Below are 72,089 nucleotides of genomic sequence, written 5' to 3'. Positions count from 1 at the left end.
ACGGGCTGAAATATTCAAGAATGGTGGCAACTCCCACAACAAGCATCCCCACTGGGAAATTCCCCCATGGTGGCTGCTTGTGATGTGCAAATCAGGTCACTGTAGGGTGATAGTAACAACAACCCAGAGTATGGGTTGTCATTGAATTGTGGGTTGTTCTTGAAATATGGATTTTCGTTATGTGTTAACCCTGCACTATGTTTTAACTATGGGTTGTTAACCACAAACAACCCAGGAAGCAAACCCATGGTTTATTGTTGGATTGTGGACTTTCGATTGTTCATGGTTAAGAACCTCTAGTTAAACCATAGTGGAGAGTTTGCACGCAACAACAACCCATGATTCAACAACTGATATTCAACTTGTATTTTGGGTTGTCATTATATAAGAACTGTGCCGGATTGTGGCACAAGCCAAGCCAGCCATAGCTTAGGGCATCATATTATGAGAGGCATCTAAATATGTTGTAGTTAATGAGAAGACATATTATAATTGAAATAGCTTTGTCTTAAGTATGTTGGAAAGTCTAGTATGACTTACAGCAGAATGGCCTTATATAGAGAAAGCACGGCAACACGTCATTCAGTATTGGAGGCAATAAATGTAGGGTAGAGCCAGTTTAAAAGAAGTTCCAATCAACTTTATTAATGCTTTTACATACATTTTCAGAGAAAGCTATCTAAGACTGTTAAATCACAAGCACCCTCTAACGCTAGGTGTGTGAGTGCAAGTAAGCAAAGGCATGAGATATTGGATCTCTGGAGAGACCACATGATACTTGTTGCAGAGAAAGGAAGAGGAAGAGGAGGGAGCAGGAAATGAGAATTGACCAAGCTACATGACATTCTCTGTAACACCCTAGTGTCTGGAAGAATGCAGAGTTATTCCTATTATCGAACAAAATATTTTTTTTATATAAAAACCACCATTAAAATTCTGAATTGTGACTTCTCCTATCCAAATACACACTGAATCCAATCATTTAATAAAGCAATGCAATTTTTATATAGTAGAGCGGCTTAATTTCTGACCAAACCATGCACATTGTGATACAAGTGTGAAGTTTGGTATGGTGAAATTTATTACCATGTAGATTAAAATTAGATATAGGGGCAGCTCAGGAAATCATCCTAACAACTGTCATCTTGGAAAATGGCACCCAAAATTCAGTTTTCTCACAATAACGCTGTTATTTTTTATCTCACAGAAATGCCCCCTCCCACGCTCGGCTTGCCTGGACGGGGGTGGCCAGTTGTGGGTGGGGGCGAGAGAGATCGGACATGGAGGCTCACCACTGGTGGCCTCCATATGGTGCCACTGAGGAGGGAGGAGACTATGAGGCGTTTTAAGCCTTGCTCACTCCTTCCCGGTTCCTCTTTCACTTCGCGGCTCCCTCTCTCCCCTCCTTGTAGACAGTATGGGCTTGCTGGTTGCCCTTTTGGGGGGCCAAGTAGGAATTTTTTGCTCATAACCTAACTTGATTATGATTTTTTTCGCCTACTTCATTCTGTAAGGCAGCAGTGTGCATGGTTTTAATGCTAAGCTGCTCTACTAATAAGGAGAAAACGATATATACACACTCAAACAAAGATGAATAAAGAAGGAAAATACCCTCAAAATTGAGCCCAGAAAGCTGAAAAGGGCTACTCTCTTGGCACAACTTAAAAGCCAAAATGACCAAACAAAATAACTCACTCAGTTCTAGATTGTCAATGAAGGGTTAGATGCTTCAGGCAATATCCCCAAAATGGTGCAGCACTAGTGCAGCACATTGTCACAAGTGCTCCTCTGGTTTATTTACATCTGGTTTGAAAAAGATCTGGGAGTTATGGAGTTTCTAAAAAAACCTTGTCGGATAGAGATAGACTAGCGCATCCACAGCTGGAGGGGGGAAATGGCTGTGTCCCATTTTCTCCAGCTGTGCCCAGCAGAGGAGAAAGGAAAAAAAGGCAGGAAGGGGGGAAGAGAAGGAGGGAAAAAGACAGAAGAGAAACATGGAAAGGGAAGGGAAGAAAAGAGAAAGAAAGTGATGACAGGGGTCTTCTGTTGGCTGTCACAGTCTTAGTTACAGGGCTGACCACAAGGCTCAGTAATAACGAAGGCAAATGTTCCAACAGACAGGCTTCTGTTTGAGGGAGTTCAAGCAAAGCAGGACCAGGCAAACAGGCAAAGCGTCCTAGCACAGGCAGGCAGTCCAGTATGCAGCTTCTGGTGTGCGGGGAGATGCCGTGATGATAGCCATACCTGATCTCCCACCGCCAATGTTGGGTCAGGTTGATATTGTTTAACTGCGTTTATATGCTTCTTTGGCCCAATCCAGTCGCTCCCATAAGACCTGATGTAGAGTTTCTGAATTACTTGATCTGTGTTAAGGACTAACGATGGTGGAGAGACCGAAGGGAAGTATCATGGGTGGTACCCAAAATGTACAAAGATGGTGTTTGGTGGGTAGAGGAATGCTGGGACTTGTATGCAAACTCCGCTAAGGGCAGCAATTCTGCCCCATTGTCCTCTGAAAGTTGACATAGCACCGGAGGTACTGTTCAAGGGTAGTGTTGGTACTCTCAGTTTGCTCATCTGTTTGGAGATGATGGGCCAAAGAGAGGTGGGGTTGTAGGTCCAATGATTATAACAGGGTTTGCCAGAAATGAGCCAGAAGCTGGGTGCTGTGGTCTGAGACTATGGATTCTGGTAAACCATGTAGGCACAAAAGGTTCTAAATGGGCTCCTTTCAACCCAAACTTTTCCAGCTGCCCATTTTCAGTTTGGAGAAAGATGGTGAGATTCCACAGAATAAGCAGAGGTTTGAAGAGGCTGCGTCTTTGATGTAGGAGTAGTGGCCGAAGCCACGCTCACGATGAGGCTGCTCTGAAGACATTACGGCCCACTGAAGCTGGCTTTGGGGGCATTGCCTTTGTGGACTTCCTCTTCATCATGCAAAGGGATGTGAGCAATGGGGACCAAAGGGAGGAGCCTTGGCTAAAGAACGCTGTGGTCAGGAAAGACCAAATGATTGACATAATGATGGGAGCCGTCAACAACATCCAGGACTCCAGGCCAAAGCTGCAGATTGGGGCTCCGGTTCAGCAAGAGGTGCCTGTCCGGGACAGCAAGTCCTGCTTGCCGGGATATTACACACCAGCAGAACTGAAGCCCTTCATGGAATGTCCACCTCAAGACCCCAATAGCCCAGGAGCTGATGGCAAACCTTTCAAGAAGGACCAGTGGACACCAGAGGAGACGAAAGCGAAAGAACGTGGCTACGACAAGCACTGTTTCAATGCCTATGCCACTGACCGGATCTCTCTCCAAAGGGCCTTAGGACCAGACAGCCGGCCTCCAGAGTGTATCGACCAAAAATTCAAACGATGCCCTCCCCTCCCGACCACCAGCGTCGTCATCGTTTTCCATAACGAGGCCTGGTCAACTTTGCTTCGCACTGTGTGCAGTGTTCTGTATGCCTCCCCAGCTATATTGCTAAAAGAAATCATTCTTGTGGACGATGCCAGTACAGATGATTACTTGAAAGACGAGTTAGACAACTATGTGAAGCAATTGCAGATAGTGAAGGTCGTCTGGCAGCTGGAAAGGAAGGGTTTAATAACAGCCCGATTGCTCGGTGCCAGCGTTGCTACAGGAGATGTACTCACATTCCTGGATGCTCACTGTGAATGTTTCCATGGGTGGTTAGAGCCTCTCTTATCGCGAATTACTGAAGAGCCCACAGCTGTGGTCAGTCCAGATATCTTCACAATTGAACACCTTTGAGTTCTCCAAGCCAACTCAATATGGGAAGGTGCACAGTCGAGGGGACTTTGACTGGAGTCTGACTTTGGGATGGGAGTCCATCCCTCAACATGAGAGGCAGAGGAGGAAAGATGAGACTTATCCTATCAAGACCCCCACATTTGCTGGTGGCCTCTTTGCCATCTCCATGTCCTATTTTGAACACATCGGCTCATACGACAACCAGATGGAGATCTGGGGAGGGGGAAATGTGGAGATGTCCTTTCAGGTTTGGCAGTGGGGGTCAGCTGGAGATCATTCCTTGCTCCGTCGTTGGCCACGTGTTCCGTTCCAAAAGCCTCCACACCTTCCTGAAAGGGACTCAAGTGATCTCCAGGAACCAGGTGTACTTTGCAGAAGTCTGGATGGACGACTACAAGGAAATCTTTGACAGGAGGAACCAGCAGGCCTCGCAGATGGCTAGAGAGAAAACACACGGAGACCTTACTGAGCGTCTTGAGCTGAACGAGCGGTTACATTGCAAAAACTTCACCTGGTATGTACAAAGTGTTTATCCGGAGATCTTCATCCCAGACCTTACGCCAGCTTTCTTTGGAGCTATTAGAAATGAAGGTTCTAAATGAACTGAGCAGTTTCTCTTGCTGAGCAGTTTCTCTTCCTGTATTTTAGGCCACCAAAAGACCCTAGTAACTAAGTGGAGGGTCTTGAAAAGGCCGGAATGTCTTGCTGGTCAGCTGCATTGGCAAAGCTGATATACTTCTGCCTGGAGGCACCCTGATGGGGTATAAAGATGTTCCCGGTTGTAGAAGAGTCTGTTTTGGACTGAAAAAAGGGAATTTTCTGGGGTACCTGGATCTTGACATTCACGGAGTGGGCCTGTGCATATTTGTCTTGCTGCTGCTGAACCCGGACCCGCTCTGCCATAGATAGCAGGATCTGGGTGGCTGCAAAATTGTCTGGGCATCTAAACGGTGTTCATGGAGCCGATGGAGCACTGTATTTAGCAGGAAGATCCTTGAGGTCAGGCAGTGGCATCTCCTCCAATGTGGAGCTCCCTCTTTCAGGTAAGCAGTGCTCCTGACAATATAGGGAGGAAAAAGTTAGGTCACTCTGGGACCAGGATATCTGCGGGTCATGGAGGGCCAGCCAAGTCATTCCCAATACCAGGGGAAAGTGTGGTGTCGCTGCCAGATAGAAATGAAGTTCCTATTTATGTTCCTGGATCTCCAGGGTGAGGGACACATTTTGATCCTATCAATGACAGGTCCTGAAGTCACAGGCCTGCCATCAATTGTCTCTACCACCACTGGGTGGCTTGTGGGCAGAGTTAGGATCTGGTGAGCAGCAGCAAAGGCAATGTCCATAAAATTGCTTAAGGCTCCCAAATCCATCACAGCAATGCTATGCATCAGGGCGTGCCCTGGGCACTGAAGAGTCACTTGTACAAGGAAGTGTTTTTGCGAAACTGTACAGAGGGACAAGGCTCTGGAGCCATATCCACTTTTCGAGTTTTTGCAGCGTCTCTCAGAACTGCAGGCCATGGAGGTTTGGCAGGGCAGGTGACTGCAAGGTGCCCCATGGTCCCACAGCAAAAGCAGAGACCATCTTGTCTCTGACGGTCCTTCTCCTCATGAGTCAATTTCAGCCGGGTTTCTCCTGAAAGCCTGGATTCCCAGGTGTGGGTCTAATGATGCACAAGCTGCCGGCTTTCTAGCCATCCATCTACTCTTTGGCATAAGTGAATCAAGGCCTGGAGGGCTGATGGTCTTCCTACTCATGCCAGTTCATCACGGATGTCATCAGACAGGCCTTCCTGAAATTGGTTTGTTAAGGCCACTTCATTCTTTTCCAAGTCTCAGGACACCAGACGGAAATCATTTGTATGTTCAGTAACTGATTTTCCCTTCCTTGAAGTCACCTGATGTTACACGTAATGGTTTTGACCTTCTGTGGGTCCTTGCAGACCTGGCACATCTGGGTTAGAAAGCCTTTGAAATCAGAGAGGAGCAGACTGGCCTGTAGCAGGTACGGGGTTGCCCATTTGGCAGCAGACCCGATCAGCAGACTGATAAGGAACGCAACCCTGGTCTTGTCCTTTCAGAAGTCCTCAGGGCGCAATTCCATATACAGCACACACTGTGCCAGGAAAGCAGGGAACTGCTCAGGTGAGCCATCAAGCTTTCCAGGAGCTGCTGCAGGGCACTTCCGCCTTGGAGGTGCAGCTACAGGCCGTTGCACAGGCATCTGAGCCTGGAGCCTGCTGATATCAGCTGTCAGCTGGGCCATCTGCTTCTTTAACGGGATGGTTTCTTGGGCTAAAGCCCCCACCTCCACAAAGGCTCGGAGCAGTCTTAGATGTAGGGCTGACCACAAGGCCAAGCATTAACCCAAGCCGATGTTCCTGACAGGGAAGTCGTCTCCTCTGATGGCCCAGGGTCCTCCTGGTCTGGTGCCAGGGAATGGGGTGGTGTCCCCCTGGTTTCTGGAGGCTCTGTTTCATCCTCTGAGGAGGATTCCTCTGGTGAGGGCATGGCAAAAGGCGGTTTAGTGCTCTGCGACGTCAAGATCCTCCACCAGCACATCACCTGGGTGGGAGAGAAGAGAAAGGGGATGTAATTCTATGAGATTCAGGACATGGTAAGGAAGGAAAGGTCAGCAGAGCAATAGTGATAGCAGCAACAGATGATATCCTTTTTATCCCTCCCTTCCTCCAAGAAGCTCAGAGTGGTGTACATGGTTCTGTCCACACCCATTTTATCTTCCCAACCATCCTGTTAGGTTAGGCTGAGAAAGAGTAACTGGTCCAAGGCTAACCAGTGAGCTTTGTGACTGAGTGGGAATTTGAACCTGGGCCTTTGGGAGTTGAACCTCTTAACCGTCCACCTCTCTGACCAGTACACTAGATAGGATGTATTAAAAAGTGGCAACATGGTTTATGGCTTGGTGCTAGCATTAAAACTACTGCTTCCAAACCTGGGGCTTGGGTGTAGGGACTTTCTCAGCAAGAATGGTGTTTGCCAGCTGGCATGGTCAGTGGTTCATCTAGTGTAGCCTTGGGAGAGTAATGAGCTACAGAACACAAAAAGTGCAGCTAGAGGAGAGTACCTGGGCCAGAAGCTCATCGGGGATGGGTATCCACCCAAACTTTTCTGGATGCATTTTCCAGATAGACACCCAGAAAGTTCATTCAAACTGGATTGTCCAGCTTGGATGTCTAGGCCCTTGAAGGAGGAGGAGGACAGGGCTGGGATGGATACAGCAGGGTCCGAGGCCCCTGGATACTGGCACATGTCCATGGCACACCTGCTATGGTTCATAACCATGGGAGCTGATCTGCCATGGTTCGCAGTGTTCTTGATGTGGTGCACTTGCGCATGTTGTCAAGAAAGGACTGATCTGAGGCATAAACATGTTTCTGACCAATCTAGACATGACCACTAGGATATTTGGGTGCACACACACTACAGCAGGGATGGGCAGAAGGTAGGTTTGTATCTATTAGTAGATTGGCAAGGACATCTTGCGACAACAAAATATCTCCCCTTGACCCTAAATTCATCCTTCTGAAATGAAGAAGGGTTTGGGTAACCTGGAAAAGACTCTGAGCTCTGTTCCTGGCCTCAGAATGCTTTAATTCTAAGGATGTGTCTTCTGTAACAGTGTGTAACTGGTGGATTTCAAGGTTAACAGTTTTAAAAAAGTAGATACCTTTGCACGCAGAGATGCTCTGGATGGCAACGGGCAGCTCTTTAAACACCCGGATTTTCTGGAGCTGGTGGCGGATCTTGTTTTTCACTTCCCATGCCTGGAGAGGTGGAAGAAAAATCCCCCAATGTTAGAAACCATTTTTAATCCAAGAAAAGGGCTGGCACTTTAAAGATGGTATCTCCAACATGGAGCCCATGGGCACTGATTTGTTCACAGACATCTCTCTTTGGGCCCTCCAGGCTCCCTCCTGATTTTTGTTTTATTTCTTAAGATTTTTTTTTTAAATTCACCCAAGTGGGATGCTGGCAAACTGCAAAGCCAGGTGGTTCCCTCCAACACCTCCTTTATTTGGTTTCAAAGTGTTTGGGTGTTTTAGACCTCAGACCCCACCTCTGATCTGTACTGAGGTTCTGGGGCACTTTTCTTTGAGTCTCACCACTTTGCCTTCTGGGAAATAAGTATTTCGTAACCATCCCCACCCACCATTTTAACCATTTGATGATCAGTAAACAACACCAGGGTGGCCATGTTGTGAGAGCACCCACAACACTTTCAAACTCCCAGCTGTGCCCAGTGACCCCAAGGGGTTGGGGAGCCCTGCGTTGAGGCCTGCCCCCTCCCTGCCCAAGCAAGCCAGACCCTGCAGCTCACCTCATTCCCCAGCAGCTGTTCTCCACTGCCCAGGAGGGAGTAGACCAGGAGGAGCCCAGCTTCACACACCCTTAGCAGGGGGTGGTAGATGGCGAGCAGAGCCACATTGAGAAAAGACCTTCGCTGCTCTTCGGTAAAGATCTTTCCAAACACCTAAAAATAGACAATGAACATCTCTTTGGCCCTGTTCAGAAGGCACCTTAAACCACAGCTTTAACCATGGTGAATAAGGCTTTTTGCCTTATTCATCGTGGTTAAAGCTATGATTTAAGATGTCTTCTGAACAGGGCCACAGTCTTCTTTTCCCACCAAAACGAAGTCAAAAGATGTCTATTGGACTTGCATATATATTCACCTTTCTTCCTTTCCCTTCTCTCTTTCAATATTTTCTTACACACTCACAATTTAAATTGTACGTCCCAACCTGTCTCTTCTGCTCAGGTTACTCTGTAAAGGGCCGTGTACTTTGGTTGTACTAGGTAAAAAAATAACAAGTAATATCCTCATCACGGGGGCGGGGGAGCCTTCTCAGAGGGACATTCTTACCTCTCCAACTCGCATGATGTTAATGTAAGAGAGCAGCTTTGGTTCGAACTCATATTTTCTGCTCCAGAGCTCCTCTGTGTTGTCCATGGTCATCCCTGACAGAGAGACACCAAGAGATAAAGCTTTATTGGTCTGAACATGATGATCTATGGCAGGAAAGGAGAATGTGGGACCCTCCAGATGTTTTGGGACTGCAGCTTCCATCATCCCCAGCTAGCCTAGCCAATGGTGAGGGATGATGGGAGTTGAAATCCAGCATCCTCTGGAGGGCCCCAGGTTGCCCACTCATGATGATTCTGGGTCTTTCTCACATAGCGGCTCTTGGGTTTGTGAGGGCTGCCTCCAGACTTATCTCTTAATTAATTAATTAATTAATTACATTTCTATACCGCCCAATAGCCAGAGCTCTCTGGAGAAATCTTAAGAGGATTTCTCTGACGCTTCTCCTTACTAATTGTCACAGTGGTCTAAGGCAAGACTGAGGTAAAGAAGGTTCAAGTCTGCCTCACCAGAAGGAATCTCACATGCTCTTGAATGCCAAGGAACAGGGGACAAGGCGGGGGCCTATGGTAGTGGGGGCCTTCCCATCAGGCAGAGTAAAGGTGGCTTCCTCAGGCAGCAGACTTTGAGGGCAGCAAATCTTTAGTTATTCAGGTTGTTACCACTGTATTTTTTTTCTACTGGGGGCGGGTGGGGTGTGTGTAAGGTTTTCTGCCTCAACTGCCTAAATAAATTGGCTGGCTTTGGGTGGCGGCTTTGGATGGCGGAGTGGGGTGTGGTGGGATGGGATAGGGTGGGGAGGGCATGCCTGGTTGTGCCTCAGACAGCCAAATGTCTTGGTCCGGCCCTCAGGAAGGGAGAACGGTGTCAGGAAATTACAACCGAATAAGATGGTAGTCTCTTGTGTGAAGAACTGAGACAAGAACTGAGACAGTATGCTTTGGATACTGTATTTTGTATTTGTGTTTTTAACCTGTTGGTAGTTTTATGATGGTTTTAATTTTTGTGACCCGCCCAGAGAGCTTCGGCTATTGGGCGGTATGAAAATCTAATAAATAAACAAATAAATAAATAAGAAGTTGCTCTTCAGTTTCTCTTGGTATAGGAAACCAGGGCATTTGGTAGAATGCATTATGTTCCAGCAAGTAGCTGCTGTCGCTAACTTACCTTTCTGGTGGACCGCTAGTTCATACAGGCGGAACACGCCCTCCCTGGCCTGGCGACCGATGATGTTTTGGGAGTCATTGATGCAAATGGAGAGCTCGGCTACATAGCGGCCCAGCTGTGGGAGCTCACAGGTGTTCTAGGGGGAAGGAGAGAAAGTGGGATTTTAAGCTCCATCGATCTGTATACTGCCAGAAGAGCAACTCCCTCACAAAGCAAGCTGAACGAGGAAGCTCAGAATGATGGCACTTTGCTATAAGGAACCCCAATGTGGTCCGCACAGCAAAGGGAAAGAGCAATGGGAATTTTGGCCCACTTCTCTAGGTTTCGTGCTTTCCAGCCCAGAACTCTGCAGCCCTTTTGAGCCAAAGCACCTGTCTGCACCTGTGGGCTACTTACGTCAAAGTCCGCCATGGTGGTAGCGAAGCGAAGGACGGAGGCGCTGTTCCTGACGGCCCTGGCTCTCTCCTTCACATCCTTCGAGTCGAACCAGAAGTGGATGTGCTGTAAGGGGAAGCAACACCTCAGAAACGTTGTGCTGGGCGAACATCTTCCACAGTCTTGATGACATGCTACTGGCAGTTGTGCACCCCCAAATAATTTGCTCCTCAGTGATATTCATCTTATTAATCCATCTTGTCCTTCACCTCCAGCGCTAGGGTGACCATATGAAAAGGAAGACGGGCTCCTGTATCTTTAACAGTTGTATTGAAAAGGGAATTTCAGCAGGTGTCATTTGTATATATGGAGAACCTGGTGAAATTTCCTCTTTGTCACAACCGTTAAAGCTGCAGGTGCCCTGCCCTCTTTTAAATCTGGTCACCCTAGTATAGCTCCTGCAGCTTTAACTGTTGTGATGAAGAGGGAATTTCACCAGGTTCTCCATATATACAAATGACACCTGCTGAAATTCCCTTTTCTATGCAACTGTTAAAGATACAGGAGCCCTGTCCTCCTTTTCATAGGGTCACCCTATCCAGCACCAAAATGTCTTTTCCACCCTTGCTTCAATGTACTTACATCTAAGATTCGGAGGAGGTGTGCTGTCGTTGGGTCCTCCTCTAGTAAGGACTCCAGCATTGCTTCCAGGGCTGCAAAAGATCGCCTGTATGCTGCCTGAAAGTAAAGAGAAAGCCACACTGTGCTTGCTGGAGTCTCTCCTTAACAAGGCCTTCCTGCATGCAGGTGACACAAAGCTGTGTCGTTCTGCCTGTTGAACAGAGACTTTTGTACTAGAAGTGGTCCTGTGGATTCTGGACTATAAGATGGAGCTTATGAACAATAACTCTCTCCCCCCCCCCGCCCTTTCCTGCTTTTTCTGGGCACAGAGTTTTGCCCGCTGCACCCCAAATGCAGAAACTGACTCAGAGATTCAGGTAAGGAATCAAGTACCACAGGCTCTGAAGTAGGAGCATTTGCCACAGTGCTGATGAGCTCAACATGAACTTACCTGGTCGCTGGCATCACTGCTGGCCACATCCACGTTGATGACAGCTTGCAGAGCCAAGCGAAGGAGGCTGGACTCCAGCTCCGGCGCAAGGGGAGGCCTGAATTTGCTGGCAGGGCGGAGGGGAAAGTATTAGAGGGAGGGGCGGCCATCCAGATTGACTCCATCAGAAAGTAACTGATGCCCGAACCGATAGCTTGCCTGGCACTTGCCGATTCCAAATCATGTTTCTTATGCCAATTACAAATTGTGATCAATAAGGAAATTTACCACCAAACAAATCAAACATATACAATACCTAGATCATGCACAAGAGGTGAAGTCCTTCAACAAAAGCATTAGCCTTATAGGCTTGCCTAAGTTGGGAAGTTTCCCTGGCAAATTTGCCTGTGTTAAACATAATAGGCTTAGCTGTGCTAGAGAGCTGATATTTGATTTTATCCCTCTCAGGATGATTGGCTACCAGCTCTAAACTTCCCTTTGCAAATCTCCTACATGGAGGCTCCACTTGGGCCTGGAGAAGCACAGACCTTCAGACTCTGAACACCAAGAGGTGCAGAGACGAGGACCGAGGGAGTCCCCACCAGGGGTGGAAGGGGAAGGAGGACGAGATCCTTGGGCACTGAGGTCAGGTCCCCCAAGGTAACACGAGGCAAACGCCTGTACTTGGGCATACCGTGAGCCCCCCCCCCCCCTGCTGCCCAGTGGATTCCCTGGCTGGGGTGGTCTAAGATGTGATGTTGGAAATCTTTAGGATTCTGTTTCCAGGAGATTTCAACATCTATGCCTTAATAGGACCAAATTGGGACATCATGTCTTTCATGACAACCATCAAGCTGTTCCAGGTTGTCACTGGCCCAACACAGGACTGGGGGACCTATTAAAATGGCCCACCAGTGAAGACTAATGGAATCCCAGCAATTCCTGAATGCATTGGGGCATTTTTCAGGAACTAGAGCTGGCGATTCTGTTGAGTCCCTTGTCGCGCTGTGGAATGGGGAAGTGCTACAGGCCACGGATCCAATCGCTCCTGAGTGCCCTTTTCTGCACTGTGGAGCTCAGAGGGCTCTCTGGTGTTTTGATAGCATTGAGGGCTGCTGAGACAGACTGTGGTTTTTTAATGGGTTGGTTGCTTTCTGGCTTCCTCTTGTGCCTCTACTATTTTGTTTGCTTTTCTGAAAATGTTCTGTTCCCTGCCTTTATCTGTCCCTTATAGATCTCCCCCTCCCTGACCCTTCTCCCCCAAAAAGACATACCTCAAATGATGGATTGTGGCCATGGCGCTCGGGAGCACTGGCGACAGTGCAGAAGGCATTGGGAGCTTTTCCATAACCACCTAGGAGAAACCAAGTGGGCAGAACAGAGCAAGTGAGGGCCAGGTCCCCGTATGGACTCCAGTAGGGCTGCTCCAGCCCCAGTCCTAAACTTCCATCCCAACCTCACCCTTCGACTGGTTTTGTCTGAGCCCTCGGGCACCTTGGAGCTCTCCGCATAACCCTCAGAACAGGAGTACCAATTCTATACTATCACGGGTAGAATTAGTGATCCTATTCTAAATGGTTGCATAGTCTCTCTTTCTACGACCTCCCCAAAACCTCCCCCAAATTCGAACTCTGGGCTCTCCACCCACCGCCTCACTGACACTTCCCCACTAGATTTCTGGTGCTGCCTCTCACTCACCACTATGGCCCGTGCCAATTCGTCCTTGGAGCATGGAAGCTCCAGTTGCTCCTGGTGGTTCTGATTAATAGCAGAACATAAAGCGGAGACGCTGTCGAGGAAGCGGATGTCCTCTTTGTCATCCCGATTGATCTGGAGGTAGGAAGAGAGTCAGGCTGTTAATCAGGGGCGTGGTTCATTCATATTCTTTTCTTCTCATCATAATTGCTCAATTGTGATTATTCAAGATTTTAATTTAAAGAGGAATTCTTTGGGCTATAAATAAAAAACAATTAATTAAAGCCCGCTTTTCTACAGGGAACAGGACCTGAGTCATTCTGGGCTGATTCATGGTCGCACGAGTGAATAAGAAGCAACCAACTAAAGGGGCAGAAGCCAGGAAGCGGAAGCTACTTTAAAAGAAAGGAGGAGGAGAAGACTAAATGAAGACACAGCTGCTGAATGGGCGTTACTTCTGAGTAAGCGTCCAGTAGTGGAGGCCCTTGTCCATGGGGATTTTTATGGGGAACATAGCGGTGGATTTAGTACCACTGGCTGAATTGCACAGTTTTAATGCAGCTTCCGCCTGACTGCTGAAAGGCAATGGCTGGGCAGCCCTAAAGGTCTCTTACATGTGAGGGGAATATCTCTGCGGAAGTGTTTGCTTGCTTGTTTTTGTTTTTACCTCCTCTCCATCGCGCATATGCTCCAGGATGATGATGCACAGATCCTCAGCTTTGCTTGAAGAGTAGATGTCACTTTTTGTCAGTGATGCGGATTCTGGGGTGGGGGGGAGAGGGAACACACAGATCATGTAGACATAAAGCTCTATCACACCAGGGGTTAACACGCTCCCTACCGTCACTTCTCCGCCCGTGTTTTTGTTCCTCAGTTACTTCCTCTTTTCAAAAGAGGAAGTACAGAATGAGCATGAGGCCCATTGAGTCTACTGCTCTAATGGCGCTGCTTATCCTGCACGCAGCAGGAGAGACAGCAGCAATTCCGAGTTTTAAAAAACATCAGAGTAAGTGAGGTTTTTTTTGTCACACAAGGAAGGCCAGAAGGGGCAGACGACGTCATGTGAGGGACCTGAGCAAACTCCATGAGTGCCCAGTAACGAGCTTGTCGGATGGAGCTCATAGTCATATCCCCTTCCTTCACCAAAGGCAGAGCCAGATCCTTCTCAAGGAAGCCCACCTTACCTTACTAACCTATAGTGCCTTTGTTTGAGGCCCTTGGGGGTTGGTTTCAGGAGTGGGGCAGCGATATGAGTGGACACCTTCATTCCTGCCCTCCCTGGCTTGCCCTTCCTATTCTTTTTATCTCTAGTGGAGTTGGGGGGGAGCAGTTCTATTTCCTTTCCTCTCTTACTCAAAGCTCCCTGGAGGAATCCTCTCCGTTTCCCTCCGCCCAACCTGTCTCTCCAAAATCCCATGTTACCCAAACTTCCCATGCCCCAACCTTTCTCAGTTATAGGTGCAATGGATCAAAGACTATTCAGAAACGGCAACTAGCGTGGAATAAGGGTGACCATATGGAAAGGAAGACAGGGCTCCTGTATCTTTAACAATTGCATAGAAAAGGGCATTTCATCAGGTGTCCTTTGTATGTATGCAGCACCTGGTGAAATTCCCTCTTCATCACTACAGTTAAAGCTGCAGGAGCCCTGCCCTCTTTTGTATCTGGTCACTCTAGCTATACTAGAGATCACTATACGATTGCTTTCTGGTAAGTCCTTTGTCGACCATATTACACTAGTCCTGTATCAGCTGCAGTGGTTGCCCCTCTGTTTCCAGGCACAACTGAAGGCGCTGGTGCGAACTGTCATGTACTAAATGGCGTGGGATTGGGATAGCTGAAGGACCACCTCCTCCCATATGAATCTGCTAGGTTGGTGGGCACAGAGTTCTCTCTGCATGGAGAGAAGCAAAATGGTCCAGATGATGCCAGGGGTGGGGCTTAGGGGTGGGGTGGGGTGGGGTGGGGCGGGGCTTCAGCTGTTCCACCCCCCCGATATCATCCAGCTGTCCAGATTGACACTGGTGGACAAGCTGATCACCAGGACCGATCCTGCACCCCTCCACTGCTTCAGACATGATCTCCCACCCCTCTCTTCCAGCCCCACTGCCATCAGCATTCTTTAAGCTCATAGGCTTTTGACACGCACTTTCCCAGGATGTGGAGTGCTTCCGTTTCATGATGGCAGCCTATCTATTCCCTTCCAGCTCCCCCGGTTTTCCATTTAATCCCAACAGGTAGGTGTGTGTGTGTGTGTGTGTGTGTGTGTGTGTGTGTGTGTGTGTGTCCCCTCCCACTTTTCAGGTTTTCCGTCAATACTTTTTACTTCTTCAACCCTTGCAATTTCCCCCAAGCCCATGTCATGTCATTTTACTTATTATTTATTGCATTTTTATTCCGCTGAATAGCCGAAGTTGACTATCTTGGCTGGATACACAGCGGTGCTGCACTCTCCTGATGAGCTTCCCCCTCCCCTCCCAAGTCCCGGGCTTCTCCTCACCTGCACTCAGGCATCTCTGTGAGTTGTGGCCTTTGTCTTGTGCAGATGCATCTCCCTCTGCCACGATGTTGGGGGCTCCAGGGCATTGTTCCCCATTGTCCAGCAAGATGGATTTTTTCCACGGACAAATGGGGAACCATCTGGCCTTTGGGCTCAGCCCACCATCCTTCTGCAGGGGCCTGATCTTCTTCTTCCTCAGGAAAGAGGGGAACTGCCAGCCCCTGCGATTTCCAGAGGACGTGGCTGCAGCGGCTCCCAGTTCTTCGCCGCTTCCTTTTTTTGGGTCCACCTTAGATTGGTGGGAGTGAAATAAGCGCTGCAGCTTGGACAGCCTGGAAGAGAGTGAGGAGAACATGAGGAACGGGGCTTGCAGAGGCCTCCTGATCTGCAGGACTAAACTGAGTTTGGGGCTTACTGCGGCTGATGCTATATTGGATTGTGGGATTTTGCTGTGGCTTAATTCTCGTTAAAGCAGAGCTGCCCTTTGGGTTGGGAGGATGGGAAAAATACAGATTTTTCTTTAGATTTCATAACACCCCCCCTACTTCCCAGAATTGTTACCAAAAATCCAAACAAATCTGGGTTTTTCCTGTCATATGGTCACCCTAGAATGGGACAGCACCCTCTAGTGGTTCGTTTGCAGCGCAGCTTCACCTGCACATGGCAGGAAATGCTGACAAATCCCAACATATTTTAGAAGAGTTGGGTTATTTGAGGCTTATTTTTTAATGTAAAGACTGGGAAAAGGAGACTTACAGGTGGCTCATGGCAGCGTCAACATGAGCCACGAACATCCGTGAGCAGCCAGTCATGAGGGTGCTATAAATCACTCAAATACAGGAGCCCAGTGACTTGATGTCAAATTATTTTGATTGACTTGTACCCTACCCTGAGATGTTTTACATAGGGAGGAGGGTGGTCAGAAACATTCAAAGAATAAATTGCTGATCTTCCCCATCCCTTCTCAATGATATGGGCGGGGTAGGGGGGAGGTATGTAAGTTTTTCTCTGAATATCTGGATCTTTTATAGAAAATCCCACCAGAAGAAGGAACCCACTAGGGAGCATGGTGAACAATGATCAGACAAGAATGCAGAAGCTGCTAAGAAATTCCACTTACATGTCTCACTCCCTCTCTCTCTCTCTCTCTCTGTTAAGATATCGGAAACCGATGATCTAACCAACTGTGGTCTGAAAGCATTCAGCCTCTTCCCACACTGAGCAACTCTGCCCTCCTGGCTCATGAAGAAGTGGAGGACATGTCACAATTACCTTAGCAACGTCGTAACCATGGGCATTATTGCTGTTCAGTGGCACTAGTCTTGGCTTGGCCTTTCATCCATGTTGACCCTTTCACTCTTACACATGTGTTTGCTTCTCATTCAAGCTAGATTTGCACATGTGCTTCCTTGGAATAGTCTACTTCAGAAATCAACATTCTAATTTAACCCAAAGACCCCTATCATTTAATTTTCATAACGCTAATGTATAACGTGAATATGGGTGTTGGAATTTTTCTTAAGGCCAACACAAGGGCTACAGCTGTGTGTGTTTCGTGATATAGAATTGGAAAGTGTACTTTTGGACCTATGGGGTGCAGGCCAGGCAGAGTTGTTTTGACAGTGGAACTGCAGCGCAACCCAAGGCATGCTGGTTTTTACTGGTCAAAAGAAAAAAGAGTTGTTTTTGGTTGTTTTAGACGCCTCAGAAAAGAACAATTGTGTGAAGGTGAAGGTGTAAACCTTTTGATAAAAGACTATTTGAATAATTTTATGTGAAGCTGTGCCCTCCTAGCCCCCTTCAAAACTATTATTTTTAAGGAAAATCTTGAAAAATGTTAGGACCGTCTTCTTTATCTGCCTTTCTGGCCTCTAACCTTGCTCTTCCGCCTCCCTCTTTAGCTCTCTTTTGACTAGCTAGGCCTCCATGGCAGCCATTTTGTGACTAGCCACATCTAGTTTTGTGGTGGTGCCCAGAGCAGTTTCTCACATTCCCAAATGTGCCCACAGGTCCAAAACATTTTGGGTCCATGTTCTAATCAGTGTGATGTTGTTGTGGTCATTTACATTAAAAGTCTTCAATTTCATATATGCTAAGTAAGAAATCATGAGGCATTTTCATGTAAACACATATAGGATTACCCCAACTCTGTATACATTTTGTGTAGAATATCAGAATTAATGTTTCATTGCAAACTACATTGCTACTTCCATTAAGTTCCAATCTCTGTAATTGCTCTTGTGTTTCTATAAATTAAGTCTGCTTCATATATGTTAATTAAGAAATCATAAGGTTTTTTCATAATACAAATACAAACAAATGTTGTGGTTTTAAAACGAGACCCACATGCACACCTGACCTTTCACAATCCCTGGCTGTGGGTTTATTTTGTACATAGGGATGCACAATTCTTTCCTAGCCCTACCTGGAGATGCCGGGGATTGAACTTGGGACCTTCTCATGCAAAAGCAGGTGTTCTACCCCTGAGCTATGGACCTTCCCTGTGCCTCCTCAAGTCTGATGCCCAGGTGTTGACTATGGATGGGTAACTTCAAGGCCCCGACTCTCCCATTTTAGAGTTCTTTCTCTCTCAGACTTGGACTGGGCAGTCTTTCCAAAAGAGGACACCTTCAAATCGAAGACAGTCTTCTGACATCCTTTCTTCTGGAGGACATGTTAAATTTGTAAGTTAACTTAGTTATAAGAAGAACCTTATTTGTAAGTTGATTTTTCTCTTTTACAGGAAAGAAAATTGGCCAACGATGACCCACCTCCTCTTATTGCAACTTCACCCTTTTGTTAGCAGTATTTCCAGGCCCACTGGCAAATCTTTTCTTCATATTTACAGGCTCGGGTCTATTGTAAATTGCCTTTAGTTACCCAACCCATTAACTATGGCAAAACATACAGTGGTGTAGCTTATTATGTCTGAATGGGATGCCTGGTTGTTTGACTGAACGAATGCATGTGCATGTTTGTAGTGGGGGTGGCTGTAGTTTTCTGTGAGTTGGGGGGATGATTTGGAGGTGATGTTCCTATTAAATAATGCATTTTAGACTCATAGACCTTTCTTTCCAATTTGTTTGCTATAATTGGCATGACGTATATTTTGTAACAGTGGCTGGCAATTGTTCATCCTTCTTAAAGAAACTTTAAAAAAATAACAGGGTTTGCTATCATCATCATCATCATCATCTCTCTCTCTCTTGCTTGTGGTGGTTTTTCTAGATGAACATGATGGGCTTTGCCAAGTCATGTTGTCTTTTACTGATTCAGAAATGCCCTGACTATTGAACATGTTTTAAGTATGACTGCTTTCTGGATGTTGGCGTGCATGTATTTTGGTAGGCCTAACTTCTGGAGGTTTTCTGTAAAAAAAACAATGTCATGCTGGTGACTGATGTGACTAACAAATAATTGTAAGTTTTTCCTGTTGCCATAGTTCTTTAACTTCCATAGCCAGTGGTGTATATTTCTCTCTCTTTTCCTCTTCCTTTTCTGCAACATTTTTGTCATTAGGTATTGCAATTTCAATGAAGTAGGTGTGTTTTTCTCAGTTGTTTTTGACTGTTATGTCTGGTTGAAGTTGAAACAAGCTAAGAGGTGGTAGCCTTTAGTCCATTTTGTTCCATGGCTAACATTTGCAGGCTAATAGTAGTTTATACTGTTTCTGAATGCTTGTTTGTTTGTTTGTTGTATACTTGTCAACTGCTTCATTTGTTCAGTGGTAGCAGTATGCAGTAAGGTGATGGGGAAACAGTGTTAAATGTTAGGAAAGGTTAGACTATGGTAGAGAAAAGCCAGGAGCCACACTACTGCTTTATAGCAGTATTGAAGTGCACTGGCAACTGTTGGGGCCCATGACACATACCATATACTGCTTTCATACCACTTTCATAGTGTTATATCCTGCTTGGTGTAGATGTGTCATGGGTCCCAACAGTTGTCAGTGCACTTCAGTACCACTATAAAGCAGTAGTGTAGATCCTGCAGTGCAGTTCAATCAATCTATAAAGTAATAGTGTGGCTCCTGTCTTTTATATACCGCTTTCATAGTGGAATACCCTGCTTGGTGTAGCTGAGCACACAGTATAGCAAAAGCTTCAACGTACAGCAAAAGCTATAAAAGTAGGAATGAGTGAAGTTAATTTCAGATACATTGAATGTCTCACTTATACTTTATTCCAGTGATTTTAAAATTAAGATGTTACGTAGAACAGGTTTGTCTTAATTGTGTACTGTGAAATCAGACCTGTGACCAAGGCCATGTTTGGGTGGGCACACCCCCTTGGGGGCTGGACATGTTGGTGAGCACGCCCCCTTGGGGGCTGGACATGTTGGTGGGCATGCCCCCTTGGGGGCTGGACATGTTGGTGGGCACGCCCCCTTGGGGCTGGACATGTTGGTGGGCACCCCCTCATAGGGTGGCCATGTTGTCCTCCTTTTTGGTTTCCAAAATATGGTCACCCTACAATAAGCTAGGAAATGGCAGCTCTTCTTTCAAAGCAAAGTTGCCAATATGAAAAGCCAGAAAAGGACCTAGTACTCAGATGCTCGCTGTTTTCCGTGCTCTTTTCTAACAAGCATGCCCCAAATGGGGTTGCTGAATTTGCTGTCCTCACATGTGACGTTCTAGTTTTGCTTTCCTCATGTATGTGAAGTTTTAGATGGGTCTTAACCTTCGGAATGAAAAAGGCTACTGAAATTACACAAAAACTTAAAAATGAAGTCAGGGCCCAGAAATGGGCACGATCCTGTTCACCTTCAAGTTGTACCTTACATGGCTGGCCACAGTACTGAGACAGCAGAGCACTACCCTGGTCTGGAATCAAAGAAAGACCAGCTTGGAACTTCAACACAGCACTCGATCAGAAATGTAGAATTGCTAAAATTAAGCTAACAGGTTATGAAATCAATGAAACTGCAACATGAAAGTACACTTCCAGTCCTCAAGACTATGGGGAAAATAGAATATTGGCCAAATACTACAGAAAGAGCCCCAAATTTACAAGGGGAAAAAAATTAAGCAAAAAAGATAAAACTTCTACAGTGTGTATAATTTTTCAGCATTTGTTTTAAGTGCTTTTATTAAACCGGCATTGAAAAATAATGTTGATTTCAGTCTTCTATGTTCAACATTTTTTTTATTAGAATCTCCATGGTGAATATGGCTCTTTGCTTTGAACCGTCTCTTAACGGCTGTCATAGTTAATCAGTGTTATATTATGTGATCCTTATTTAAGTACCAAAGAGCTACCATTACATTTTCCGGATCTCCTCCTGAGGGATAGAAACATGCCATTTGAAGAAAAACAAACCAGAATCCCCAGATTCTCAGGATTCTGTGGAAGTTTCCAGAAGCTGAGTTAGGGACTGCATATGTAGCACTCTGTGATAAAGTCACTTGCCTATGCAGGTCTTGCACACTATCAGAATTGCAACAGAGAGGAACAGAACTGGCTGTCAATGGAGCAGGGAATAAATCCTTCAGGAGAGGATTTCACTTTAATAAAAAAAACCAAGGCTACTTCACAGCAAGATTTATTAATACATCCAAAAGAAAGAAAGAAAAAAAATCATTTTCTCACACTATATACAGATAATACATACAGTGTTTTATACACATATTACATCAGTTTTTTTTACACAAGAATATACATAAAAATGTAAACTTCTGTATACAAAAACCCTTAAACCAATTAAACAAGGACCAGATAACCAAAGGAGACCAATCTTATAATTTCATTTGATTCTTTTTTTAAAATGTTAATACAGTACATTCATTGAGAAGTATGAGGAACATGTGAGTCTTCCAATTTAAAGAGTAAGTACAAATGCCAGCCTCTCTACCCACCTCTGGAATGCTGCCTTGGAACTTTCCAGCAGGAAATGTGTTAAAATGTAGATTTCTATTCATGCTGGAGTTTTCAGGGTTACAGTTGTTCTTGATTGTCCCTATCCACTCTCGTCTTGAGATTAGATATTATATTTGCTTTGTTGTGCATGCTAGTATCATGTTCCCTTTAAGCAGTTGTTTATGCTTTAATTGTTAAAGGTTTTCTTTGCTTTTAATTCCATGTATGCGGAAGGAAAACACAACCAGCATGTTGGGATGGGAACAGCAAATGTGAGTAGACTGCTAATCCTTGCTACCGTGCAGTTAGTTACTCTGAAGGACACATGTTAATGTTTCACAAACTGTACTTCCCACAATGCACTGCTTCCTCACCTTGGTTTTTCCCACTGCAACTTCTGCCCCATTTCAGAAAATGGCTGCCACAGAGCTCTTTGTTATGAGGCTGTTTCTGATATCAAGCTGTAATGGAGCTAGCTTTAAAATAACACAAATACCAACTTCTTCTCTAGGACAGCTGAGAAAGAGAGAGAGAGAAAGAGAGAGTCTTGCCATAGTTTCTGGCAGTGTTCAGTCATTTGATGACATCCTCCTTTCCAGTTTCATCTTGATGAAAGTTTTTGGCTTTGAACCGCTCAATCCAGCCATGCTTCAAACTTCTGTTTTTAAATCCCCACCCCTCACATTTTGTACCTGAACACATTAATTCAGTTTGGACATAGGAAAAAGAGAGAGTTACATAATAATGCAATGTCGAAAATAGGCTGAGAAATTCGTTTGAATACAGAAATTCTCAGTGAAGAACTTTTGGACTGAATAAAAAGTAAAACTCATTTCCAGACATTTCTTCATTTAAAAAAAATGTCCACCCTTGGAAGGGCTGTTAATTGTGGCGGAACAATGAGGCAATATTGTTTTTCTGTAGAGGCATCAAAATATGCTGTCTCCTCAGTGACACCAATGCTATCAAATGCACAAGGTAAACTGTGATGGAAGCATGCTGCTTGTAGGGGAATTTGGAGGGGAATTGTTTACAGCAAAATGCAAATCTTTACAATCTAAAAACTAGGATTAAAAGGAAAAGGCTTTCTTCTTTTTTACAATCAACAGGATCTCATACTTAGAAACAGGCACCTCCCCTACTGACACAGGGCAGCATTTAATAAACCAACCTCTTTCTTGTTAAAAGACCATTTCAAATGGCTTTTGAAAATTATAAATATTTTTTTCTTTCATTTATGACATATAACTGCTATTGCAGCCTGAAATTTCAGAAGGGACAGCATTTTGCGAAATGTCAAAACTGAACCAAAATTCATATAAAGGGTAGCTATATTCAGATATTTATGAAGGCAGAGTGGGATGAGGAAAAATATATTGCAGTGTGTAATGTATATACACATACATATACAGAAACAATTAGCCCTACAGTATCAATTCCTATGTTGTGTATGGACAGTGAGGAGATTACACTTTCTTACGAGAGAGTAGAAACTACTCTCAGGATTTAGAAATAAAAATTACTGATTAAATGGGGATGCCCTGAAGACCAAAGGAATTAAAGGTGTATTCTGTATCGGAGCTGGTTATAAATTTCAGTGGGGCTTATACACTACTGAATAGACTGGATTTTCTACTCAGATCTATGAAAGTCCAATTTAGGGGTGACAAAAATTGGTGAAGGGTGAACAGTTGTTGCAAATTATAAGTGGCTGCTGCATAGGAAAAATGTTCAGCTGACAGTGCATGAGCTTCCTTTCTCCACACATACCTTTTTATGTCTTAAAAATAAGCTGAATGTGCAGTAGAGGTGATGGCTTTATTATGTGGCCAACTGTTACGTGCACTGAAGTTACCCATGTGCACTGTTGGCATTTGGGTCATGTGAACAGGCCTTTCGCTTAATATGAACATAAGTATCTTTGTGAAAGAACAATGTAGGCAAACAATTATTTAATGCTAATTGAATCATGTTAAATATCAATTATATGGTTGGTGTTTGGTTTTTTTAAATAAAATCTCAGGTTCAAAACTGTATTTGTGCTAAATTTAAGAAGATGGTTCAACCCCAAGCAATGTATTTAATAAAGAACTATAAGAATTAGGAATGTCAAGAGGAAACAGAGCCACCATGCTCATCTTGAAGAAAATAAAGAGTTGTTCAGTATGTTTGTATCATCTTACGGAAACAAAAATGACAAAAATATGTATTCGGGATTTATGCTTTGGTATATTAAATGGGAAAAAACCATACAGTTAAGGGAAAAATACTTGGTTGAAGTAACTGACTTGAGCATTAGCTGTTTAAGAAAGCCGAGTAGCTACGGTAGACTTGCATTAACTCATACTACTTGGTGGGAGCTCTTCTCCTGCTTTCAGGGACACTGAGAGACCCAGGTAAAGACGGGGCACTGAGAGAGATGCATTCTGATAGAAAAGTGAAGGGACTAAAATTATGCAAGGGGAGTGGGGCAAGGACTTAGAAGAGATCTCATAGGGGTTTTATAAAAGCAAACACAGTAAGAGATTTCCATGCTAACAAAAGTAGTGGCAATCAAACCAGCAGTTTAAGTCATCCAAAACCCTCAAATGGAAATACGATTTTAGCTTCTTATACATAGATCTTTATCCCACACACATACTCATTGTAACATATACTTTGTATGTGTGTCACACTTAGCATATGGACACAAATATGCACACATCTATATAATTAGGAGTCTCACGCTCATATCTTTTTTTTACATGGAAAGGGAAATTCCACATTCAGCGAAGTGCTGCCACATCTGATATACATCTCTCTGTACATGTATACATAAAAGGAATCTACTGTTCCCCATAAATAAATTCACTCTGGTACTTCCCATGTTCACCAACTAGTAGGAAGCAATGACCACAAACACCCCACATTTCCCCCCTTCTCACTGCATGCATATATACAAGGACTATGAGTGTCATAAAAATAATTGATAAGAACAAGAAGTGGGGGAAATTAGATTTGAGGATTGCAATGGAAGCTGTCATGAAAAGCCTCATGATGTAAATGTGAGCACCAAAAATATAGATGAATGGAAATGTTTTAATTTAAGTGACACAATTTCTACAGCAACAGAACATACAGCATTCAAGGCATAGTTGGATACTGCAGCTTTGTGAATCCAAATGAGAAAGGGAATGAGGAAAGACATTTGGGGCTTCTCATGCATCCTGAAATGCTGGTTCAGATGCAACACTGCCTCTCTAACTGAAATGAGCAAAATTAGGAGCCAGCCTTGGGAATGCACGTACCCTTCACATAACCGCTCCAATCCCTGGAAAAAGTTCCCCTTCCCCATTTGAAGCCAAGCCATTTGTCAGCACAGACAGCGGCAGTATTTGCATGTGATGCCAAGTTTAGCGTTATATCCCAAGTCTCAGGCATGGCTGTGGGGGAGATTAGAAACATTTGCTTTCATTTTCAACTAACTGCAGTTGGTTATTATATTCAAAGCTTGGCAAACTGTGATTAATACTAACTATTGTTTCTTGAAATATGCCAGCTTCAAAACATGGTTCATGATCCTAGCCTGTTCCAATCAACCATAATTAATAATAACCACAGTTCTCAGTTTAGACATTGGTCACATTCAGATAAAACATATACTGGCTTAATAAACCGGGTTATGCACAAACATTTTGCTAATGCATGGAGCCCCTCGGCCTCTCCCTTTCTGCGAGCTGCGATATGTGATTAAACAGGGAAGCCTCTAATTATAATTTCCGTTTTGTCCAAAACCAAGTTTCAGCGGGAAACTATGGTTACCAGCTTTATTTATTTATTGCATTTATATACCACTCCATAGCCAAAGTTCTCTGGGCGGTTTACAAAAGTTAAAAACAAGCTTTGCAACAAGTCAAGAACAAACTTCAGATCGTTGTTTAGGATCTTGGCTAGTTCTAAATCTGGTAATCACAGGTTCCCATTTTGGATGAAATGGGAAACTATGATTAGTTAGAGACTTCCTGGTTTGATTGCTTGTGCTGCTAAAGGTGGAGAAAAAGAGGCTACATCTGCAAGCAAAAAGGCTGGTTCATATCTCGGCTTATTAATAATCTAAACCAGGAAAATGAACTCTGCCAGTTACCTAAGTAAGAATCCCAGTCCTCTCAAGTTTTGAAGTGATCAATAACTAGAATGGTTATTAGAGTGGCAATCTTTGAAACTGAAAGCAGAATTAGTCTTACAGAAAAGCCTACAAGCAAGTATTTTTCAAACACTTGATACCCTTCTGAAAGATGATGTATAGAGCTTTGATATGAAAAACTAATATGGAAGGAAAAGCTACATAACACAATGGGGGTTCATACTGAGAAGGACACCGTTTCAAAATAGGAGGCAGAAAATTCTTATACTATCCTAAATTTGTATAGTGGTTTCCCATAGCTGACATTCCCACCAAATGCAAAAATTCCACGTTAAAGTCTCCTGAAGCAACACCCCCTATTTATTTAATTATTTATTTAGAAGGCTGACTTGGAAACATGGCATTTTTCTGTCATTTTAACAAGACTCAATTGGATTCAGATAATAAAAAGCAAACAAGCAAGCATGATATCAGAGAGTTAGCCTTGTAACAGAAAACTATGTGCAGTTTGGTTATTTGTACAAGAGTGAGTACAAAATGAGCCCTAGCTAAATGATCACATTTCCACGACAATATTCTATCACCCCTCAACTATTTTTCTCTTTACAAAAAGAACGAAAACAAAAGAACCCCCATAACCTACATACAGTATACACACATTCATATATCACACATACAATCCCACCCCAATGCATATTTGTGTGTGTGTGTGTATATAATATACATACATGCACACAAGATACCTAAGTTATATTTATAAGTCACAGTGGGAATTCCTTTGTGAGGACAGAAGGGGAGAAAATTCCCGATTAAGACACTGTGGATCCCTAGATTCAACGTTTCATCATTTGAACTTCCAACCTGTAGAGCTAACTGGATATATATATATATATATATATATATATATATATATATATGGCAGAGGGGAGTCTTACAGACTTGGTTCATAATTCCCAGCTGCAGTAATTGGATTTCAAATCTGATCTATTTACCCTGTAACTAAAAATAGTTAACCATCATAAGTACAATGCACAGATAAATTATTGCAGAAAAACAAGTATTCTCAGTGGAGGAATATATGGGTCAGAAAAAGTTCTATGTTTTGTCAATACAAGATACCATTTTCACCTTATATGATTTATATTTTTATTTATATATTTATATCTGCAAGGTAGCAAAGAATAACTGTACACCTTGACACGGCAAAGATCCAGTGTTAAAAGGTGCTTCATGGGGGAGGGGGGGTTTCCAAGATTTTTTTGTTAATGTGTATAATTTTATAGCTATTAAAACACATATGCAACACAATTCATTACACTCAATAGGGTTTTTTTTAGTATAAAACGTATAATTTATGAGGTGATGTTAATAGCATAAATTAATATACCTTTTCTCTTTAAAATCTACAATAAGTATTCTGAACATTTGTGGGTGCAGGCAGGGCAGAAAGGGGAAGGTGCCTTTAAATAAAAACTTAAAGCTGAACATGGAGGAGGAAAAATAGTTTGTACGTTGGACTTGAGCTCAATTTCTAGAGGAGAATGACACACACACAAACATATACCTTTACAGGCTGAAAAAATGAATACGGCATTCTCTTTCTGGTGCTTGCACTCTGACATTCTATGGTAAAAATTTACAACTACTTTGCCCTCATTTTAACAAGGAATCCCTGAGACATGTCCAAAACTGGACCATGACCATCATCACCATTCAGAGAAACTGGCTCAAAATCAACCCCATTCCCTCAAGAGACGACACTCTATAGCACAACCCAATTGCCCCTCTCTTCAGAATGGATCCATTTCCTAGTTTGTTTTTAACATGCAGATTAAAGAGTCGTTTCAGAGCAAAACCACCCAGTCCATGGTATGACCAATGAAGGAAGTCAAGGAGTAGGCTGTCCAGCATTTCTGGCAACACAGATTTGGGAACATTACAAATGGGATTAATAAACATGGGGCCCAAGAAGGTGAAGACACATCAGTAGACCAAGTATTAAACCAGCTAGTACATTTACATAGTATGTGTCTGTATATGTATGTGTGATGAAAGGGGCTTAGAAAGGAGTTGCACTGAATTCTTTTCTTATTCTTTTTTCAGCCCTGAGTTTTGTCTCTCTATTTTCTCACATTCCAAAAAAAGACTAAATGCATGTGGTTCACAGACTCTTCTAGAGGAAGGGGGGGGACTTTCCAAATGTTGTCCTCCAGTGGCAATTCAAAGCATGGTCATTTCTTTCTATCATACACTCCTAATTTAGAGACAACTGCAAGCCAAGATGAATACTACCAGAACTATGACAAGACAACCAAGCAGGAGCCACACAGGAGATCTATTTGCAACAGAAATAAATGGAACTAGTTTATCGTTTTTCAGTTGCAAACCAATGGCAAGAACCACCGACCCTACCCCGTTTTCGTTTCTTTTGTTAATGTATAAAATACTAGCTTATACAAACAGTATGTGTCTTTACTATTTGTATGCGTTTATAAGATGGGAAGTCCATTGTGAACCGACAGTTAAATATCCTGGAATAAAGTACTGGGATTTTCACATGCACATCGTACTTTAAAGGAGGCATTATTTTAGAGCTATTTTATTAAATATACTGAAAAAATACAAAATTTGCCCCCAACACACCCAGGACATTCCTACCTTACAGGAGATATGACCTTCTCATATCACTTTCTCTAACCTAATATGAAAACATCATATTCTGCATTACTGTAACCAAGGCCATAGATAGACCAAGCTTATATCCCAGGATCGTCCCGGGATCATCCCTGTGCATCCAAATGACACACAGGGGATCCCGGGAGCAGGCAGGGATGACCCCTCCATTTGCCTGGGATAATCCTTAGGTCTAGCTAAGGCCCATGTCATACATCTGGGTGTTACCACAAACCCCTTGAAGGAAGGGGGCAATTCAAAAGAACAAGACATAAAACAAAATTTAAAAAAATAATAATCAGATTTCCCAGGATGCCTTTGATAATAATAGCCTAAATTATGACATTAAAGACCTAAATTCTGATCGGAGTACATTTGTAGCCCAGTTTAACTCCTCTTTCCAAGATAACACAAGGGGGGGGGTTGAAAGGGGAGAGGAGGGGCAGCCGCTGTAAAGCAGCAGTAAGGAGAACGCAATGGAGAACCAGGGTCTCCTGCATGACACACTTTAATGAAACACTTTAATGAAACAATGACATTAACTGAGATTAAAACTGGGATCCCCCTCTACACCTGACTTGCATGTAGCCTGAAACATGACTTGCTTCCTGCCCAAATATGCGCATTATCCCTGCTGTAGTCTCAAACATTTTCCATAGGTTGAGTTCAGACATCACACTAAACCATAGTTTATCATGGCTAAACCAGTTTATCAAGCCCTCCCCGCAGGCTTGTGCACTCCTCCTCTTCCCTGGTATGGCTGTAAAGCAGAGTTCATAAGCTTTCACTGGACTGGTTCAGACAACATGCTAAACCATGCCGCTTAACCACAAAATGGCAATGCATTCCGTTAACCATTTTGTGGTAAAGCAGCATGGTTTAGCATGTTGTCTGAACCAGGCCACTTCCTTTTTTGATTAACCACATCTTGTTGTGTCTTCTGAACCCAACTAACTGTGATTAACCTTAATCATGGTTTGTTGAAACAAGCTATCTTCATAAAAATGTATGAAGTTGCTTCTTTGAAGCACGCCACTGTTAGGAATAACCAGTTTGTCAGACAATGCAACAAGTTGTGGTTAATACAAAATGCTGCTGAACTCCTCCTAGTAGCTGCATCTGCAGGAGGAGGGGAGAACCCACAAGTCCAAGGTGACGGGGGGGGGGGATGCATCCAATTCCAGTCATGATAACCATAGTTTATTATGACTAAATGCAGCTACTGTGTCACATGCAGAAGAGTGATGTCACTGTGTCACGTTATGCAGGTAGGGCGTTGTGCTGAATGTGAAGAGCTATGCCTTGTATTTTTAAAGACAGGCTGGAAACAGAGCAGCAGCAGCAGGTGGGGCTGTGACAATATTTGCTACTGGCCAATTTCTATTCATAACTTGTCTGTTTTCCCTTCTGGCACTATCAGTTCATGCCATGCTGCCCTGGAGGGCTTTTCTGGAATCTAGAGGAGGATGCAATAGGAAAAGGGAGCTGAAAAGCTCTTGCACATGCGTAGAAGACAGCTGCCTTTTGATCCCAGTCATTCTGTTGGATTTTCAGGTACCTGGATAAAATAGTGCCAATAGCGACATTGATTCTAAGTTACCAAGAAGAGTTTGTAGTTTGCCATACCAAATCACCTTCCTACAGGAGTTAATCCCCTTTATCTGTTCAAATTGTATGGAAAGAAGAGACAGATTGGGAGGGGGGGGGCAAAATCAACCTTCCCGCTTAGCACAAGGATCAGGATTTGGGGAGGTGGAAAGGAATGGCAACCTGCCAGTGGAGCCTCATTTCACAATACAATGTGCACTACAATAGAATAAGGAAGGTGTAAGGAGCTTCACCTCAGCTCTTTACGTGGCTTAAAACATTTACATTATAAATATAATTTTGATCACACTTAAGATGTTTATTATACAGTTCAATTTCAAAATGTGGGTGGGGAAAGATTTCACAAAGTTCAAAGCACAATAATGTTTTCCAACTACATACATTTTCTTCAAGGGCAGACTCCTACTACCTGATCCTTTCAAGATAATAAGCAGCACAGATTTTTTTAAAAGAAGGCAATCATTCTAATGAATGGGGTATCAACAGGCAATTCCTGGATCCCCTCCCTCTCAAAAACTTTGACAGCATAAGGACCTGTGCCGGATTTTTTCACATGAGCACCATTGTAATTGGAATACAAAAAGCTACGGTAGGAAATAACTGCTTCAGTCACCGAGGAAAATCTTGAGCTCTCTCTCTTGTTCCCAATCTCAAACCAATTAAAATAGTCTACTAGAGTGTGCCTTCTCTTTATATATCTTTTTCATATATTATAAAATTAGATGCAATTATGTACAGTTCAAACCTGTTGCCATAAGATAGAATAAAACCTGCTCTGAAGCGTACATGGCCATTCTTTCCATGTCCACCCCGGGGGTAGGTGGGTGGGTGGGTGGCGAAAACCCAAAAAGCAAGGATTATTTCCACTGAGTAGAATGTGACTGCATGAGAAAAGGAGAATCAAAGCCGCCAGAAGCACCAGGCCTATTTAGGGTGGCTGGCTGAAGCAACAGTAACTAAAAGTTGCTCAATAAATAACATTTCATGGAGGAAGTAGCCCTTCTGCTGACGAAGGCCTGACAATTTGATTGTTGCAGCTCTTCAGGGATCATGCAGAAATACAAATAGAATCTCTGACTTTGAAAAAATGTTTTATGTTATTTATTAGCAAGACCATTGATAAGAGATAGAAAAATACTTGCTATTAAAAAAAAAAAAAAACAATCCCAAAACTTCAGCAGCTTATATCCTAGTTAGGATGCCTGTTCTTTCCCCATACCTGGCTCCCCGCTAGAGATTTCTAAAGGTATCTAAATATTCCAAAAATATTATGGAGCACCATAAGGGCTCACTCCTGCTAGAGAAATCGTCTGGAGCATCAAATACCTGGAGATGGCTGCAAGTGTGTAAAAATCACTCTGCAGTCCTTATATTGGTCTGAATGGAAAAAGTGGTCCACAACAGTTCTGCCAGCTTCATTTAGGAATTTGTTTCCATATGAGAAATCCATGACAATGCTGTACTCTACTGGCAAAGGCCAGCCTACCAAAACTACTGCAGTAATTGATCATCTTTAGGAATTAGCATAAATTTTATCTGAGCAGGTAAATCCATTATAATTTACTCCAGATTTTTAAGCAACCACCCTAGGTATTCTGAACCAACAAGTTGAATCTGACTTGTCCTACCAATTCAAACATCCTTCTATTTCATAAGCTGAATTTCAGAAAACAAATTAGCTTCAGTAGGAACAGTCACTGGTTAGAGGGGCCTCTTCAGGACAGGAGAGAAAAGAACTGCCATTTACCCATCAAAACACACACACACACACACATACATCCCTACACTCACAGAGGAGGTCAAGAGCCCACTGTTAAACTGACAGAATTAACATTGAACTATGGCCTTGGCTTAATTCTACAGTGCCCAATTTCCAAATCAAAAAAGGCTGATCTACACCTTTCATCCCATTTGCACCCTTAAAAATAAAGCAATTTCCCACCGCCTCCCCAGATGCTAATGGGACTGAAAGCTCCGATCTGAACCTTAGCAACTTGCATTAGTTTTATTTGAGGTATCTTTTCATTTCTGGTTCTAAGGTCAATTACATCCATCTTCTCATTTCTCGGTCTAAGGTCAATTACATCCAGTATCTGTGCTATATTCCCTAACTGGGGTATTAACTGGGTAAGTACAGCAAACCTGCCAGGAGTAAATGAGCACCAATGCATAAACAGCACATAAGATCATTAGAGCAGAGCTTAGCGACAGGAAAAGCCTGGTCTGTACTGAATCAGGACTTTTTGCCCCCTTTTGTTGTTGTTGTTTTAATATTTTTTTAAAAAAGTCTTTAAGAAGAAGGGGATGACAAAAACCAGGAAGAGAGAAGATGGAGGGAGGGGAGGAGGGTGGAGTGGAAGGGAAGGGAACACAAAGTTGCCAACTGCCTGCCATTCACAGACAGACAAGCTCAGCTGGAGGTGGTGAAGGGAGCAGATGCGTTATTGGTACTAGTAGCTGTGGCACCTGTGACTGTGAAGCCTGTTGGAGGAGCTATGGAGCTGTGGCTGGGCTGCAGGTCCTTGGGAATGCCACTGTGGGAGCTCAGCTGGTGGCCAAAGGCGGCACTGAACTGCGGGAGCTGCTGCTTAGGGGACGTGGAGGCCATGAGTTCAGAAGATGCAGCCCCCATGCCACTGAAACTGGTCTGTGGTAACCCCGGAAGCACACTGGAGCTGTTGGGGGTCACGGTGGCGAAGGCAGGCTGTGTGGTCTCTGAGTGCGTTGTGGTAGGCGGCGTGGACAGGGAGGTGGAAAGGAGGTGTCCATCCGCACCAAGCAGGTTGCTGAACGGAGAAGGGTCACCCAGGTTGACAGGGAGGCTCCCCCAGTGAGTTCTGGGGTTCACCACCCCACTAAGCGGCACCTCCAGCTGCGATGGGAGCAAATGCTGTGCTATGATGGGCATCTCTGTGGAGAAGGTAGCTGCCAAGGTGTCGCCAGAATAGGAGGTGGCATGGGGGGACGTTATATGGTCACTGTAGGGCGACGGCACATGCTCGCTGTCGTAATGGCTTCCATGGGGTGAGGAGTGTGAATGGTCACTGCTGTATTGCTGTCGTGAGGTGATTAGGTCATCTGCCTTGCTTAGCAGCTGGGCAGGGTGTGGCCTCTGGGAGGCATGGCTGCCGTCATGTAGTCCTTGGAACTGTCCTGGGAAGGCTCTCTCCCCAAGCCCACTCTGGCTTATCAGAGCGGCAGAAGTAAGGCCAACGTTGGCTGGGGCAGAGAATTGCCCCTGAATCTGCCCTGCCAGGGGCGTAGGTGGGTTGGATAAGGTAGCGGAACGGAGCAAGCTCTCATCCAGGTCCAGGCTAGAGAAATTGTCATCGTGTACGATACGCCCGTTCAGCAGCTCACCTAGGTCTGCATTGACTTCCCGGCTCAAGGATTGAATTCCTGAAGTTTCAGCACCTGTGGAGAACACCCCGATGCCTCTGTCCGACAGCTCCTGAACTGGCACCCCATCTGTCTGGGTGAGCACTCCAATAGTACTCAGGCACTCAAGGGAAGTTACAGCCTGCAAGGCCCTTTCCAGCTCCTCTGCCTCTTCAGTGGTCGGGAGGAGGTCTCCATTTTTACCTGTGTTAAATGTTCAAAAAATAATTAATTCACGTAACACCTATGAATGCATCTGACATACAGGGCCTACGAGACAAGCTGCCAAAGAGGTTAAATGCACTAGAGACAAACTAGACGTTTGCATAAATGTTTTTTTAACTGGAATTGCAGGGATCCCTGCAGAAGCCACTTACGCAACAAGGAAAGCTTTAATGGGAGCTTCCTTTTTTCATGCAATATTAGGACATGAGCAGGAGCCAAAGGGTTAAAACTCCCCTCTCCCACTAAAGATCCTGACTCTTACCCTGGGACTGCAATTTACATTTTAAGAAGTATTCATGCAATTGCTATTTTGTGTAATATTTAGCTTGGCCCTTATTCATCCTTATGTTCTGTATGAGGGGTGGGCAACACACCGGATGCAGACTGCATGTGACCCCCTGGCCTTTAGTTTGCCCTCCCACCACCACCACCCTGCTGCTGGTTCAGCGATCGAAAGCAAAACTGTTGGGGTGGGGGGTTAACTTTGCCACTGCTGTGTTGTGTCACCGATTTTTGGTGGCAAATTTGGTGATGCGGTGGCAAGGATGTAGCCCCAAGTGGATTGGGGGCGAGAATTAGCCCCCGGCCCCCTGGAAGTTGCTAACTCTGTTCTACATAATGCAGAAAATGTACATATTCTTTCCAGTCCACCAAAAGTGTTATCAGCCTGTTAACATGAACCTGCATGAGTAGCTTGAGCAGTCTGTCTACAAAGTTATTTATGCTTAGAACAGTGATTTGAGTTTTCTAGAAAAAAATGATTTGGGGGCAAAAAATCTGCTGCCCTAAATTGAATCAGCCTCAGTGAAGCAACATTTTCTATTACTAAGAGAGAAGCCTGCCTTAGGTCAGAGAAGAGCTTTCATTTATTTTAATACACAAAAGAAGAAAAAACAGTTCTTCCTCTTAACTATAGTTACACGTTTCAAATATATGTTTTTGTTTTAGAGCGTAAGATATACTTTCAACCATAACAGTAAATATGTGTTCCGTAAGAACTGGCCAACATTCAAATGAACATTATTAGTCAGGGCTGTGTGTATTCCACAGGATTGATGCACAAACATGGGATACAAAAATCTGTTGCAGAATTTGCTATCCCAAGAATTGGGGTTTCTTGGAGTTTAGACTATACATTATAGAAAGCCTTAATGACATGCTAGGATAACATTCCTTACATATTTATTATCCAAGACACAATCTGTGAAAAAGAATCTTAATGCCATACACGTACAGAATTATGATCACAACCAGACACAATCCCAATAAAAAAAGGAATCACAGTAAAAACCAGTAACAGCATTCTATGCTGGAGTTTATCTGCAGTAAGGGGACTGCCATCATACTTCACCCCACCCCCAAAGTGCCTGCCCCACTGACAACGGTACATGGCCCGGTACATTCATATGAGGGCTTATGTATATAGATCCCAGTGTATGTATGCCCTAAGTGCATGATCACAAAACTATATCACAAACTAAAAGTGCATAGGTTACATGGTTAGGACTTACATGCATTGGGGTCAATAACATTCTAGCCCCAGGCTTTGACAGAATGGCCCTATTAATTTCTCGACTAGAGTGGTCTGCGATATGCATAAGAGAACAAAAATAAATGAAATGAATGCTAAACCCAATTATATTTGCATAGCATTAAAAATAAGGATAGGCATGTCATTCTTTTTTCAGTTGATTCCCACGTGGCAGCCTACTGATACTAGAACATTCATGCAAGATATTCCCAGGCTGGAAAAGATTTATAGGCGTAAATGGGTCAGAAAGAGATGCAATGGATGCACAGCTGCTTCCAGAATCGTGTACTGCCTGTGTTTCTCTCTACCTAATTTTATTTATTTATTTAGTAATTTTCAATCCCATTCTTTAACAGGGTTCTCCTGGAAGCTAACACTAAAAAAGTAAAAATACAAATGCAATGAAAACTTTCAATAAAACACAGTATGGCAACGAGAAAGAGCACAAACAGGCTTGTGAAAATCCCATTAACTGGATTATTTTCTTAAAAGGCCTGGAAGGAATTCCAAAGGTGGGGCACCACAGCTAAAAAGGCCCTGCCCGCTGTTACCATCTCACTTCAGAAGGTGGTGTCGGGGACACATAAAGAAGGACCTGGAGGGAAATCTCAATATCCAGAGAGATGGGAAAGTGGGAAAAGTCAATCCGTCATCGACCCAGGTAACACAACGTGGAATGATTCTGTTTTTAGGCAGCAGAGTGACTCCTGCTCATTTACAGGACATTTGGTCTTTCTTCAAAGTTAACCTAAGTGCTCTTTGTAGTCTTTCCTTCAAAAGCTGTCATTCCTGATCTAAAGCTTACAATCTGTCTCAATTCAAAGTTAATTTGGTCAGTACTGCTCTATATTCCTTTTTCCCTTTTTCTTTTAAAGGCCTCTTTAAATTCACACCACTAAACATTCTATTATTAATTTAAAAATTAATGAGGAACCTCAAATTCAGGCACGGAAAGAAATGCAACATTGAAAAGTCACAGAATACTTGCACGGATGACCATTCCCTTTCAGAAACTCACATACAGTATTAAAATGCTACATTTTAAAATGTGAAGAATTTTTTTTAAAAAAATGGTTTTGTGGCATAGAAAAGGCAAGTGTTAAGGATATATGCTCATGCAATAATTGCACAAGTTTGTGCAAGATTTCTCGCCAAAGTAGGAAAGAAATGAATTTCAAGTGATAACAACATCTGCTTGACATTCACAAATGGATTAGACCTGACAATGCTTGAAGCCTGAGATTTCATCTCATCCATCCTCAAAATTCAACATTTTCTTAGATTATTTAATTTTAAAAAATAGGAAGTGCCTTCCAAAAATGCAGCAGAGTTCACCCTGTTATCTTATAACCCTGCTTTGAACAGGCTGTTGCCATCAGCACTGATTTTAAGGTAAAACAAGAGAGAGAGAGAGAGAGAGAGAGAGAGAGAGAGAGAGGGTACCTTCAAAGAAATCAAAATCTTGCAAGTCATCAGGCAGCCGCGGTAGGACATCAGAGAAGTCCTCCTGATTCAATTCGAGGTCATGTGGAATGTCTGTGATTTCATTGGCGATGTCATCTGGCAGCTCGTCCGTACTCAGCTCCGGTGTGGAAGGGCTTCTAAGAATACAGGGAAGCTGGTCACCCCCTTCGCTTTGGCACCAAACCTGGCTGCTGGACGCTGATCTATGGTGGGATATATATGTGCTCTCATTCACTTCCCTCTCTCTCCAAATCTTTTAACTGTTCCCTTCGGCCCATACAGCCTGAATCTATGGAGCCATTGTAGTCGCTATGGAGATTGCAGTGATTTGTTATACTACAGCAGTATCCTATTGCTACAAATTGCTCTTCAGGCAACCTTTCCCTCCTAAAGGTGATGCATGGCTGAAGCTAGGACCCATGTACTGGGACCAGCAACAGCCCTGCCACTTTTCTACCTCCACTGCTGCACGAAAGCTGGTACAGAAAGTGCTCACTGAACCTGCTGTGCCACTGCTCGGCACAGTAGTAGGAGAAGAGACTACTGCAGTCTACCCCAATGATGCTCTCCAGGTGTTTTGGACTTCAACTCCCATCAACTCCAGGCAGCATGGGCAATGGTCAGGAATGCTGGGAGTTGTAGTCTAAAACACCTGGGGAAGGCTAGACTACTGCGTGAACCTACGCCAGTGATTCCCAAATTGTGTACCTCTTGCATCACTAGTGTGATGGAAGAGAGGCTTAAAGGTGTCTTCATTGTTGAGACATGTTGGATGTGGCCACCACTCTGTGCCATTTGAAACTGAGAGAACTGATACAGAATGGATCCTCTCCACCCGTCTTTTTTGCCGAAATATGGGCGGTGAGTGATGATGGATTCCTCAACTCAGTTCACACTTAAGCGGGCAGGGATATGGGAATCCCCAAAGCATCAACATTGCCCAGAAATAATGGTTCCATTCCTGAGCCCTGTTGATTGGGCAAAATGGAGAAAGGAATGCCAGGAGCCAGTGTTAACCAACCTCTCCTCAAGTTGCAAGGAGGAGGCCTGCCCAAATTCTGGTGGTTGTTCAGGATAATATATACATATCGCCTTGTAAGTATGAATTGTGCCTCCTGTTTTAATCCAGAAGAAAACTGTTCCCTGGGTATCAAAAGTATAGGAGACACTGGCTGCATTCAGACAAACCATGGTTTGGAGCAGCCTTCCACAACCTGGTTGCATCCAGATGTGTTGGACTACAATTCTAAGCATTCCTGAGCACTGGCTATGCTGGCTGGGGCTGATGAGAATTGATGCTGATTTGGACGAATGTCTCTGTGACCCTGTTCAGATGACACACTAAGCCACGGTGGTTAAGCATTTTGAGCTAAACATGATGGCTTAGCGTGTCGTGTGAACCACGACTTAGTGTGGCATGTGAACCATTCCTAGTACTATATAAAGTGCCAAAAAGGCACACAACTACTCCAAACACCAATAAAAGGTGATAATTATCAAATAAAATAATAGAGGCACCTATGGTACAACATTTTATGGATTGTTCACATAACCATGATGACTTTAAATTTTTGGTCATTGACAGAATCTATACAGACCCAATTTTGGGGTCCAATTGTAATGACTTATTACTTAAGAAAGAGGCTGAATGGATATTTAGATTGAATACAGTCAATCCACATGGCCTTAACGCCAATATAGATTATTCTGTCTTCCTGACAGGATAAGAGCCTCTACTAATTAAGCAACTGTTTTCCTGGATAAAAGCAATGCTGTAGCTTTTATCTTACACAGCTGCGACCTGCGGTCTGTTAAAGACTAGAACAAACAAATGAAGCTGGTAAGATACTATTTTCTGAATGTCCGAGATTATGTTTTAAAAACTAAAATAAAAGTATCATGTTTATGTTTTAAAAAGCTAAATATATGTTGTTCACAGAGTTTTACTGGAGGGATTGTTTCCCCAAGACAGAAACAGCTCTAATGAGGGTATTCCTGATATGGGTGAGTGAGTGTTCTCACGCTACTGTGGAAACGAGTATCTGGTGTCTTTAACTATAAAGTGGGTTAGAACCAATGTTGATAATTTTGTATTGAATCTCTTATCTTTATAGCGTTGAGTCCGAAGAAGCTGGAACAGCGTAAACAGGAAGTTTAATTGCAAATTCCTGTCATTCAATGTATTGACAACGCAGACAAGAATAGAAAAAGAGAAGAAACCCTATTTCTGTACTTATATTATTGATGGTATTGTCTCAGGTGCTAAATGTTATGAAAGTCTGTAATATTGTTGGACTGTATTAGATTTGTATTCTTGCATATATGATATATATGATTGGTTGTTATAGTACCCAACATTGTGATGGTTAACCACTTTCAGTTGGTTTTATAAATTGTAAATAAATGGGTTATTTGATAATTATCACCTTTTATTGGTGTTTGGAGAAGCTGTGTGCCTTTTTGACACTTTATTTAGTACTACTTAATAACTACTGCCTTTCATTACTTATGTGAACCATTCCTAACCATGCTGGCTACATAACCATGGTTTAAACACACACACACACACCAACTAACTATGGCCTAGCATGGTGTTTGAACAGGGTCAATGTGTTCTGTGTGTACTGCATTGCTAGCTAAGCTACTATTAAGATTGGTTTATTATATTACTAGAAAGGGGTCATTAAGTAGTATTAAATTTAATACTAATTTAATCTACATATTCTACTGGTAAGATATGTGTCAGCCACATAAATAAAATTATGCTTTTTTCAATAGTCTCAGATGCATAAGGGAGCATGAAAATGGACAATGCCAAAGCAAAAGTCTGCCTACTTCAGCCTTCCTCAACCTGGAGCGCTCCAGATGTGTTGGACTGCATCTCCCAGAATGCCCCAGCCAGCTCCGCTGGCTGGGGCATTCTGGGAGTTGTAGTCCAACACATCTGGAGCACCACAGGTTGAGGAAGGCTGGCCTACTTGGTAGTGCAATTTATTAAGGATGGGAAGAGTTATAGTTTATGAAAAGAACATTACATCAGTAGCAAAGACTGTTACATTAGGTCATAAAGACTGGCCAAAATTGCCTCCAATTTAGTCTAATAAATGCCCCCCGGGGAACCTGGACAGGCAGGAAAGCGCAGTTAAGAGGGTAAATGAGTGAGAGATCACTCTGCAGATGTGTGGAATGACTGCCCACAATTGCTGTCCTTAAGCCATAATTGCACGGAAGTAAACTTGCAGCCTGTTCCTATGCATGCTTATTCAGAAGTAAATCCCACTGTGTCCCAACGGGACTTATTCCCAATTAAGTGTGCATAGAACTTCAGACTTGGTTATCTTATTCCTCGCACATATTCTATTTCTCATAGAATATATTCATTCACTCGATCCATCCTTTCCAATACTGGCTAGTCACTTTAAAAATTAATTGCTGCTGGGCACTGACCGTATATGGGATATCTCCATTGGCAGTGAGACGCTGGTGGGCATACTGAGGTTTCCTTGGGGCACAGCAGGGGGAATTGGTTTTTGGGGACGTCGTGGCCCTCGCCTTCTCTTCTTCTTGTGTTTTTTGGTAAGCGCAGGTGGCTTGGTTTTTTTCCTGGGTTTCCTCTGCTGCTGGTGCTGAACTTTACGGGAGCTGTCTCCTCTCAAGAAGTTATCCTTGCAGAGTGAAAACGGAAAGAACATGTGAAGAACAAGGGTTTTTTCTTTTCTTGCCATCCCATAACATTTCTATGTCATGAAAAGCAAAACAGAACACCCAATAACTTGAAAAATAGTCATGAAACCCAACAAGTGTGCTTGCACCAATGGTGGAGGGGGTGCAGGCTGTAGGCTGTGTACATAATGTTTGCATTAATGTTGCAAATGTTTAAACAAAGCACTGTAAAAAAAAAATTTAAAGGCTGTTTTGGGAATTCGTTTAGGGGAGCCAAAAACTGAACTTCATGCTGCTAAGCAAGCAACTACCCAATGGCAAAATGAGAGTCATTGATGTGATCTGTGGATTAGCAAAATTCAGCCTCTAGTTGTTACTATGAGGACCTTTTGTGCCTAGCAAAGGGAAAAAGCAGAGAATTATCTTCAAGCTTTTGATTGCCGGCGTGGGGATTGCCTGGGAAAGAAGAAAACCTGAGATAAATTGTAAGCGCTTGTGTTTCACTGACTACCACAAATGGCAGCAACTTTTATTTGGGAAAGAGAAATAAACTGCGTGAAATAACTGAAACGCTTCCTCCACCTCAAAGTGGCATGCCAGTATAATAGTCTATAAGAGTGGGTTTATGGCAGCCTTCTCCAACCTAGTGTTTTAGATGACAACTCCCAACATTTCTGGCTATTGGCATGCTGGCTCAGGCTGATGGGAGTTGAAGTCCCAAACATCTGGAAGACACCAGTTTTGGGAAGGCTGGTCTATGGTGAGTAAATAAGCAGAAGATGGAGATGCACAAAGAGGGCAAAAATCATTCTTGGGCTGGGTCTACTGAACGCAGTTAGACTCAGCTCCAAATAAGCATTCATAGGATCAAGTGATGATGGAGCTCTGAAGCCCCCCTCCCCTCCATATCTGGAGGTTCCACATAGATCCATCCTCCGATTGGAGTCCACCAGGGGAAGAGCCTTCAGCGTGGTGGCCCCCCTCCTGTGGAATTCCCTGCCTCTGGAGGTCAGGCGGCCGCCAACTTTGTACTCCTTTCGGCGCCTCCTGAAAACTTCTTCATTCCAGGAAGCCTTTCCTTAATGTCCAGCCATGAGTCACTGCATTTACTTCTTTTAAAATCTGTTTGAAGTGTTTTATTCTGTTTTTATTTTCATTTTATCTTATACACCGCTCCAAAATTTTCAGTGGGGGGTAGTATATAAATACTGCAAATAAATAAATAAATAAATAAATAAAATCGTGTCGGAAGCAACATGGTGGCTCTGTTGAAAGCCCAAACTACAGCCTTAGATGTGAAAGTGGAAAATGCTGCACTCCGAAGTTACCCTGTGATTTGCTGGAAATACTGGCCTAAATCCAGTGTACCATTAGTGGAAGTAATTGTTGCACTAGCAGAGCTGTGGTGCCTTTTCCTGGTGTGCAAGCGCTAGGCTAGAGGATCACTTTGTAAACCTAAGATTGGCGAGCGGTTGAGCAAGTAGAAGTTTAGTTGCTTTCTCCCCTTGCACATGGTTCGGAACTTGGGCCATAGCTAGACCTAAGGTTTATCCCTGGATCATCCAGGGGTCAAACCTGTTCATCTAGGCGACACACAGGGGATCCAGTGCTCAGGCAGGGGCGAACCCTTGGATGATCCCAGGATAAACCTTAGGTCTAGCTGTGGCCTTGGTTTCTGCTAGTGCAATGTCATTTGTGTGAGCAGACTTACACTTACACAAAACGTAGTTGGGCTGGATATGTGTCCTTCAAGCATTTTGTCAATCAAATATACTTACCATTTTTTTGGCGTGTTCTTCACACAAGGGTGTCTGATGCGTAATGTCAAAAACTGTCACGGAGCATTGCTGCCCATCAGCAAACTTGGCGGTGCAGCTTGAGAAAAGCTGCTGCGACCGATTCAAGAGGATATCTGTATATATTTGTTCAGGAATAACGTGCAAGACTAGAAGGGGAAACTATTTGATTTTCAAGAGAGAGTAAAATACAATGCGTTGTATTCTATTTTCAGTTTAGATCTAACTTTCAACCCATTCTATAAAATGTCATTCATGTTTCGAGCTACAGCAGATGTGAAGTGAAGAGTTAAAGCCGAAAACTGCCATCAAGCAGAACTGCTTGTGATTTTGTAATTTATTAACATGAGTTTACTGAAGTAGCTATTTTGCTAATGAGTTCATGGGTCCTGCTTCCCGGAGATTCTTAATCAATACTGTCATTTGTGGGGGGCAATTCAATCAATAGGTTTGCTTTCTAGCCTACTAATGACAATCCATACTCAAATATGAAAAAGAGGATTTCTGTCACCCACATATAGGAAGATATGAAAAACGTTAAGGTCTTCCTGCCTTCATGAAAGATGACGCACAGAGGAAGTCAATAAATCGGATCCTGAATTTGAAATTATATTGCTCAGAAAAGATAAAGCTGGTGCATCTTTAATCTCTCTCTAACTAATTCTGCCCCGCTCCCCACAACTGACAGCATCACTTTCTTTCTACAAGCACATTTACATTATGCATTTTCCTGAAATAGCTCTTCAATTGCTTTGTTCTTCTATTCACTTATCACTGAAAGGGCCAATCAGAGAAACCCTGTTAAAGGATGTCAACCACAATATTAGGGGATCATTTACTTGCTTATCTTCCAATATATTACCGTATTTCTTCTATTGTAAGACGCACACTAATTTCAGTACCACCTACAGAAAAAAAAAAAACCCTAAGACACACCCGCGATTCTAAGATGCACCCCATTTTTAGAGATGTTTATATGGGGAAAAAGTGTGTCTTAGAATTGAAGAAATACGGTATATGCCAGGCTCTTTCAGCAATGGTATTCTACATAGGGCAAACAGGCCAATCTCTACGGAAAAAAATAAATGGACACAACTATGATATCAGAAATGGCAATATTCAAAAACTAGTGGGAGAACACTTCAGCCTCCCATGACATCTTGTCAGTGACCTTAAAGACAGCTTTAGCTACTGGATGGTATAGAAATGTAATAAATAGATAAAGTAAATAAGTAAAATGGCCATTTTGGAGCAAAAAAACTTTCAAGGGAGATCAGAGAGAGAGAGAGAGAGAGACTCCTGAGTTAGAATTCATCAACAGCTTTAATTCTATCACCAGAGGCTTGACTTGGGATAAAGGATTTGGATGTGTTAACTGGCTTACCTAGGGCCAGGAAATTGGTGTTATCAGCAACAACTACTTTGTGAATGGCCACTGTTGATAATGTGAATGACACTCTCAGTACTTTCGGTATGTAATTTCCTTCTAGCCTCACTGTTTACAATTCTTCCCATCCACCACCCCATACATATAAACCTGAACATCTCCAGAATGCCCCATGCATTTGATGAAGTCGCCTATAGTCCATGAAAACAAATGCTGGAATAAATTTGTTAGGCTTTAAGGTGCCACTTTCTTTTTTCAAGACAATGGCACTCATAGGAACTCTAATGAATAATCTCTATGGCAGCCCAAAGAAGGGCTGCTGTCCTCACACAAAGCACGGCACCAGTGTTTACAGCAGGGGTGGGCAACTTGTAGGCCAAAACATCAGGTGGGCAACAGATCCCATGAGTCCTAGCTGGCACAGCCAATGGTGAGGGCTCATGGGAGTTGCAGGGCAAAACATCTGGAGGGCCACAACCGCCCAGCCCTGGTTTATATCCTCCGTAGGAGGTGCCAGTTTACGCAAAAGGCCCATCTGTGTTGTGGACTCAGCAACTTCACGTGGTGCCTGAGGTAGTCGCCTGGAGGCTGCCAGATATGTGAATTAGTCTGCAAAGATATCTAACAGGCCAAATCTAGTCTAGAAACAGTCACGCTGAAACCAGCTTTTAAAAGCTTTTCAACAATCTGCCAACCTTCAACATGCTACTTTCAAATACTTTGTTCTCATCTCATCTACAAAGGCCCTTTCTTTCCTTGGCCATTCTTGCCTTCATTGTTCCCTTTATAATTCTCAGCACTTCACTGCCTAGAGCGACTGAAAATTAAGGCTAAATTTGTAATTATGGGGGAGCAGCAGGAAAGAAGCTATAAGAGAAAGTAAATTTATAAAGTAGGTGGTGGGGGGGAGGGAGGAAGAGTGGGGGAAAGCGAAAGCTCGTTAACATTCTGAGCTGATTGAATTTCGAATCTTTTCTTCTTCCTTTCTTTGCTCTTACAATTTCATATACTCTCGTTGAGGCTCCTCGTTTGTACAGGTTTTTGAACGTAAGATTCCCATTCTCCCTGGTCTCTGCCTCTTCTATTGATACTGCAGGATTATACATCTTTCATCTCCTGTTCATTAAAGGTCATTTTACTGCCTTACATTCTTTGGGTCTGCATACCTTGCCGACACCTTTTAAAGAAATTTAAGCTATGAGATAATTCAGATTTTCTGTGGAAATCAACCAGCCAATCTCACACAGACAAGGCCACCTGTGTGCTTCCATTTAACAACTGATACAGGACCATCTCTATAAGTTTGTTTGTTCCTCCACTTTTGAGGCAACTATGCAATTCTACTTGTTGCCATTAACCTGAACAGAGACAAATTCAAATGCTGACTAGGTTTAAACGGTTCCTGCATCCCATCTACTACCATGTTCTACCTTTGTTTCTGAGTCCCTCTGCTGCTTCAGAAGTTGAACAACTGCATAAAGATTCTCCCAAGTCTCTCTTATCGGCCTGTAATTTAAAATGGTATCCTGTGCAAAATCTCCTAATATCTAGGCATTCCCAGTAGTTATAGGTAGCAGTCACTTCCTGCATACAGCTCCCTACCTGATGTGATCAGCCAGAGTAGAAAAGTGGGTGATGTGCCACATCAGAACCTACCCTGATTTCCTCTTTCAATGCCACACCAGAGATAGAGGCTGGAGATTGGAAGTCTACCGGGCAGGGTGGGTCTGCCCTGTAGACTTGCAATCTACAGGACAGATTAATCTCTTACTCGGTCTTTCAATGTGTTAACACAGGGCAAGGGCAAAAGGCACAGACCTTGGTTAAGACCAGGGCTTGGTAATAACAAATGTATCTGTCACTGTCAAACTGTTCCAATCCTTCAGATCTGAGCTGGGTTTAGAACAGTTTATGTACACATTAACTAATTAATTAATTACATATCTATATCACCCCATTGCTGAAGCTCTCTGGGTGGTTCACAACAACTATTTTTACTAGTAGATCCCATGTTACATCCTAACACATCCCTAATGTCTGTTAGCCATTGTATTTTCCCCTGAATTCATCCCTGTCAGGTCTATATATTTAGAAGAAAAAAAGATTATGCTGCCTTAAATGTCTCTAAGCAAGAAGTCACAAGCTGTGGTGCAAACAAACATATCCAAGAAAAAATATTTATAACTTTCTAACAGATAATTCTCATCTTAAAAATCAATGATACAAAGATAGTGTCAAAAGTTTACCGTGGTCTTTTGTTGCATAATGGCCCTGTTTACATGTAACGATTAACCCACCAACAAACCATGGATTAACCGCTGAGTTGTTTAGTCCCAGAACAACCCAGCAGTCCAGGTTCACACATCATACTGCACGACCTACAAAGCAGCCGATTGTCAGTGGTGCAGTAACTAGGTCAATGCAGGAAAGGTGCAAACAGGCTAGATTTGGAGAAATCGGCAGGAGCCTCTTGGCAATGTTCACTGGAAATGGAAGCTGACCAGAAGTAACTAATTATACTTTCGCACCTACAACGTGAAAAGGAACACAACGAAAAAGATACGTTGAAAACAATGTTTGGTGAATGGAAGAGCCTTGTTGGTGCATGGTTCACCCTTCGTCATTCCACTACATGGAGACGCATCCCTCTGCTTCACTTGGCTTGTGCTGAAACAGAAGGATATCAGGAAGTTAAGAATTAACATGACAGTACAAGAGGCTTATAGCTCATGTCTAGCTCAGCATTCTGGAACTACCTTGGCACACACGCTGCAAGGAAATTCACAAATAGGGGATAATGCTGGTATCCATCCCCAGTTGGATATCCATCCCTTAACCTCTAGTATAGGCAGGTATAAATGTAGTGAACACAAAGGCTGTGCCTCCTTGCACTGACCAATAAACCTATCCTCTACGCATATATTTTAGACAGAATTAAAATAATTAACAGACACCTTTAATGTCCGTAATTGGGCCAGGTGTATAAACACAACCAAACACTCGCTATATACTGTTAAACTTTGCATAAACTGGGATTCCACAGGAGCACAGAATATAGAAATTGGTGTAGAATTCAGCTTCCTGAGAATCTCAGCTTTCCTATTTTTAAAAGCCCTTTTTCTAGCCATTATGAATGTGAAGACATGTTTGAAAGCTTGTGGACAATACCTACTGAAACCTTAGAAATTGGGGAGGTGGTTGAGTAGGATTTTCAGTGGTCGGGGGCTATTCCTACCTCTCCCTTGACTAACCTGAAAAAAATGATACTATAAAGTATGAAGAACTTCAGGATAAATTGTGCAAAATAATGCAAATGTGTACCAATTCTCTAGATGTATTTCAACCTGGTTCCATGAGTGAGTTTGGTACAAAAACTGCCTTAGTCAGTTCTGCCTGTCGTCCTGGATCTCTAAGCAGAGATGGGGATTGGAGGCCCAATACTGGAGATGGGAAACTTCTGGCTCAGGCCTGTGGGGTCTTGCAGAGTTCCAACTTGTCTGCAACACTTTTAACATCTACACAGAGCTGCTGCAGAAGGTCATCCGGGGATTTTGAAGTGAGGTGTCATCAATAGGCTGAGATCATTGAAGTCTGTTTAACTATTACATCTGAGTCAGGTGAAGCCATGAAAGCAGTGAGCTGGTGCATGAAATCATTAATGGGCTGGGTAAACTGAAGCTCCATCCACACAAGATGGAGATACTACTAGTAAGTCATTCACCTGTCTAAGGAAACAGAGTTCAACCTGTTCCGGATGGGACTGCACTTTTTCTGAAGGATCAGATGCATAGTCTGGGGTTGCTCCAAAATCCAGCTTTGTTACTCGAGCCCCAAATCATAGAATCATAGAATAGCAGAGTTGGAAGGGGCCTACAAGGCCATCGAGTCCAGCCCCCTGCTCAATGCAGGAATCCACCCTAAAGCATCCCTGACAGATGGTTGTCCAGCTGCCTCTTGAAGGCAGCTTGTGGGAGAGCGCACAACCTCCCTAGGTAACTGATTCCATTGTCGTACTGCTCTAACAGTCAGGAAGTTTTTCCTGATGTCCAGCTGGAATCTGGCTTCCTGTGACTTGAGCCCGTTATTCCATGTCCTGCACTCTGGGAGGATCGAGAAGAGATCCTGGCCCTCCTCTGTGTGACAACCTTTTAAGTATTTGAAGAGTGCTATCATGGCTCCCCTCAATCTTCTCTTCTCCAGGCTAAACATGCCCAGTTCTTTCAGTCTCTCTTCATAGGGCTTTGTTTCCAGACCCCTGATCATCCTGGTTGCCCTCCAAGATAGCATCAATGGCCCTGAGTGCCTTCCACCAGTTGAGGCTGGTGAGCCAGCTATAGCTCCTCCTGAATGGAAATAGCCTGGCAACGGTTATCCATGCTCTGGAAACATCCAGAGAAGGCAACTGCAAAGTATTGAAGGTTGTTTCATAAAAAAAGTACCCAAGACTTGCTGTGTTAGGAATAAATGAATTAAGAAGGACCGCATCAATTTTTGCCTCACTACATCACAAATTATGACCTTTTTTTAAAATTGTATTCCTATATGGCATTTCTGAGGCCAATCAAGGTATTTTACAAAAAAATCAAACTTAAAAGACATCTTCACATTAAAAACATAGAAGAACATTAAAAACAATGTTAAAAATCGTAACAATTTAAAAAGCCACATTGAAAAGATGAGTTTTGATCCCCTTCCTGAATGCAGAGTGTGGGGGCCAGCTGCAACTCTGCGTTCCAGAGTTTGGGAGCAACGCAGGAGAAAGTCCTTTCCTTGGTACGTGGCCAGCAGTCCTCTGCAAGCGAGGGTGTCCTCAAAAGGGCCACTCCTGCTGATCTTAGTAAGTGAGTAAGTTTGTGGAGAGATAAGCGGTCCCTCAGGCAAGCTGCCAATGGTGTAAGAAGATATACCAACACAAATGCATAGTGTAGAAGTGCTAACCTTCTGGACCTAAAAGCCTGCTTTCTAAGGAATTGGACCATTAGTTCATCCAGCTAGTGTTGTCCACTTTGATTGGCAGTGTCAGGATCCTGCCTGACCAAGACCTTGGAAAGGCTTCCTCTGAAGAAGAGAGGTGGGGCTCCATGGGGCAAGAGGGTTGCAAAAACCTGCTATACTTATATGGGAGCCTGAAATTCCAGTCTCATGGACATCCTTTCTGCCCCCACCCCACAACCTTTCCCACCAAAGCCTAGGCCCTGCCTCGATCTCTTATTCCAGGCTTCAAGAGCATAGGTGGCAGCAGACCTGGTGGGGTCAGCATGGGAGCGTTCATTTGGCTGCCAGGGGATTCCCCCACCAGGTGTCTCCTACAAGAAACGGGGGGGGGGGGGAGTCAGACAGGAAAGATTCAGCTATGAACAATGACCCAGCAGATTACCAGGAAGTGGAGTGGAGGGCGGTGAAAGCATAAGCCTCTCTCATCTGCCCTGGGCTCTTGCTGGGATAACAGCTTTCTACTGAGCCCATTTGCACAGTTCCAGCCGCTGTGCTCTGCATCTGCTCCAGCTCCAACTAGAGATGTGAAGGCCAGGGGAAAAAACAGAAAAATTTGGGGGGAAACTGTAGCCTTTTTGTTGTTGTTTTCTGAAAAATTGGGGAAAAAATGATGAAAAATGGATTATGGAATGTTTTAACATGATGAATAAAATGTTTAAAACAAGGTGTTCAGATATTTACTTCACCAAATGATTTCTAAAAACGATGTACAGTATCAGATTATTATAATTTCTGTGCACTGAGGACAAGCAAGTCCTAGGTTGCAAACTGAGACTACAACTCTCAAATGCAAGAGCAAGATGCATTTCTGTCTCTAGGGGGCAACGCTGCCATAGAAGCAGAGACTGGAACTGATAGTGATAGCTATAGCTCAGGAAATGAGTCTGATTAAATTTCATGCATATTCATTGGATCTTGGTCCCCACTTTTTCTCAGTTCTCTTTATGGGAATGAGTGCTTTATGTCTGATTGACGCTGTGGAGGACTAGTGGAGACATATTGTTATTAATGTTGATGGTTTCTTCTGTTCGTTTGTTTTTTAAATTGTTTTTTGCCTGCTCCTCATAAACTGGGAAAACCAAAGAGGTTCCTTACAATTCAGGAGCTTGTAGCTCCATTTGTAACAAAAAACCTAAAAAAAAACCTAAAAAGTAAATTCAATTTGGAATAATTGCTCGAATACACTGCACTTTTAATATACCAAATGTGATAATTTTGTGCCAAACCAACTTGTACATAATTACATTTTATGTTCCTAAAGCAACAAAGTGACTTTCAATCTGTAAGAAGTGCTAATATTGCATTTTGGTCCATTTTCTAGAAAATCCCGTTAACCCGCCAAAAAAAAAAAAAAAAACTCAGGAAAAAACAGGTTTTTTCCCATGGCTTCAAAATTTCCGGAAATTTTACATCTCTAGTTCCAACTTGCGCTTCTGCATGAAGTACTGATCAAGGTTAGTCAGCAGTTCTACAGGATGTCAAATGGGGGCTTTTCCCAACCCTGCTATGAGTGATGCCTGAGATTGAACCTGGGGCCGTGTGCATGCCCTACTCCTGAGCTCTGGCCTCTTCCATTTAAAACTGTTAAAGCAAAAGCTGCATTATGGCAATTACTTTTACTTACTACAAAACCTGCATTGAAGTTACGAAATGTGCATTTAGTTAGCAACACGGAAATCTGAATGTAGTGCCAGACCCTGTTGTCAGTCCTGGGAGGTGAAGAATGGCCAACAAAAACCATTCCAAGGTTGATTATGGGAAAAGCCTGCTGGTGTCCATGAGACTCTTCAAATACTTAAAAGGTTGTCACACAGAGGAGGGCCAGGATCTCTTCTCGATCCTCCCAGAGTGCAGGACACGGAATAATGGGCTCAAGTTACAGGAAGCCAGATTCCAGGTGGACATCAGGAAAAACTTCCTGACTGTTAGAGCAGTACAACAATGGAATCAGTTACCTAGGGAGGTTGTAGGCTCTCCTACACTAGAGGTATTCAAGAGGCAGCTGGGCAACCATCTGTCAGGGATGCTTTAGGGTGGATTCCTGCATTGAGCAGGGGGTTGGACTCGATGGCCTTGTAGATCCCTTCCAACTCTACTATTCTATGATTCTATGACTCAGTCATTGGATTATAGCTCCCGTGTCTTATTGTAGAGTACAACTCAATTTAGATTTCAAATCCATAACATTCTGACTTTTGTCCAAATTTGTATTTACTAAGTGCGAATACTCCCAACTTATGTGAGCGTGTGTCGGGTGGGGAAGGGGATCATGACTGCCAACTACACATGGCGGCCTTTCCAAATTCAAATTGTGCGTTTCCAAAATTTCAAATACCAAACTTAAAATTTAGGTCAGGTACTGGGATGTTCATTGGTCTGAAATGTCATATCCATTTTCCATTCTAGCAATTTTGGGGCAGTGATTAGTTTCTGTTGTTATAGTCACCATGAGCAAGAATAGGTGTGATGATGAGTAACTAAATATTCACATGTGTGCGTTGCTCAGTGGTGGAGGGGTGTGTGTGTAGCTCAGTGGTAGAGCCCCTGCTTTGCACACAGAAAGACAGGTTTGACCCCCAGCGTCTCCAAATAGTGCTGGAAAAACCCCAGGTGGAATGGCTGAAGAGCAGCTTCTAGTCAGTGTTGACAATACTGGGCTAGCTAGACCAATGGTCCTAGCCAGTATAAATGCAACAAAAAGGTGATGACCTTAACCTAACACAATATAAATGCAAACAAGGAAGTTAAGGAAAGAGGTTAAAACTACAATTTTATAAATTAAAATATAATATTAAAAAAAACATATACAAAGCATTCTATCACACGTACAATAATACAATCAAACGATCCAGATTCCAGCTGGACATCAGGAAAAACTTCCTGACTGTTAGAGCAGTACGACAATGGAATCAGTTGCCTGGTGAGGTGGTGGCCTCTCCCACACTAGAGGCCTTCAAGAGGCAGCTGGACAACCATCTGTCAGGGATGCTTTAGGGTGGATTCCTGCATTGAGCAGGGGGTTGGACTCGATGGCCTTGTAGGCCCCTTCCAACTCTACTATTCTATGATTCTATGATCAAACTACTAGACAGAAAATGCTCAGTGGAGTTTTCCCCTTTCCCTAGCATTATCATGCTTGAGCAGTGGCTGTTTAGGAGTACCTCGTACGGGCTTCTTTTGAATATCTGAAATTAGACCATGGGAAGTGACATCTCATTTCGTTTATTCTTTTATTATTTGGAACTTTTAAGTCAAAATAGCCCTTGGTACCAATCAGCTTGCCACACTGGCCACTGAAGAAGACCTTGAGTTGAAACGTGTTCGGCGAAAGGGAAAAACTCCACTGAGCATTTTCTGTCTAGTAGTTTGATGGTTTTATTGTATTACTGTACGTGTGATAGAATGCTCTGTACATGGTTTTTTTAATATTATATTTTAATTTATAAAATTGCATTTTTAACCTCTTTCCTTAACTTCCTAGCCAGTATAAGGCAGCTTTCTGTGTTCTTATGCTAAAAACATAATAATAAGAGTCTTGTGAAATGAAAAACTAGTGGGAAAAACAGTATATGGAAAACAGTGCTGGCCTTTACCATGGGCTTTTGAAAACTAATTGTTGGATCACAACAGATTTTGCTCCCCGGAATGGCATACTAGAAGACCTGGGCTCTTAGACTTTGCCCCTACAAAACCTTAATCCAAGGTTTTACTGAAATGGCTGGTGAGTGTGTGTGTGTGTGCGTGTGTGTGCTTAGATGCTTTCCCAGCGCATCAGCTTGGTACTCTGGTATGGGTGGCCCCTCACCTGGCCCGAGAACACGATGCCCTTCGGAGTTCTCGTATCAGCTGCCCAGCGCACTCTGGCTCTCTGCTGGCTGCCCGCAGCAATGCTTTCCGGAATGTATGTTGGCATTTCCTTTGACGGGATTCTGCCCGCTCCAGGCGGCAGAGGTGCTTGTATTTCTGCTGAAAGTAAGTGCAAAGTTGGGAAATGCGGGAACTCCTGCCGCTGGCATCATCATCATCATCTGGCCTGTGAAATGGTAGTGGTGGGGAAAAGCAGTCAAAAAAAGAGCTGGTATTCAAACTTCCTATCGTTATTATTACACAAATGCGCCACTAAATTCTTTTTCATACAGCTTGAGTCCTGAAGAAACATCTGCTTCCACAACAGCTTACCAGGTGTTGCAATAGTCATTGGAAGCTCCCATTGGTGGTGGTGGTGGTACCCAAGGAGAAGATCTGTCTGCAGTAGCAAACCATGGATGGAATTTGCTCCCTTGAGAGGCTCGCTTGGTGCCTATGTTAATGACTTTTTGGCATTAGGCAAACCCCTTTTTATTCCCCCGGCTTTTACTACCAGAGAAGTTTTGCTATCTGGTTTTATTGCTGCTTTTACTTGGCTGATTTAATTGCTGTTAGGAGTGTTTTATTGAATTGGTAATGATTTTTGGCTCGAATCCTGAGCTGCCTTTCTGCAAACAAATAGGCCCCTCCTGTTCATGGATGCCTCTCTGATCCACTGGGGTCCTGGCTGGTAGAAAAGGGATGGGGGAGTGGTGACATTTGTGTATTCCCTCTGCAGCCCCCAATGTCACCTCCCATGCTGTTCTAGGTGGTCCCTCAACACCCTGGAGCAGTTTTTCAGGGCGCTGAAGGGGGAATTGGGGAAAATTGCCTTTCCTTCTTTTGCTAGGAGTATCCTGTGAGCAGAACTCTACTTGGGACCATTTAGGATCCAAGTCTTGGTGTTATAATTACAAACGATTCTTGGGAATTACTGGACTGACTCGGAAATATAAATTTAATAAACAGAGGGCCCTTCCACTATAATTTCCATCTGCACTATTTCAGGGATACCCACATAGCTTGGCTTTCTGTTCAGAAGGCCTTTAAAGGGCACAACGCTCATCCCTTTCTCCACCTATTTTGTAACATGCAGCAGTTCAGCACCACACTTCTATGCAACAGCCAAAGGGAATGGCTATTGCAAGTGCAGCAGCTTCACACAAAGGGCTGTAGTGGCCAAATGGTTGTGCTGCTAGTGTAATCCCACCAAGTTGTGAGATCATGGTACACATCAGTCCTTCTGCCCCACGCTATACAATTTTGCCACTGCAGTGACTCATAGGATTGTGCCATCAAACCAAGATAGGACAGAGACCGGAACCACCAGCATAAAGGAGAAGGATTAAGAAGATCATGATCCATGTTTTGCTGTTTTGATTCTGACCTCATTTTCAGCATTACCATATTTCTTCGACTGTAAGACGCCATCGATTGTAAGACGCACACTAATTTCAGTACCACCAACAGAAAAAACAAAACCTAAGACACACCCGTGATTCTAAGACGCACCCCGTTTTTAGAGATGTTTATATGGGGAAAAAAGTGTGTCTTAGAATTGAAGAAATACGGTACAAACAACTTTGTCTGCTAAGACTGAAAAAAAAGAAAGACATCTGCTGCATTTTAACAATAAAATGTTTGGTTTAAGAATTCACTTACATTCAGCTACAGGAGTTCTGAACAATGTTTTCAAGGCTATTTTTGAGGCCTTTTCTGAACAAAGACAAGCATTTCAGTATTGAAAATAAAGACTAAATACAGTGCTTTGCAGAATCAAGACTAATCTGAATACCACAGCCAGGACCCTCTAAATTTATATGAACATCCTCTACAGTAATGTCTTCCCTCCCCACAGGTAACAGAGTTTAATGGCTTCAAAAACAGTTTGCAGAATATTTCATATTCTGTACTTACTCAACCCTTCTGCTCTTACTCATGTACTTACTCGTTCCTTTCATATCTGAGGGCTTCCCGGATAGACCATGCAACCTGATATGGTGAGGTTTGCTCCAATTCTTCCAATTCTTCTCCACTATCTTCAGACCAGTCCAACCCTGGAAAGTGAAAAAGAAGAGAACGCACTCAACTATCTTTAAATGTCCTTGCATTTCTTGTGGTAGTACCCAAGATACGGATAGGTTGACTTTTTCAGATATAAGAATTTATTGTTAGGGTTGCACATAAAAGGTGTCCTCATTGACCAGAACCTCATTATAAGTAAATGTATTAAAACACATAGCAAAAATATGTCCTGCAGATATGGAGGTGTCCCAAATAACAGCAACCTCACAGCCCCCTCCAAGTGTTCATATATATGGTCACATGTAGGACTGATCTCACATCTGCCTAAGCGAACAAAAGCAGCTAAACATACTTTTAATTCCCAGTGTCCAGCTGTCCCCATCCTTCTCCTGGCACTACATTCTAGTCTCTTGTGGTTGGGCTTAATAGTACTGACGTACTCAATCAGTACTACTAGAAATTCATGTTCCTTTCTGACCACTGCTATGTAGCAAAGGGAACAGCTAAACGTATTAAGTTAACACTAGCTGTACCCGGCGTAACATACGCCATTGTAGCATATCTTAAAGTTTATTAATTAAATATCATTGCATTTTATTTATTTATTCATTCGCAGCAGGCGAGCAGCCTCCCACCCAGCCACCAAGGGCCCCGGCCGTGCCTCGCTCATGCTCCGGACCGTGGAGCTGCCCCCTTCGTGGGGGGTGGGGAGCAAAGAGGCAGAAAGGGGGATAGGATTATCTTGGAAAGCCCAGAGGAGTCGGGCGAGGGGCTTAGCAACCTGTATCAGCTGAAGCCATTCTAGAATTCCTGAAGGCAAAGTGGGCGCAGCAAAACGGTAACATACCTAAGCGTTTTATATAGATAGATAAGGAGAGGGCTGTACCCAAGGAAGAAGGTAAGATAGCCAATGGGCTATCATACATGCTAGACGCTTGCCCGTTGGTTCGGGGCGATTTCATCCACTTCGTTGTAAATTTAAGCTCTATGGGCAGTATCCAATGGGCCTGTTGATTGCTGCACCAGCAGGATCAATCAGTTGTGCAACAGAGAGTTAGTGGTTCTAAATGTAACCCTGAAAATGAGCAGAAACGCTAGTCTCCAGATTTTGATAGGTCAGCAGCGCTTCCGTTTGCGGGCTCCTCTTATCATCCTTGTTCCAGAAACAATCACTTCCATTCCTTTCAGGTTGCTTTTAGAACCGATAATTCCCCACTGCGCTAGTGGCTGGTCCTGCTGGCGAACTGCATTTTCTGCTACTTTGGACTGCATAGCCACATCCGTTTATACCTCGAAATTCCTAAGAGAATCAAGCTTTACACAATGAACTGGTGTTCAAAGCTATAGTGACCCTTCCTTCTCGTGCACTGAGAAGAAGAGCATTCAAAGACAACAATTACAACATGAAATGTTTGCCTAGTAGGAACAAACTACATTTTAGAGGGACTCGGCTATGAGGTAACTGTTTATCTATGAGCTACTTTGCACTTTTCACAGAAAAAGCAGGCGCTTGCAAGCATACAATTTACTCAAGTAGTACCTTTGCACGCCGTTTCATTCGAGCCAAAAAACAAAACAAACCCCAAATGACAGTACAGGGTACAATCAATTCCCCACCTACCTAAATGTGGAAACAGATCAGCGTCGAGCTGCCGTTTCTGAGTGCACAGTTTCACCAGTCTCTGTAGCCGGCTCATACAGGATGAGTGCGGAGAGAAGGCTGTGGCTTTCATGAGGATCCTGTCAGCCCTGGGTGGGTCTGGGGCAGGAGCCCTAGTGGGGTGCAGGAGAGGCAGAGGTCTTTTGTTGGACAACTGCCTGGCTTGTGCTATAGTGTGTGTGGTGGGCGCCACTCCCTGCAATGGTAGGCTGGTGTTCTGAGGTTGAGGTGACTTGCAAACTAAGCCCTGCGGTAGCCCTGCTGGCTTTAAAGAAGTTGTTAAAGGTGAGAGATGGGCGTGCTGCTGCTGCTGCTGCTGTAGAGGCTGCTGCTGCTGCTGCTGCTGCTGCTGCAAAGGTGCAGGAAGGGGGCTAAAGTGCTCTTGGCGAACTTTCAAAATCTCTGTTTCTCTCTGGCGCTGTCGGTTTTGGGCTAATTTGCTCTGCAACTTTTTCTTCACCGTGGCCCCTTTCTTGAGATCGTCATCTTCCTCGTTGAAAGCAAAGGGATCTTCCAATTCTGCTTCCAAGTAGTGGAGAGGAAGCCTGGCCCCCGGTGGAGAGAGGGACATCCCATCCAGGCCATTGGGCATCTTCAAGGCCAGGGGAGGAACGGTCAGACTGAAGGCCATGGAATCCATCTGGTGCCGAACCTTTACCTCCTCTATCGGATCATTCTTTTTCTTCCTCTCCTTTTTCGGTAAAAAACCAAGAACCTGGAGGTGACTGTTGCAGTACCTTTGAAGAGCAAAATCAGCAAAATGATATTTCTCTCCAGCAATTACACATGGAAAAATTAGAAAGCAAAAATTAAAGAACAACAATTCATCAGCGAATAGTTCAACTGTGGAAAGTGGACTTTTCTATCCATATGTGGGGAAAATCTCAATAGAGGAAATTTAAAGATCTAATGGCCATTTACATATGTACAAAAATAAAAATACTGCTTGAATGACACTAAACATTTTACATGAGGTATATTACAGCCGAAGATATGGTATACTTCCAACAAACGGGCGCCCTCCAAATGCAGGTTATAATTCTGCAAATGTTCTGTTCATGGGAGGAAATGTGACAATTAAGCACAACAGAAATCTTTCAAGGCAATTTTTTTTTCTTATCCTAATAAAAATAGCTGTGTTAGATTTAACACATTTCGGTGGAAAGCTTACATCCCTAACACTCCAGAATTACCCATTTAATTTAATAGACCAAGACAAAGAAAAGAACAAAAGTGTTTTTGCTTTCAGCATTACTAAGCCAGAGCAAATAAGAAACACATTTTTGGTGTTCGGCCAACCATTCTAAACCTGAAAATATTAAGTTAGGGGCACAGAGAGCTGGGTTCAATTCCTCACGCAATCACGAAGCTCACTGGATGACCTTGGACAGCCTAAGCTACCTCACAGGGTTGTTGTGAAGTTAAAGGAAGAATCATATATGCGACCCTACTCCTTGGAGGAAATATCCAGTAATGACAAAGATGCTAATTATAATAATGCTGGGGCACCAACGCCATATCACTTCCAGGTCCCAGCAGAAAGTGCAAAAGAATTAAAGGCTATTGACCTGAGCGCTATCTGTCCCTCAAGAGCAGAGAGCTAGAATTCCAGGAAGCAATAAATAGACATAAGCACCAACAACAGCAGGCCAGGCTTGCGCTGTAAAGGCTGATATAATTTCCTTGAACTCCACACAAGTTAATGTTCTACACACACTCTGCATGTCGTGGTGGCTTGAAGATATCATAAGCGGCACTTTTTACAACTAATGGTTGACGGATACCAAAAAAGGGAAAAAAAAACATACACAGCAACTTTTGTTGACTTTGCTCAAGACATCCAATTGAATGCCTTAAGAGTACAGTTTGGGACACTTGTATGGCATATAGGCAATTAAGCCTACAATCCTATACGCTTTCATGAGAGTAAGCCCCATTGAACTCATGGTTAGACATGCATAGGATTGCACTATAAATCACAAAATCTGGCTTCTAAGGCCTTAGCTAGACCTACCTGTTATTGCACGATTGAGGGGTGACGATCTCGCAATGTTTTTATTGCAAGATTCCCTTGTTTTTTGTTTTTTCTTCTTAAAGGGGAAGATATGCACGAGCGCTCGTGCGCAAAAGGTAAGGTGTTGTTGTTTTTAAAAAAAGTATTTCCACGCTCACCCCCACCCACCCCCGAGGAACCACATACGTTTGAAAATGTTCAGCTTGCAACATGTAAACAGCCTCTGGAATTCAGGGAGAAGACCTTCTATCTATTTTATTTATTTATTTATTACATTTATATCCCGCCTTTTTTCCTCCAAGGAACCCAAGGCAGCATACATAATCTTCCTCCTCCCCTCCATGTTATCCTCACAACAACAACCCTGTGAGGTAGGTTGGGCTGAGAGTCTGTGAATGGCCCAAAGTCACCCAGTGGGTTTCCATGGCCGAGTAGGGACTAGAACCTGGAACTCCCAACTCTCAGTCCAACACTTTAGCCACTACACCACACTGGCTCTATATCTCATGGATACATGGCCTGATCTTCATGCTACCTTCTATCTAGCTACCTTCCCCTATATTTCCTACTCTTCCAACAGTTGTCTCAAAAACATCTGTCATGTTTAACGTGTAACGTAAGTTAATATTTATTTTGTTGGATCTGAATCTAGCAAAATGTGACTAAACTATTTACTTCCTTTAAAAACAAACAAACATTTATATCCTGTATTTCTTCCATGGAGCTCACCTAGGGAATCCAGATGGTGTCCCATTCAAAATGCTTACCACACCAGATCTGCTTAGTTTCCATCATGTGATTCCAAGTTTTACTCCGGGACACCACACAGATAGTTATTAAAAACTATGCCACCATTACTTACCTACGGTCCTCAGATTTGGGGATGGGGTTGGTGCAGCGTTGGCTGTTGTACTTGGCCACATATTCACATTGCTTGAAGGGGGCGGTCTTGTCCTCCAGAACGTGCCTGATACAGAAGGCGTAGCCGTTAAGTCGCCTCTGCTTGCACAGTTTGGGGCTGTACGAGCACAACGGCTTATTGTCAACCTCAGAAAAGTGTATGTGTTTGCCTTCATACATCACGTGACTCTTTTCCTTGTGAACATCAGCTGAAATAAGACCCCCACACACAAGAAAGTTAAAGCTTTAAAGTAAAAGAAGAAGAAAAGTTCATTTTAATCTAATTGAATGAAACTAATTACCCAATTTTAAATCTTCTGTACCATTTTCTGTACCATGTCAATGTTAGCAGAGAGTCCCAGGGACACCACTATCCTGGAATGATGACGAGTCAAGATGAAGCAGATTGTCTAGGAAAAACACCACAGAAAAATGATGTTAATGAAAACATATGAGAGAAACGGAACTACACTCACTGACGGAGTCCAACCGAATCTATTTGATCACCAAAGATCAATTATTAGTGGGAATGCTAACCAAACATTTTGCATGTGAAATAGATTTTGCCCAGGGTTATCTCTAAGAATATGCACCTTCCAAAGATTCTGGTGAATTCCACCAGTTAAGTATTGGATAGTGCTCACCGATGTCCTCAATTGCACATGCATTGCAATTTTTAGAACAGCTTGAGCTACAGCTCTGTTGAGCTCCAAACACTGGCCCGTGGGCCTTAAGTATGCATCGTAGGCAAATAGGTGGAAACACCAACATCCTATCTCTTTCAAGAAAAACTGCTTTTGCAGGGGCAACATGGAGCAGACTGGCACTGGGTAATGGGGGGGGGGGGGATGCTTAACCCTTTCCACACCTACCCCTTCTCCGCTCTAAATCACCCCTCAAGCTGCAATTTCCACTGCAGGGTTCAAAATGTGCTTGTAGTTAAATTCAAAAGATAGCTTTATAAAGTATCGGTGCAAGACCCAACTAACCTTCTTTACAATGGAACAAAAGATCACAAAGCGAATTTGGGACCAATGGCAAAATGGAGTAGAGTTTATAGAGATGCAAGAATGCCCCCTACAACTGAAGTTTCCCACAGTTTGCCCCATATCATGCACCCCTTCCATCACTGCCCTTCTCCCACATGTCAGACAAGGAAAGAAGGGACAGGTGACCGATCATTTTAAAAGAGTAAACAAGATATAGTATTTATTTATTGTATTTATTTATTACATTTTTATACCGCCCAATAGCCGAAGCTCTCTGGGCGGTTCACAAAAATTAAAACCACAATAAAACAACCAACAGGTTAAAAGCACAATTACAAAATACAGTATAAAAACCACCAGGATAAAACCACGCAGTACCTTTTGGAAAGACTTGTACTTTATGATAAGGGGATAACCAGAGCACTTTAACCCTTTGGCTGATGCAGAGTCCAAACTGGAGACCAGCTGAGGTAATTGTGCAGGGCTAGACAGCAGCTAAAGCTAGAAGGGGAACACTGGACCAGCATTACCAAGCAACTCTGAGGCGTGTGCTCTGCTCACATTCAGCAGATGGGAGGCCAAAAGGAACTGGGGGAGGGGGGCAGCAGGAAATGGATGCTGGCTGGGAGGCAGCAGTTAAGGGCTAGAAGCAGGGAGGCCATGTAGGATTCCCTCAGGGGATGCCTGGAAGCTGACCCAGGGAGGAAAAGGAGAAGGTGTGTGTGTGCTTTCTAACATCCATCCTTCTGACTGAATAGGAGCCCTGGGCATGAGAAGTAGTAGTTGGGCTTGGTGACAGAAGCTACAAATTTTCACTTGAAGGGCAGGGGGCCCAGAACTAGAAAGGGAGCAGCTGCATTGCAAAGCTTCCAAAAAGAGGGGGATTGTTTCGTAAGTTATCAGAACACCTCCATGCCTTTAGCCTGAGACCAAGGAGCACAGCGGGTGCCCATAAGGAGTGCTCTGGCCTATTCCTATAGAGGTTCATCCTATAATGACTTGGAGGGAAATATTGGCACAGTCACTGACAGACTACATCTGAGGCACTACAACAGGAATCTGGGAACCTCCCCAATCCAGTTCTCCAAGAGGGCCCATTGCTCATTACCTTCGAACATACAAGGGCAGTAAAATGCCAAGAAACACATTAGTGGCATTGTCCAATCATGTAATAGGCCAATGGCCGCCAAACTTTTTGACACATATCAAGTCAAAAACCTGAGGATGTGCCACTTCAGTGTATATTACAGTACAGATACGGTTCCCAGAGAATTACTGCGGTTTTGCTATTAGCCTACTGAACTGTGGAGCAGATAGCAGCACAGCACGAAAGAATGTCGGCCTCTATGCCATAGCTAGTTTCTATCTCCTTTGCAGGTGTGCCAGAAATTCCTGGTGCCATCTAAGAATTCCTGCAATTCATTACAGGAATCCAGTTATTTAAAAGTTACAAAATAATCTCACAATGTACAGTGGATCAAGAATGCAAGGCCAAAAAAGGGCAGCCAACAAAGCTTTCCTTTAAAAAAGAAAAGGAAAAAAGTCCCCCACCCCCCCGCAAAGAAGTTTCAGTGTTTTCAAAGACCTGAAATACTTCCTAACATTTCAGACATGGTGCAAAAGTATTTTGGAAGAAGAATACCTACCTATCTAAAGAAAGTTCCCCCTATAGAATATATTCTTTATAATAGTAAATGGAAGGTGCCATAACCCACATGGTGGATGATCACTTTGTAGAACAAAAAACAACGAATGTCTCACTCCTGGTCAGTAGCACGCACACAGCAACATTAGAAGGTCACAACAGAATACATACTGACTTATTTGAACAAGAATGAAATGTAAAGTTCTCCTGGCATCACACTTGTCTCAACTCATTCATAAAAGATACGTCGTACACAATTTCCATGTTAAAGAGCAGGGAAAACGTTGGAGAGCTTCTTCCATTTGTAGTCTTGAAACAGGGACCCCATTTAAGCATTAAGGAAATATAATTCTTTTGCCGACATAGCTTGAAACTGCCTACTACTTCAATCTACTATGATGTAGAAGAAAGGGGACAAATTGATTTTGCCTGTGCATAATTTACCCCCCCCCCCCCAAAAAAAAGTGAGAGAGCTAAATTTATTGGGACAAGTTGGCAAGACATGCTTTGTGGTACCATCTCAAATACTGCTATTAGTTTGCAGCACTCTCCTCCCACTTCCGATTGCCAAATAATTATTCTCCTCAGCTTTCTCTGAAACAGTATAGAAGCTGCAAAACCTACCAGCATTTGATTTATCTTGTGAATCCTTTTACCACCAAGCACGTGTGGATTCTTAAAATACAAAGTTTTGCAGGGTACTCTTTTATTGGAGACAGCAAGTTGGCAACATGCTTCCAGGATTTGCTGCCTGCAATCAAGTAAAATCAGGAAGGAAGGAGGGACAGAAAGGCAAATGTTATTGGTGGAGCAATGGGTAAGAGACCAGACCTGCTTTTCAAAACCTGAACTTGTTTAATATTCTCACAAATTGAACATTGTTCTAGTTCCTGAAGAGGTGGTCAAAAGCACTTGCCACACATTAAACCCATGAGCTAAACTCCCTCCTCCGAAACCAGCCTCTAGATTTTGGGGAGAGGGGGAGGAATTCTGGAAACATACTGCATCTTCTCCACAACTCTGATGCTCTCTTCAGAAGGGAAAGGCAGGACATGGTGTCCAAGGACAGGCAATGTCAGGGATGGTGGGCAGGTTTGCCCCTGCTGTAACATGTTCCCAAATGAAGTGACTTACTTTTCCCAGTAGCAATGAACAGCAGTCACTCTTGCATAGGAAAAAAGTAAAATAATGTACCTGCGGAGATCATTGGGGTGGGAACTAATGTTGTTTCCTGTCCCTGGTGACCCTGCTCATTAAGACTCTAGCCTACTCCTACATGCATAGACTCATTCAGCCTCGGCTCTGTTGCTTGGTTGCACGCAGATGTTATGAGCTGGTTTTTATGCACATAGATGCTGAGCACCAGTGTTCCTTGCTTTGAAGGCCGGAAGGAACAATTTAGTCCTTGGTTCAAGGCTTGCCTTAAATTTGTATTTATTATCTTTTTTGGCAAATTATTCCCAGATTAGACCAGCTTTTATGTTCTGGGAGTTCCATGGCAAATTCTTATTCCTGTTGTCATTAAAAGTTTATTAGGGTTTTCAATCATTTAGAAATAACATGAAAAACAATGACCAGGTATTCTTATCTATAGCCCTAACCCACTCCACACCTAGATTGTAAGCCTATGCGGCAGGGTCTTGCTATTTACTGTTTTACTCTGTACAGCACCATGTACACTGATGGTGCTATATAAATAAATAATAATAATAATAAATAATAATATCCCCTCTTACTCTCTTCTCATTCTCTCCTCTCCCTCTGCCTCAGACTGTCCTCTAACTATACAGCAATAGGATTGACAGAATCCTCCATGGAAATAATATAAAGGAACAAATGAAACAAAACAAACAAGACAAAGTTACAATAAAGGAGGGGTGTGGAGGAGAATGGTAGACAACAGATTAACTGTTTCTCTCCTCAGCCAGAATACAGCTCAAAGTAATTGCCTCGAATTTGTCTTCGTTCTCCCTTTTCATCCATACCACTTGCTCCTGGGCTGCCTGCACTAGCAAGTCATGTACCAACGATCCAACTCTGCAGGTTTCTTTGATTTTAGGTTTTTAAAGATGAATCTCTTGGACACCAAAGTTGATCTGCAGAACCACAGTGTATGTGACAATGGTCATGTTCGTATACCACTTTAAGCCAGGAATCCTGGCAAATTAAGCCACAATGTGAACAGGCTGTGTGCTGGTAGACACAGACCATTCACTCACATGAGCAAATAAACAAATGAAGCATGGAAGTGACAGCCTGGAATTATGGTTTGTTGTACCCAAATGAGGCAGGATTCGTAAGCCAACAGCATACAAATGATCCTGGCTTGTTTGACCACAAGAAACCATAACCCCAGGTTTGGATGACATGCAAAGCTATCCATGCTGAGTTTGTTTACCTGCTCATATGAATGAAAAGTCTGTGTACACAAGCACGCAGCTCATTCACACTGTGGTTTAATTACCCAGGATTCCTGGTTTAAAATTGTTAGCTTCCAAACTTCAGGCACCCATCCAATTACCGCATGGATCTCCTGGATAACAAAAGGCATAGAGTCATCTTTATATGTTTATTGACTTCTGACCAGAAGGTTAATAGCACTAGACAATCACATATCACATGGTGCAATCCTAACTCAACATAATCACAGAGTCAAAATTTATTTATTTATTTATTTATTTAAAACATTTGTATCCCGCCCTGTATCACTAGGATCTCAGAGTGGCTAGTTTTGTAGATGCATACAAAACTAATAGTACATACTGTGAAAACACACATACACACAATATAAAAATGATTAATGTTTTAAATAATGAAAATAGCTACATTCAGGCTACCTTGTAAGAAGGCACCGTATTTGGCCCTTTATCTGAGCAAGTAATATTGAAAACACCAGGGACCACTTTGGACTGGTGGTATAAACCCTGGAAAATAGCTAAGATGAACAAGCTGTCTATTTGTTAGTCACAGTAGAATATTGGGGTGGATGTTACACAAACAGATGCTCAATATTATTATTATTTGCTTTGAGGGCCACAAGGAATGTTTTCAGTCCTGGAGAGAGGGTTGAACAAATGCAACAGCTGAGGTTTTTCAACTCACATGGTTAGAATTTATCACATGGAAAATCATTCAGCAATTCAATGTACAAACATGCATCAGTGACCTTTTAAAATGAACAAAACCTCCACAAACATCCATAAAATTCTGGAAAAGCAACCAGAAATATAATGAAGGTTCTCACTGCCAAATGATCTTTTAAAACTAGCTTTTGGATAGTTTCTCCAAAACTTGTAACATGCCATACGACCTCAATTGAAGTTAACTCTGTCATTCATTTTTGGACCCATAGAGGAGCTTGTGACTCTTGTATTCTATAACAGTGTACACAGATATCTACTACAAGTTGCCCCCAAATAGTGCAGGGATTCAGTGGTATTCCGCACTATAAAGTGACAGAGTTAGCAAACTGTTGCAAAGTCTGAAAAAGGAAAGGCAAATATACATGCTTCAAGGAGATTCATTTGAATATACATCAAAACTTCTACAATTGTCAGGGATGACAGCTTATTACAGTAACTGGGCAATCCATTCCATACTATATCTAACAAACTGAAATCTAGCCTATGAAGGTATATGCTAAAATATATTTCTGACAGAATGATTCTAACCATGTTTGCTAAGAAGTAAACTCACTAGTAGATGTGCTTAGAATTGCAACCTTAAGTTTTCATGGTGCTAGAGTTACCACGATGAAAGCCTCTTAGACTTCAAATTCTACAGAGGAAATCACATTTTACTGCCAGATATTCAAACCTTCTGCTGAACATTTTGTGTCACTATAACCCTGAACCTAAGTACAGCAATCATGATCCTAATATCCCACACACATGGTTTTTGTCTAACCTTCCATTGCAGTGGTTCATCCATGTAAATTGACAAACAGCTTTTTCTTGATTTGTTGGCTTACAAAGATAAATCAGTTCGGAGCAGCTACTGGTGAAGACTAAAGACAAAGCACATACTGCATCCACCTGTCTTTTGCATAAACATTGGGATCATGATTCCCATAAGTCCCTTCTTAAGCACATTTATGGCTCAATCCTTTGCATGTTTACTCAGAAGTAAGCCCCAGTGTGTTCAATGGGGATTGTTCCCAAGTATGAGCATAGGATCAGAGCCCTAATGTGAAAACAAGTTCCACTGAAACTAATAGAAGTTATTTTCACATGTATTTAGGATCATAGTGAAAGTGACTCATATCATCTTGCTCTCAGTACTAACTCCCACATATCAGAAAGATGTTAATTTAGTCCCACCAGCATTTTTCTCATTATCATCTGTAATTCTATATTTGAACACTTCAAGTCATTAAAAAAACAAAATAAAACAAAATCCTCCAGAAGCTAGATGTGACAAACTGCCCCCATTCTGTCTTTCTAAAACTGATATAGTTTTAGAATCTGCAGACAGGGTAGGCTGGTGGAGCCAAAATATTCAGAACTAACAACAAAAAAATGGCACATGCCGTCTCACTGATAGCACTGTCAGATAACCCTTATTTTAGAGTTCCTTCTGCCCTTATTTTAGAATATTCTATTACTTAGCACACAGCATAATGAAAACCTCAGCTTTAGATCGCTTCTAATTTTTAAACTGTAGTTTCCCCAGGTTCGGAGGAGTAATTCCCATTTATCAAGTTAGAACTTTCCTCAGTGCGCATACAGTATGTGGAGAGCCATTCTCACTCATGTGGTGAGATTTAACATCTCTTGATTCACTGGATTTCTGATTAGATGAGGATTTGTGGGGAAGTTCATGCTATATCGTTGTATATGGCCATCTAATTGGCAAAGTTCAAACTGAGCTTACAAACACCTAAGGAAACTGTTAAAACATAGGCAGGGCCACTTTAACTCTACTGAAATCACTTGGAGTGGCAGAGCAAAGAGGAACTGATGTGCCAATAGGCTAGTCAGCAGCCAATGCTCTGTTTGGGGCAAGGATGAACCTTGACATTAAGCACCTGCGTTTTGGGTAGCCATGCCTGTGTTTGCAACCTTGCACTTGCAACATTTATGATCCTGGCAACATGGATAGAATTGTGCTTAATGCTCCCACTTTATTGTCCTGTTCCTGGTATGCTCAGTACAAAGTATTACACCCTGTATAGTTGCAATTTGCAAGCTGCTGCATTAGTGAGATCTTCTAAGCATTTTCTCTACTGGTGAAACACCACAACTTATAGCATTACTCTAAATTAAAAAGATCTGCATCTGATCTTATATTCCCCCCACCCCGCTATGTTGAGCATACCAGATCATAGATGGAACTGTAATTGGCTAAAATCCAAATAAACACTTCAGTTTATTGAGATAGTTGATTAGACTCTTTAGCAAAATGTTTACGGATACAGCTTGAGCAACAATTACTTTTCTTAACCTGGAGAAAGCCCATTCTAAAATAGATTGTGAGGTTCCATAATCGGACTAATTTTTATATCCAGGTGAACTTCTAACATTCAACCTAGGATCTGTTACAAGGAACTAAAATCAGGAAAGAAATTGAAAATATCACCTCACCAAAAGATGTTTAGTGCATGTCCCCATTCAAAAACCACAAACAATTTTGCATCACCCTCCTAAAATCTTTACTCAAAAGTAAAACTCATGGAGGGAAGATCCTATGGCCACTAACAACAACTGAGGGGGGTCATACACCTTGACAGCATCTCAGGGGCCATAGAATAGTTTGGTTTCCCCGATTCAAGGTGGGAGACAGCGCTCTGGCTTCAGAGGAGGGGATCGGAGCTCTGACACCAGGGTCTCTTGCAGCTGGCACAGGTGTCTCTCTGAGGCTGGTAATGAAAACTCAAGACAGGAGGAAAAGGGGGGGGTGATTCAGTGGGTGAGGAGAGGAGGAGACTGGAGAAGCCAGGGCATGAGTTATCCTGAGGCCTCTCCAGCCTCCTTCCCTTTCCTTCTGAGATGCTTTTCTTAGACGGGCAAAAAGGTTCGTTTAGAAAAAATACAGGCCAGGACAAGGAGACAAAGACCACCTCCACTGCTCTTCCTGCCCTGTATAGGAAGACTGTAAGCCTCCAAGTTCAAAGGCTTATAATCATCACAATAGGATTGTGCCCTTATTTTAATGAAACCAACTTCCAAGTCTGTATTTCATTGTTGGGGAGGGGATCTATAATATATTCCCTTGATATTATATAGTAAGCTATTATACTGAAATACTTATGATTTAAGTAATAGAAGGAAAGAAGGCAAGTAGAAACCTTGTCCTCTTGTACCTTAGGAAGCACCATGCACACTGAAGGCACTATATAAATAATAAATAAAAATCCAGACACAAGAATGCTTTTTTCTTTGCTATGTAAGGAAGTTGGCTTTAAATATTATTTAACTTTGATTTTAAATATATTTGTAAAAATATAGATTAGGCCTAAGTCTACTGCAGACTAAATGGCTTTAATGAAACTTCACTATCATGTTTAGGCTTAGAATGGGTTTGAGCTGCAATTTAGGCCTTTTAAGGTATGACAAACTTGTTGTTATCCCATCCAACATAAAAGCACTCAAAATGTCAGGATGTCTGTTCAAGCTACAGCTCTGAACTGTATTCATAAGGGAATGTACTTGCATGAGAGCTTTGCACAACACACGTTTGAATTCAGACTCCGTGCCAGGAAGAAAATGCACCACACTCATCTAAGAGTCATGTGAATTTGACCATAAGGTCGTCCACTAGACACCTTATAAAAATCCATCAGATTCATTTGATTCTTCCCTCCTATGGAATGAGCTTCTACTCTGCATATGTTCTGCATACAAATCAAGGAGCTGGGATCGAAAGAGGTTCTTGAAGTGCACCCAAGGCCTTGCAAGCATGCAAGGTTGCTGTTGTTTTAACTTTCTTTTTCTATGTGAACCGCCCAGAGCGCTCCAGCTATTGGGCGGTATAGAAATGTAATAAATAAATAAATAAATAAATGTACAGCAGATCCCAACTCCTGTCAGTTTCAGTAGCTGTTGACATGTGGCTTAAAAGACTGCAGTCCGAGAAACACAATTCCAAAACCACAGACCCTGAGATCTAAAATTCTTTGTATTCTGGTCAAAAGTCCACCTGAGAATGGATTAGATGAATATACTGGTGGCATCCAAAGTCAAGTAACCTTTCAAAATCCATTATTTTTAAATATTTTATTATACCAACTCAAAGATCACAAGGAATGTGCAAACTTCTTAGATCTCCAGATCTCTTCATCAGGTAAGATGATACAACAAGGATGTTTCCTCATCAAGAGATCTGGAGTTCTCAAAATCTTGCACATTAAATCTTGCCTAATAAGTATTACACTATATGGATTTTGGAATTTTTCTTATCATTAACACGGCTGCCTTTGTTTTAAGTAACTTTTCTTAATACCAGCCCAGCAATCTGACCATTGTGTTGATAAAGTTCAGCCTCAAGGAATCAAGGCAGAATGACAGGTTGACCTTTGAAACTAATATGAATAAACTGCAACAAAAGCTTAAAAGTGCATAAACACTGACCATACAAGCAATACAATAATCATTTATATAATATATAATGTCCTTGTATAATATATTTATTGTCCAACATGCTCTGACACTACACAACTTCTATTTTATGGGCTTGGGTAGTACATTATTTCCAGACTATATTTAATCAGAACCAAGGAGATCAGCCTGTGCAAGACATCTCATTCAAAAAAACTGGGGTTTAATGCACAAACCTAGCACGTGTTACCAGGGCTGGACTCCCAGTGACAGCACCTACAAACTACTGAAGTGGGAAGATCGAGTAGATCTGCAAAACGAACTATACAAGCAAGAAGTCGGATGGGAAGACCGAGTATAATGCATCCCCCTCCACTCCCCTAAAACAAACCTTAAACTAACCAAGGTAACGACACGCGTTGCAAGGCTCTTTCTAGTGGGACCTTGTAGCACCTATGTAGCAAGATACCTTTCCTCCCTTCTACTTAGAACCTTTAACCCTTTGTCCAGTGCACAAGTACAAGGGGGCATCTCGGAAAGTTTCCACCACCACCACAATTTAAAATTCGAATTAACATTATGACTTCTGAAGAAGAGGAAGGGAAGGACACCGGAGGATTAGAAAACGGAGGTCCCCCCCCCTCACCTCAACACGATTTACGGAAGACCGTAAAATATTCTTACACTCATTTCAGGCCAAGTCCTATTTTAATACACAAGTATAAAATAAACAGAGGAATTGGAAAAGGAGGGAAGACGGCGGTGCCTAAAATTAAACTTTAAAGGCCGGCGGCAGGGGCTACTAGTAAACGCGCTCCCCAAGCCATGTCGGGACCCCACGACACCCGACCGCGGTCTGAACTGGGAACATGTACGGAATTGTGATTAAAATTACAATTTTTTTAAAAAAATAATCGGCTTAATGATCTTCTCCACCCTCGTCCCCCGTCCCAGAGTCCGTCCGTCCCCCCACCCGCCATCCGCCTCCAACCCGTCCACGGCGCGACTCAGGGCCGCGGTCGGCGCTCCCGGGCTTAGCCGCCAGCCCTGCCACCCCGAACCCCCAAAGCAGCGGGAAGGCGGGAAGATTCCGCCTGGACCCGCTTTGGTGTCTGGTGTTTGGGGCCGGCTAGAGCTGAAGCGGGACCCTGCGGGGGCGGGGAGCTCACAGGCCCGCGCTGGGTTGAGGCCTGTTCCTCCCCTCCCCCTCCCCGTCAATTACAGCCCGGCGCCGCCGTCCCTTTCCCCATTGTAAGAAGACCCACCCGTTTCGGGGCCCCCTCTTTCTTTCTGCAGCACCCCACGGCCTCCAAAACCCCGTCGCCCCCCTCAAGTCCCCGAGGCCCAGAGCGTCCCTTTGAATCCCCGACCTCGCGTAGCCCGCTTGGCCGCCCGCCCTCCGCACGTAGCGCCGCCTGCCGCTCTAAGCGAGCCCGGGGATGGAGGCCGGGCCTGGCTTACCTTTCCAGCTGCTTTTTTTTCTCTCCTCTCTCTCCTCTCCCCCCTTTCCCTCTGTTGGGCTGACAGACCAGAGTTTCCTCCCCAGCAGAGGGACCGGGGAATGGACTCGGAGCTGCTTCAGTGCTGAGGAGCTGTTGCTGCCCCCCTGGCTCTGAGGAGAAAGATTCCTGCTTTTAGAAGAGAAGGAAGCTTTGAACGGGAGCTCTTTATTATTTTAAAACTACAAAGTGCTCAGAGGGTAGGTGATTATTAAGGGGAATCCCTGAATATATTCTCCAGCAAAGAAGGCAGGACTGCTGGGGCTGCTCTAGAAGAGAGCTTAGCAGCCTCCTACAGCACCACTACAGGCACTGAGAGGACATAACACCAGAGAGCCGTTCCTCTGCCCTCCAAAACAACAACTTTCCTACCATCTTGGAGGTAGTATAGAGAGAAAGAAGAAGGAGGAGGAGAAAGAGAAGGAGAGAAAAGTACAGTACGTTTTTATGAAATGTAATTTTTAGAAAGGTACCTTTTCATAGAGATGTGGGGCTGAATATACTTCATTTTTTAAAAAAACGATTTATGTAAAAAAAAAACACCTTTGAAGCTCAGATGCAACTTAAAAGGTAAAAAGGGAGTATTTTAATACGTTTTTCTTAACTTGTTTTTAAAATAAAAACAGGGCAGTATTTGGTTTTCACTCCTCCTCTTGCCTCAGGAGTTTAATGAAAACTTAATAACTTGTGTGATAGTTCTGGAAATGTAAGTAAACTCTCATAGAATGGTTAGTATTTCTGTGCAAGGGAGCTGAAATTGGTATACTCTGGCAGAGCTGAATCTTGCTCAAGATAAGGTTACTGAATAGATGGGGGTGGGAATAGATGTTTGGGGGCCAAGGTGATATATAGGAAATAATAAATACAAGTATATGTAATATATGTACTTTTTCCAGTTTCTTTGTTTATATCAGTGCAACATAGGGATGAATAAAATTGTTTTCAATAACTTTGATAGTTGGGTCATTATATACATTTCTTTAACTTGTCTGAGTTTTGTGTCTGAAGTTTGGGTGATGAGGTCTAACGTATTTCAAAGTTGAGAAACTTCTAGGCTATCGTTTTAGAAACAAATCTAAACATTGTTGTTTGTAATGGGAGATTATGATTTCTCTATGTGTATCTATTTGTATGTGTGTATCACACACATAAACAGTGAATATCACCGTGTGTGTGTGTGTGTGTGTGTGTGTGTGTACATTATATATATATATATATATATATATATATATATATATATATATAAAGATACACTGTTACAAAAGACTAGTATGTCATATACTTTTGTTATCCAGTTCAGTATACTCTTATGCAGTGTAAATTACTGTCAAAACACTGTTCAGAGTTTTATAGTACAAAATTACAAACTTTGCTGCATTTCAAAGTGTTATTTGTTTAGCTAAAATTGTATTGTGGTTGAGGTAACAGTGCAGTGATTTTAACCTGGCATTAGTTTTTGTCTCTTGTTTCATGATAATTGTGTCTATCAGGTGAGGTATTTTATCTGATGCCTCCAGTTCAGCGGTGGTTTAATATTTCGGAACGTCTCAGATGCCCTATTTCCATTTTTTAATGAGCGCTGATTATTGATTGTCTAGTATTAGATGTATACTTTCTTTTAATATGTTAGACTAGTTTATATAACTCATTGAATTGTGTTCCCCAATCCTAAACTAACTTGGAATTAATTCCCATTGATTTCCATGGAGGCTTCTTTACATGACAGTTTGCTTAGAAAGAATCTACTGTCCTGCAAACTTAACAGGTTGGATCTAGTCCTGAATCACTAGCCATTTGTAGGCTGTCCCCTCTGAATTTGGCATCATCATCATCTGCTA

At 43.0% G+C, this 72,089-nt stretch overlaps 1 protein-coding gene and 1 pseudogene across 1 annotated transcript; one reads left to right on the top strand and one right to left on the bottom strand.

Moving 5' to 3' along the window:
- The first annotated feature begins 2,857 nt into the window (after window positions 1-2,857).
- Window positions 2,858-4,370, top strand: LOC134393520 (polypeptide N-acetylgalactosaminyltransferase 6-like; annotated as a pseudogene).
- A 27,673-nt stretch (window positions 4,371-32,043) lies between these two features.
- Window positions 32,044-70,254, bottom strand: INO80D (INO80 complex subunit D). The gene is made up of 11 exons (XM_063116124.1): window positions 70,214-70,254; window positions 58,886-58,993; window positions 58,546-58,792; window positions 55,631-56,406; window positions 53,933-54,041; window positions 51,944-52,171; window positions 45,707-45,810; window positions 41,739-41,872; window positions 39,745-39,962; window positions 36,277-36,434; window positions 32,044-33,281 (listed from the first exon to the last, which is right to left on the bottom strand). The coding sequence occupies exons 3-11, from the start codon at window positions 58,761-58,763 to the stop codon at window positions 32,110-32,112; spliced, it is 3,117 nt and encodes a 1,038-aa protein (XP_062972194.1). The 5' UTR covers window positions 58,764-58,792; window positions 58,886-58,993; window positions 70,214-70,254; the 3' UTR covers window positions 32,044-32,109.
- Window positions 70,255-72,089: the final 1,835 nt, after the last annotated feature.

The sequence above is a fragment of the Elgaria multicarinata genome, chromosome 2 (assembly GCF_023053635.1).
Source record: "Elgaria multicarinata webbii isolate HBS135686 ecotype San Diego chromosome 2, rElgMul1.1.pri, whole genome shotgun sequence".
NCBI classification, from domain to species: Eukaryota; Metazoa; Chordata; class Lepidosauria; order Squamata; family Anguidae; genus Elgaria; species Elgaria multicarinata.
Note: the sequence above shows the minus strand (reverse complement) of the source record. Positions and strands in the feature narration are given on the sequence as shown.

Coding starts and splice junctions, on each gene's coding strand:
- INO80D (XM_063116124.1), bottom strand. CDS start 58,763: ATGTATGAAGGCAAACACATACACTTTTCTGAGGTTGACAATAAGCCG. Junction 45,811..51,943: donor GCATCGTGTTCTCGGGCCAG/GTGAGGGGCCAC, acceptor CTTCTGTTTCAG/CACAAGCCAAGTGAAGCAGA. Junction 39,963..41,738: donor AAGAACACGCCAAAAAAATG/GTAAGTATATTT, acceptor TCACTCTGCAAG/GATAACTTCTTGAGAGGAGA.